The 69,538-nt window shown below is 56.5% G+C and overlaps 1 protein-coding gene and 4 long non-coding RNA genes across 5 annotated transcripts; 2 read left to right on the forward strand and 3 right to left on the reverse strand.

Moving 5' to 3' along the window:
• Positions 1-5,685: 5,685 nt before the first annotated feature.
• Positions 5,686-26,801, reverse strand: LOC121479117. Its single transcript, XR_005984652.1, has 3 exons — positions 26,470-26,801; positions 17,305-17,477; positions 5,686-6,893 (listed from the first exon to the last, which is right to left on the reverse strand). It is a non-coding gene; the product is annotated as an uncharacterized LOC121479117 (long non-coding RNA).
• On the forward strand, positions 9,642-11,161 carry LOC121479114 (alcohol dehydrogenase class-3-like). Its single transcript, XM_041734636.1, has one exon. It carries the CDS (start codon positions 9,726-9,728, stop codon positions 10,848-10,850), a length of 1,125 nt encoding a protein of 374 aa, XP_041590570.1. The 5' UTR covers positions 9,642-9,725; the 3' UTR covers positions 10,851-11,161.
• Positions 17,279-30,670, forward strand: LOC121479118. Its single transcript, XR_005984653.1, has 3 exons — positions 17,279-17,358; positions 29,834-29,943; positions 30,346-30,670. It is a non-coding gene; the product is annotated as an uncharacterized LOC121479118 (long non-coding RNA).
• Positions 30,671-38,229: 7,559 nt separating this feature from the next.
• Positions 38,230-42,068, reverse strand: LOC121479116. The gene is made up of 3 exons (XR_005984651.1): positions 41,879-42,068; positions 39,614-41,015; positions 38,230-39,503 (listed from the first exon to the last, which is right to left on the reverse strand). It is a non-coding gene; the product is annotated as an uncharacterized LOC121479116 (long non-coding RNA).
• A 3,162-nt stretch (positions 42,069-45,230) lies between these two features.
• Positions 45,231-45,978, reverse strand: LOC121479115. The gene is made up of 3 exons (XR_005984650.1): positions 45,828-45,978; positions 45,557-45,727; positions 45,231-45,454 (listed from the first exon to the last, which is right to left on the reverse strand). It is a non-coding gene; the product is annotated as an uncharacterized LOC121479115 (long non-coding RNA).
• Positions 45,979-69,538: the final 23,560 nt, after the last annotated feature.

A 69,538-nucleotide genomic window follows, 5' to 3' on the forward strand; every position in this document is an offset into this window, starting at 1 on the left:
TAAAAGATATTTGCCATCTCTGGTGACCAGAGAAATGCAAATTAGAGCCAAAACGAAATTATCACTCCACACCTACTAGAACAGCTAATGCCAAAAAGACGGACTACACCAAATGTTGTAAGAAGGTGGAACTATTGAAACCCTCTTGCATTGCTTTTGGAAGCTCAACACGGTATAACCACTTCAGAAAACTGTTCGGCGTTTTCTTATAAGGTGAAAAATGTGCTGTCCTATGGCTCAGCAATTCTAGGTCATCGCCCAGGGGAAGTAAAACTACACGGCCCCCCAAAGTCTTAGACATGAGTGTTCACGGGAGCTTTATTCATAATAGTCTCAGGCTGGAAACAACCCAGGTGTGCATTGACACGAGAATGGGTACGTGGTGGTAATAGTCGCACAAGTGAAAATACCTACAATAATAATTGTATAATAATAATAATAATAATAATAATATAATAATAATAATAAAAGAGTGAATGATACGCCCAACATCACAGATGCTCCTCAAAAATACCATCTTGGGTAAAAGACGTCAAACGAAAAGAATTCGCGGCCTACGACATCAGTTGTATGGAACGCCGGAACAGGCAAAATGAATCCGCAGTAATAAAAATCAGAACGGTGATTGCTGGGCGGGTGGTTGTGGGTGGGGTGGGGGCAGAAGGCTTCTGGGGTGATGGGGATACCGGACGTCTTGACTGTCGAGTGGATAAACAGGGTGTGCTACACCCACGGGACACTTGAGATCCGTGTACCTTGATCTCAGTAAAGCGCGAAGGGGACGTGAAGGGATGAGGTGGTGGAGAAAAGCGGAAGGAACCCAACTAAATCACCCTTCACTTGCAAGCCTGCACCACAACACGCACATCATACAGGTGCAGGCGCCCGCGTGGTGCGGCGGGCCGGCGGGCAGGGCGCCGTATACCTTAGATCCAGTCCAGAGATATCGTCTTTCCCCTATTCATTTCTCTCTCTCTTGGGTCTTCTCACCCAAATACCCACACACACGTTTGACAAGAGAGGGGACAGACACACTGAGTCTCACACCTACCACGATTCCGGACAAATTGTTCGTTGCTGACGCTTTGAGATTTCATGTCCTGCCATGAGTCTCTTCAGGAGAGGAAACGAGAGGCCGAGTGAGCCCGCTCCTCCCGGATCTCCCCAGTCTGGCCGTCTCATTTGAGTCTAGTGTTTGACTGACAGCAGAAAAAAGCACTTTTCAAGAATACAGACTAGTTACTATTTTTGTGCTACGATAGCACTTGAGTTGTCTTGATCCCACCTTCCCGTTATAGGCCCCTACCCACCACCAATCCAGGCCCCCACTCACCACCCAATCCAGGTCCCCCACCCACCACCCATCCAGGCCCCTACCCACCACCAATCCAGGCCCCCACTCACCACCCAATCCAGGTCCCCCCACCCATCCAGGCCCCTACCCACCACCAATCCAGGCCCCCACTCACCACCCAATCCAGGTCCCCCACCCACCACCCATCCAGGCCCCTACCCACCACCAATCCAGGCCCCCACTCACCACCCAATCCAGGCCCCCACTCACCACCCAATCCAGGCCCCCACTCACCACCCAATCCAGGCCCCCACTCACCACCCAATCCAGGCCCCCACTCACCACCCAATCCAGGCCCCCACTCACCACCCAATCCAGGTCCCCCCACCCATCCAGGCCCCTACCCACCACCAATCCAGGCCCCCACTCACCACCCAATCCAGGCCCCCACTCACCACCCAATCCAGGCCCCCACTCACCACCCAATCCAGGCCCCCACTCACCACCCAATCCAGGCCCCCACTCACCACCCAATCCAGGTCCCCCCACCCATCCAGGCCCCTACCCACCACCAATCCAGGCCCCCACTCACCACCCAATCCAGGCCCCCACTCACCACCCAATCCAGGTCCCCCACCCACCACCCATCCAGGCCCCCACTCACCACCCAATCCAGGCCCCCACTCACCACCCAATCCAGGCCCCCACTCACCACCCAATCCAGGCCCCCACTCACCACCCAATCCAGGTCCCCCCACCCATCCAGGCCCCTACCCACCACCAATCCAGGCCCCCACTCACCACCCAATCCAGGCCCCCACTCACCACCCAATCCAGGCCCCCACTCACCACCCAATCCAGGCCCCCACTCACCACCCAATCCAGGCCCCCACTCACCACCCAATCCAGGTCCCCCCACCCATCCAGGCCCCTACCCACCACCCAATCCAGGTCCCCCCACCCATCCAGGCCCCTACCCACCACCAATCCAGGCCCCCACTCACCACCCAATCCAGGTCCCCCCACCCATCCAGGCCCCTACCCACCACCCAATCCAGGCCCCCACTCACCACCCAATCCAGGTCCCCCACCCACCACCCATCCAGGCCCCTACCCACCACCAATCCAGGCCCCCACTCACCACCCAATCCAGGTCCCCCACCCACCACCCATCCAGGCCCCTACCCACCACCCAATCCAGGTCCCCCCACCCATCCAGGCCCCTACCCACCACCAATCCAGGCCCCCACTCACCACCCAATCCAGGCCCCCACTCACCACCCAATCCAGGTCCCCCCACCCATCCAGGCCCCTACCCACCACCAATCCAGGCCCCCACTCACCACCCAATCCAGGCCCCCACTCACCACCCAATCCAGGCCCCCACTCACCACCCAATCCAGGCCCCCACTCACCACCCAATCCAGGCCCCCACTCACCACCCAATCCAGGTCCCCCACCCACCACCCATCCAGGCCCCTACCCACCACCCGATCCTGCCCCCCCCCACCCATCCAGGCCCCTACCCACCACCCAATCCAGGTCCCCAACCCACCACCCATCCAGGCCCCCTACCCACCACCCAATCCAGGCCCCCACCAACCACCCATCCAGGTCCCCACCACCACCCCCCCACCCATCCAGGCCCCTACCCCACCACCCAATCCAGGGTCCCCAACCCACCACCCATCCAGGGCCCCCTACCCACCACCCAATCCAGGCCCCCACCAACCACCCATCCAGGTCCCCCACCCCACCACCACCCAATCCAGGCCCCCACTCACCACCCAATCCAGGTCCCCCCCACCCATCCAGGCCCACACACTCACCACCTGATCTAGGCTTCACCCACTACCCGATCCAGGCCCACACCCATCACCCGCTCCAGCCTCCATCCCCTACCCAATCCAGGTCCCCCACCCACCACCCATCCAGGCCCCCACCCACCACCCGATCCAGGCCCCCCAACCATCCAGCCCCCACCAGCCACCCGCTCCAGCCCCCACCCAGGGGCTCATTCCTGAACATCCCCTGCTGGATCACAAGAGTCAGATGCAGATCCCACAAGGGGCTGGGCTCTTGAGGAGGGGACCCCCCTGGGCCTACCTCATTGCACTAAGCACAGGCTGAGAATCACGTCGAGTCCGTGACTAGACACTAGCACCGGGGCACCTGGGTGGTGGTCGGTTAAGCAGCCGACTCCAGAATTCAGGTCAGGTCTCGACGTCAGGGTCCTGGGACCGAGCCTCATGTCAGGCTCCCCACTGCCTAAGTTCTCTCTCTCTCTCTTTGAAATAAATACATTTTAAAAAAAGAAAGAATGAAAGGAAGAAACCAGAGTCCTATTTGTCTTTGTGAGACTCACGGGCTCGTCTTCCTCAAGCTACAGGTCGGGGGCGATCGTTCCTCTTTGCTCACAGCCCCGCACAAGCAGGGAGGCAGCGCGATGCCGCGGTCGCCAAGGAACGTCCACGTCCGACCTCGAGTCCCAGCTGTGCTCCCGGGGCTGTGAGATCTTGGGCGACCCGTGTAACTGAGGCACGGTCGCCTGCCCCGGGTGTCGCCGGGATTCCTTCTCTCGACGTGAGCACGGAGGCTCAGGGCTAGGGCTCTGTGCATCCCGGGGCGCCGGTTCTTCCTTCCAGATCCGGGCTTTGCAAGCCTCGTTTCTTCAAGTACCTGGAGGGGCTACCAGGTGGGAAAGGCGCCTGGCGAGTGGTCACGTGTTCGTCGGAAGCAGCAATGCGCCTTCATGACACTGGCCAGGGGCTAACTCCCCAGAGGGGTGGTGGGGCCAGCTGCGGGGCTGGGCGCCTGTCACCGCCGTGCACCTGCACCTGCGGGATTCGGGAGTCGGAGCCGCCCGGAGGCACAGCCGACGGCCCTCGGAGGAGGTGGCGCCTTCCAGACCCAGGGCCGGCGGGCGCTCGCCCGGGAGGTCAGAGCATGATGCTTTATGGGTGCTCCGGGGCACATCCTGGGCGCAGCACCCTGTGCCGAGGATTCAGGACACCTGCTGGCCCCCAACGCCCCGGGACCATGTGCAGGTGACCTTCCTGAGCCAAGGCTGCAGGTGCCACCGTGCCACGGCTTCCCAGGAGGAAGGGCTCCGCCAGGCCGTGCCTCGGGGCGCCTGGTGGAGACTGTGCCCCCGCCTCGCTGGCCGGGACATGGGGCGGGCCAGTGGCCGTCCTAGAGGGCTCACAGCGCAAGAGGAGTCTGGACCACGGGGAGCGACAAGAGAAGTCGCGGTGGGTGGAGCCTAGACCCCAGGGTGCTGTCCAGTGTGACGGCTCCACGCTAGAGCCCGGGGAAGGCATCCCCTCCTGGGGGCCTGGGCTCGGCCCCACCGTCCCAGAGCCCCTGCCCCCCTGTGCACGGGGACCGCCCCGTGTCCATGCACCGACCGCAGGGGGGCACCTGCTGTGGAACCGAGGAACCGGGGGAATCGGGCAGGTCACCCTGCAAGGGCCGTGCCACCCGGCAGCCAGCACCAGGGGCTGCGAGGTCCTGCCTGGGCGGCCCAGTGACGAGCATCCTAGAAGCCGACAGCCCCCTGAGTCCCGTGTTGCGCGGAGCAGACTGGGTGACGTGGCCGTGGGCGCCGCGCTCAGACTTCTGGTAACATTTGGCTTTGAAAATTGGCCCCTGGGGCCACGTCCCCTCCGGGCAGCTCAACAGGGACAGGGCAGGGACAGACCCTTGCCACCGCCCCTCATCCAGGTCTACCCCCCATAAAGGGGGCCAGAAGATGCAGCGGGACGTGCGCCCGGGGAGCCGCCTGATGGCTCTGCCGCAGTCTAGTCCCCTCCCAGGCCCTGCTCCCTTGGACCCGTCAGAAAGACAAGCAGCCCGAGGCCCGAGGCCCGGAGCAGAGGAGCAGACACGAGAGGGAGGGAGGGAGGCCGCCTCGGGCGCCTGGGGGCAGCTCTGCGGCGAGCAGGCCGGGACGCAAGCCCACTTCAGTTTGTGAGCCAGTTCCCTCCGGTGCGGTGTAGACGGCTGCACGTCGGTCACGGGAAGGACACGGCCTGGGCCTCCCAGGGTGAGGCCTGGAACCCCCGCTGGCCCTGGCATCGCCCGCAGCCCTTGCTCCCCCTCCTGCCCCGGTTCCAGCCTCTTTTCCTGGGCAGACTCCAGAGGCCGGGCTGTCGCACGGCCGGACGCGTGGGCCTGGTGCTGCGCCGGGGCCCTGGGGGCTCAGGTTACGGTGCGAACCGCGGCCCCCGGGGGGCCTGATGGGGTTTCGGCCCCGCCCGCGCCTTGGCTGGGTGCCTGGCCTGGCGCCCGGCGTGGCCCCCGCTATCTGCTTTCACCAACCGGAGGCCCTGCCCTCTGAATAGAGGACGGTCTGGGGGTGAAGAAGTGAGGTTCAGGGCCCCCCGTCGGTCGGGCCTGAGCACCCATCCCGGGCCAAAGCCGGCTGCCTCTTTCCCGAGGAAGAGAGACAAGACAGAGGGCAGACAGACGGGATTAGCACGGAACCCCTCGTGAAGGGTTTTATTGCAGGTTAAATAAAATGTCTCAAATAAAACTACGGGAGATGGTCTTTAACCTTCCTGGGCTGTAAATATGTATTAACTCAATTACTATCAGCAATGAAGGCCCCAGTTTGGGAACAGTGTCCTGAGACCAAAAAAAAAAAAAAAAAAAAGACATTATCATCCTGGGAAATGAATCCGGAATAAAAGGAATTTCTTCCACCTTAGCTAATGAGCAGCTGTATAGGGATGGAAATGAAGGCCTCTGCCTGGGAATTGCTTTTGACAGTTCGTAGGGGTGGAGGAGAAAAGGTTCGCCTCCCTGTAAAGCCCTTGGAAGCACATTAGGGACATTGTTACAATGCAAATGAGGAAGACCGTTGTGTTTGGGTGGTTTATGGGTTTAGTAAAAGGAGTAACATTTCAATTAGTGGGGAAGGAATGAGAACTGGGCTCAAAGAGGCTTAATTGGCAACTTGGCTTTCCCAGGGGACTTTGAAGTAGCATCCGCGGGCGCGGGGGAAGGTTTTCGGAGGTGGGTGGAGAGCGGAGAGCAGGGCAGGGATAAGCCCCTGGGCTGAGCTGGGCTGGGCTGGGGGGCGGGAGCGGGCGGGCGGGGTGCCCGGGAGGTAGGCCCAGCCCCACCTGCAGGCGCTCGAGTGGCTCCAACCTTCAACCCCGACCCTCTCCTCTCCCCAAGCAGGCAGGTCTCCCGGAAGCCACCTCAGGGGCGGCGAGGACTGAAGCCCGAGGACTGAAGCCCGAACCTCACCCGTGCGGGGTTTCTTTTTCCTTCTCGAGGGTCCCTTTTGCTAGGTCTCTAGGATCAGCCCGGAACACGCGGGAGCTCAGCTCCTAATTGCTGTGAGCTCCGGGGCCCACCAAGGTGCAGCACGTGTGCCTGTGCACGTTCCCGAGGCGCTACGGGTCTGAGCGCTCCCACAGGGCCCCAGGGGTGCAACAGGTGGGTGTCGGGGTCGGCCGGCCCTCCCAGACTTCGCAGGCTGCCAAGGCCCTGCCAAGTGCATCCTCGAGGAGCTGTCTCTGCTTGCTGGCGCGGGCACATGGGCTTCGTCGGCGCACCTGGCGTCCAGGGCCTCGAGGTGTCATCTCTCCATCTGGCCATTCACAGGACCCGGCGGATTTAAAAAAAAAAAAAAAAAAAAAAACATGGAAAAACCCTCCAAAGGAAATAGGAAGACAAGGCGCCAAGATGACTGTTCGTGATGAAGTCTGGTAGAAAATTCAACCAACCCTGTGTTTTGGACGAGAGAGCGATCCGACCAGGGCGCTGGAGGGCCATCCAAGCCCAGGCTCCTACGAGGCAGACTGGACTCTGAGCTTGGGGGGAAAAACCAGAACCAAGAACCTCCAGGGGACCCCGTGACCCCGTTGGTTCCCTCCATGTTGACTTTGGAAAGAGCAAGCCAGTCTCCCTGCCACGCGTGCATTTGCAGATGTGGACTGGGTTTTGCAGGAGTCCGACCAACGTGCCCTAAACCCCGCTGGAAGCCGTCACCCCACACGCAGGCCCGGGCCCGGCTTCCTCCCTCTGCCCTCCCCTCTCCCGGGTGGCTTCTCCTGGAACACTGGCTCGTGTCTCTGGAGCCTGCGGTTTGGGAATTGCTATTCGCCAACTACAGCAGGGCCCGGAGAGTTTACTTCGGATCTAAAACGGGAGCCGGACCCACCCTCTGAGTGAGGCTCCCCCCCTCGTAGGTGGTAGGTGTGGGCTGGCGGCTGCGGCTTTGCAAGTGAACCTCCTCCCAGCGCACGGGCCTCGGTCCTGCAGGGCGCCCAGTCCCCTCCCACGTCTCCTCCCTCGCCGCTAAGGACGAAGGCCCAAGGCAAAGGGCCTGCGTGTGCACCTGCCCCATTCCTGCACGGCGGGCAGGCCAGGCCCCCGAGCCGCCGCTGTGGCACGTCCAGTCCCCGTGCCGCTGCGGGGAGCAGAGCCCGAGACAGCGCCAGTCCTGGCGGCCGCCGTTGGGTGGACAGATCCTGCCCCGGGAGGCCAGCCGTGCACAAGGTGAGGCTCCTGGGGACCCAGGCGGGCAGCACCGGCCACGGGGCGGGACGGCCCAGAACCCGTTGTAAGTGCCACACTGAACCCTACTACAGAGTCATCCCGACATCCCCGGCAACGCACACATGACACACGCGAAGCTGAGGCCCTGACTGCTGAACAGACCCAGGCAGCCGCCTCCCGGGGGCGGAGGGCGCAGCCCAGACCCCAGCCCCGGCGCGTGGCCAGTGCCTGTGCCCTTCGAGTAGCGGGAGTCCCTGCGTCCGCGTCCCCGTGGGCTCTGCGCCCGCCGGGGCGGGAGTCAGGTTACAACCTGCAAAGGCAGCCAGCAGACACGCGCCACACGGCTTCCGCTGGTGGAAAAGCAAGACGTCGTCATCGTTAGGGACACCCACGTGGCGGGTGGAGCCCTCGCTCGCCCTCGCTCGCTCTCCCCGGACCTCTTGGGACGTCCTCCTGGTAACCCGAGCTGCCTCTGCGGGGCTTTGGTCAAGGTCCCCGAGGAAATCCTAAAACTAGACCATTAATCTCAAAAGGCGCTTTTCAGGGTCCACAGTATTTCTATCCCTGACCTTGCGTGACCTGTCGTTGCAAAAAATGGTGGCGTCTATGACCCTGGCTTTATGATGAGAAACTTGGTTTAATTGAGGTGAAAGCAGTGGCTCCGAGCCACACTCCTCAAAAGAGGCTCAGGGGACCCAGGACCGGGAGCGGCTACGACCCAGGCCAGCGCCCCAGGGTCCGACTCGCTGCGGACTCCTCCCCTTCGGGGGACGCCCTCCCTCTGGGACATCCGTGTTCCTTGGCGACACGAGGGCTTGGGGGGCCGTGGCGGGCACGGCCGCCGTCCTGCGGGGGTGAGCGGGACCTCCAGCCTCCCGCGGCACAGGAGCAGAAGCGGAAACACGTCAGCCTGTCGGGTTAGGGACGGGGACGAGGGCTTTTCATCCATCCTCCCGCTTGGGAGCATCCTCCAGGACATTGGGACGAGCTGGACTGCTAAAGGGGGGGACGAGGGGCTAAGGCGGGGCCTCCCCGGGCTGCGGTGTCACCAGTAAGGGAGGCGACCAGCTTCCAGAGACCAGACCCGCGGCCTATGAAACCGCAGAAGGATAAGGAAGGATTACCGCCTCGCAATGTCTCCAAAAAAAATATAATAAAAAAAAACCTACAAGAAACACGGAATGTGTGACGCTTCTCTCTGACGCAGGGGGCGCAGGAACCCTCCCTCGGCATCGCCTGATATTAAAAAAAAATTTTTTTTTAGGAGAAAAACGGGTTCTTCTTGCACAGTCCTCTCTCTGTGTCTACGAAGCTCCAATACCTTCCTGTGGAAAAGTCCAGGAGACCCTTGGATCCGGTCGGAAACGTGCGAGCGTGAGGACACACTCGCTGGGCGAAACCTGCCCCGGGTGAGACCTGCACCCCCGTGTCCCGGGCCGCTCCTCGGTGCTGCGGCCTCCCCCCCACCTCTGTCTCGCTCCCTCTCGGGAATGAATATATTATAAGATTTTATTTACTTATTCATGAGACACAGAGAGAGAGGCAGAGACCCAGGCAGAGAGAGCAGCAGGCTCCATGCAGGGACCTGACGCGGGACTCGATCCCAGGACCCGGGGTCATGCCCTGAGCCGAAGGCCGATGCCCGACCGCTGAGTCCCCCGGGCATCCCCGCTATTCTTTTTTATTTTTAAACTTTCTTTTACTTTTTTTTTAATTTTTAAACTTTCTTTTTCTTATTTTTATTTTTAAACTTTCTATTGAGGAAAAACCTACATCAAAAACTGCCCAAATCTGAGGAGCACGCCCCGCCTACGCCGCGCCCACGCCGCGCCCCCTGCGCCGAGCGCACGCCCCGCGCCCGCTTCCAGCTCGGTGCGGCCCACCCCGGATGTCCGCCCCTCACTGACCCGGAGCAGAGGACATGGCGAACCAGGTTATCAAGTGCAAGGCTGCAGTTGCCTGGGAGGCAGGAAAGCCTCTCTCTATAGAAGAGGTAGAGGTGGCACCCCCAAAGGCTCATGAAGTTCGAATTAAGATTATTGCCACTGCAGTTTGCCACACCGATGCCTACACCCTGAGTGGGGCTGATCCTGAAGGAAGTTTTCCAGTGATCCTGGGACATGAAGGTGCTGGAATTGTGGAAAGTGTTGGCGAAGGAGTTACTAAGCTGAAAGCAGGTGACACTGTCATCCCACTTTACATCCCACAGTGTGGAGAATGCAAATTTTGTCTAAATCCTAAAACAAACCTTTGCCAGAAAATAAGAGTTACACAGGGGAAAGGATTAATGCCAGATGGTACTAGCAGATTTACTTGCAAAGGAAAGACAATTTTACATTATATGGGAACCAGCACATTTTCTGAATATACAGTTGTGGCTGATATCTCTGTTGCTACAATTGATCCTTTAGCACCTTTGGATAAAGTCTGCCTTCTCGGTTGTGGCATTTCAACTGGTTATGGTGCTGCTCTGAACACTGCCAAGGTGGAGCCTGGCTCTACTTGTGCCATCTTTGGCCTAGGAGGAGTTGGATTGGCGACTATCATGGGCTGTAAGGTGGCTGGTGCATCCCGGATCATTGGTGTGGACATCAATAAAGATAAATTCTCAAGGGCCAAGGAGTTTGGAGCCTCTGAATGTATTAACCCCCAGGACTTCAGTAAACCCATCCAGGAAGTGCTCATTGAAATGACTGACGGGGGAGTGGACTATTCCTTTGAGTGTATTGGTAACGTGAAAGTCATGAGAGCTGCGCTAGAGGCCTGCCACAAAGGCTGGGGTGTCAGCGTCATAGTTGGAGTAGCTGCTTCAGGTGAAGAAATCGCCACTCGTCCATTTCAGCTGGTAACAGGGCGCGTATGGAAAGGCACTGCCTTTGGAGGATGGAAGAGTGTGGAAAGTGTCCCAAAGTTGGTGTCTGAATATATGTCCAGAAAGATAAAAGTTGATGAATTTGTGACTCACAGTCTGTCTTTTGACCAAATTAATGAAGCCTTTGACCTGTTGCATGCAGGAAAGAGCATTCGAACTGTTGTAAAGCTTTAAATTCAACAGAGAAAACATGTCCATCCTTGTACTGAAGTCTTGTGGTCCACCTGGAACAGCCAGACAAGTAGGGAGATGCTCTTCTAAGTTCACAGTCTCTTAGACCTTTTCTACTACTACTTTTTAGAGTAACCTTCTCTAGGGAATAATATTTTTTGTATAATTCATAAATCTCTAATCAAGGACAAGGCTAATACAGTCATAAATCTGTTTTCTGAACTCTCCTTCACATGAATAATTGCCAACCCATTAAGGAGTATTCTAACATAATAAAAGTAATTTCTGTATAAAAAAAAAAAAAAAAAAAAAAAAAAAACTGCCCAAATCTGAGCTGTGTTGAACGCCCGCCACCTTTGAACAGCACCCGGCAAGCAAGCGGCCCTTCTCTTTTTGAGGCCAGAGGCGGAGTTGTGCTCATCTTTGCAAACTTGGCGCCCGGCGCAGCGGGGCCTCACCAGAGCTCCCGGGTGCTTGCAGGATGAGTCAGCGGCTGCTTATCTCCCCGTCTGGGTCTCGCTCTCCCCGACTCACTCGCCCTCTCCGGCAGTTCCCACGTCACCTGAGCGGCCCAAGCGTGACTCGGCATCCCCTGCCCGGCCTGGGGAGCCCGAGTGAGGACCCCTGGCAGGACGGGGCGGGGCCTGCCCCCCAGCATCCCGCCCGGCTTTGCCACTTGCTGAGAGATCCGAGGTGTCCGAGCGCTCACGTCGGCCAAGAACCAAAGGAGCCGCTGGAGAATCACGCGTCTCAGCCTTTGACGTTCCACGTGAGACAAGGCAGGAGCGACACCCTGGCTCGTCGATCTGGCACTTGCCCCGTGCCAGGCAAGCGGAGCCCCGTGACCCGGGGCCGTTTCCACACTTACTTCCCAGGGCTGCTCTCCTCGGCCACGACACTGTCCTCATTGGACAAATGAGGAAACTGAGCCAATGCAGCCGGAGTCGAACGCCTGTGGCCGGTTCCCGAGCCAGTGACGGTGAACGGTGACCACCCTTCCTACGGGCCCCGGGGCCTTGCTACCAGCCGCATCAACAGCGCTCGGTGACACCCCAACCTCGAGGACTCTCCGCCTGAGACTGCGAACCCGGGAGCTTGGATGCTCGGGTTCATCTGCAGTCGGGCAAGACGAGAGCGGGGCCCGATGAGGCCTGCTCCAGGGTCCCGGCCTCCCCCCCATGGGAGCCGGTTCAAGGTTACCCAGGGCTGGGGCCTGAGTTCTTACGGCAGATACGGAGTCAGAGCCCCTCATTTATGTCCCCCCCGCCCCACCCGCGGGCCTTACTCGAAAGCAGCGTTTTGGGGAGATTCACGATCCTGGAAGACAGAAGCACGGACGGTGGCCCCAAAGCATCCTCCTACCTGTGCTGAACGGTGCAGCCTGCCCGGCGGGCGACACCCTGGACGTCCGGGGAGGGACATCCCCCCGGGGAGCCCGCGGCCGGGGCCAGACACGGAGCCACCCCGTCCGCAGCCGGGCCTCCAGCCAGCCGCTCCTGCTCCTCCTGCTCCTGCGGCTCCGCCGGGCCCTGTTTACACTCCGCTCACCAGCCAGACCTAACCCCTGGGGTCGGGATCCGCACTTAATCCTGTTTCCGTATATCCTCTGGATCAATACGAGTTCATACGAGTCATCGCTGTGGGTAGGAACCATGTTTGGGGAATTCTGGGTCCTTCGGGTTTGGTGCCAACAGGGGGAAATACGGAAAAGGAAACCCAAACATTTACAAACATCCCGGGATGTTTGGTTCAGGCTGCCCTGCGTAAATAAGACACAGTCCAGGAGATACGAATTTTCCTAAGACTCACTTATTTTGTCCCAAATAAAGTTTGGCTTAAAAAATAATAATAATAATAATAAAAAATAAAACAACCCTCCCCATCCCCGAAACCCTCCCCAACTCCCCCCCCAAAAAAACCCACCCAGGTCACCAGTCTCCGTTTCTGTCTTGCTTCTTGGGCCCATAAGATCTTTTTCATGCACTTTGCTTCAACACTATTGTATTTCTTCTGTGCTTTGAAACGGAGCCCCTCTCTTTGATGGATTTTAGCAAAACGTGCTTTCGTGTCTCCCTAATGAACTTTCGCTTGGAAAATGCCCCAAACCGGGAAGATGCTAGAAGTGGGACGATATTTTGTTTAAAGCAGAGAGAGAGAGACCCTGTCTTCTGGTCCCCTGCTCTCCAGCCCGCCCCCGAGGAACAATCAGCCAAGAATCACAGATGGGATCATTTACGGTCTTCCCTGCAAGCTCCCCGGCCCTTCCAGGCTCTGTTTATTCGGTCAAAGTCTTCAGACCCACGGGGTGGGCCCCTCCCGACGGCCCCATCTTTCCGGCGCTCGGACACCCTGATTGGGATTTAATCTGTGCCGATCTGTCAGAAGGTGACTGACGGAGAGGCCTCTGTGCCGCTGGGTGGTGAACCTGAGAGGACGCAGAAGTGCCCCGTGGGGTGGGGATTCTTCAGGAGCCCCGGCGGCCTGGGCTGGGCCTGCAGTAATTACGGCTCCACGGAGGGGAAACCACCCAAAATGGAAGACAGCTTGGCGCCACCGTGAAAACCCCCTTTGGTGGGAGTGTTGCTAATTAATTTATTTATTTTAACCGTTGAAAAGGTCCCGTGGGGGACAGTTTCCTAAAATCGAACTGCATTAGCCTTCGGAGTCAGAAGGAGAGGGGAAGCCGGCAAGCAAGGAACCCCAACGGCGCTCGAGGTGCCGGGGCGGGTGGGTCCTCGGGGAGACCCGAGCCGCGGTAATCGGGGTGTTTGTGAGCAAAACCGGGTCAGGCCAGGCGGCCTGCAGCGATCCTGGTGAGGGTCAGGACCGCAGCCCTTGGGCCTCGAGGAGCCCGTGTTCTCCTGGCCCAGCTCCTGGTCCCCGGGGGCCCAGCCAAGCCTGTCCTGGTGGCTCCTCCTCTTCTGCGTGTCCGTCTGTCCGGTGGGACGTGCAGGTCTGTCCTGCCAGGGTTTGCTGTGGGCGTGGAGGGAGACCGCGGAGGGGACGCTGCTGCGGGATCCCCGACACGTGGTGTAGGGACCCCGGGGGCAGAGACCCCGTCCTCCGTGGGGGCCAGCCGGTCGTCACCCCAGCCGAGCCGGTGGCTCCTCACCCTTGCGCTTTGCTCCCAGCTTTGGGGCCGCATGGAGCACCTGTGCGCCCCTCCCCGTCTGCTTCCGTGTCTGCAAAGCTGCACCTGCAGGACGCTCCATCCGGACGTGGACCCCTCCGTCTACCGCCTCTGATTTTTCTGCCCCCCCCATTCCTGCCCCCGTCCCCGAGCCTGTGCCCTGGGGACACTCACTGTGTCTAAGAAAGGGGACGCTTCCCCCCGGGTGCTGGTGAAGAGCAGCAACACACAGGCCTCGCCCTGCACGGGGCTGTGCTCTTGCAGTCCCCGCGGCTCCGGGCGGGACCCATGGGGGTCCCCACAAGATGCTCTGCTCTCCCGTCCCCAGCACGGTGCAAAGCCAGGGCCACCCGCCCCCGAAACCCTCAGCACCCGGCGGGGTGTAACCTGCGCAGTCACTCACGACGTTGCCTCCGAAGCCGTGAAAGCACCACGAGGCCACGTGGCTCACCTGTTCCAAAAACTAAACATGCGGCACACGCAGGGCGCACAGGATGGCCGGGAAGATGCCAGACGCCGACGGACCCAAGTCGAAGCAACGTGAAGGGAGCCAGGCCGTCCGCGGCACCGCAGCGGGAGCAGGGGACAGGTGCCGACCCGCCCGCCCACCGAGGACGTACACTCCGGGAGGCCTGGCCCATCGGGGTCCCCGGACCCACCAGATCGATGCGGCCCAGGATCCAGCTCACAGCTGGGGCTTCGATGGGTTAGTGAACCTCTTTGAGGCCATTCGTGGGAACAAGCCAGGACGTACGCAGGACTCCGAGGTGGCCCCACAGCCACTTCCACGGGGCCGGCAGCTGAGAGCAGGCGTCACCCCTCTCCTGGTTTCCACTGCTTCTCCCGTAAAATGGGGAGAGGAGTCTCTGCTGTTTGCACGGTGGCTGTGCAGCCCAGATGTGCGTGGACACACGTGCACAAACCCAGAGATTCGGCTCCGCGGCCGAGAACAGGAGGCCACGGGGTGAGGAAGGGGCAAGGAGGGCGCCCCCCAGGCCGAGGGAGGAGCCTGCCGGCCCCCGGTTCCAACCTCCAGCCTCAGCTGTGAGAGGTAGTTTCCACTGTAAGCCCAGCAGTGGGACCCCAGGACCAGGGCAGGCCCCGGCTCCTCTTCCCGGCCCAACCGGTTAGACGGTTCCCAGCTCCAGGACCGAGTCCTCCTACGCTGAGCCTCAGATGCCTGTTTCATTTCCAAAGAGCTTCGCCGTGGTTCTGGCAGCTTCTCTGGCGATCTCATTAGGGACCTGCTGACGGCCCGTCTTACAGTCGGGGCTGCTGGGACCACCGCAAGCGACCATCTGTCTGGTCCTGCAGGGAAGCAAATATTCGTGGACCAGCTCGAGGGAAGCAGCGCTCTGCGGGGTGGGGGGGGATCTCGATGGATTAGGAACAGCACAGTAGGGGCGTCCCAGAGGGCTCAGGCTGTGACCCTGGGTCCCGGGATCGAGTCCCCCATCGGGCTCCCTGCAGGGAGCCTGCTTTTCCCTCTGCCTGGGTCGCTGCCTCTCTCTCCGGGTCTCTCATGAATAAATAAATAAAATAATTTTTTTAAAAAAAGAGCACCGTAATATACTTTTTGAGGAGCCCACGGTGGCCTTGTCACTGCTTCCGTCTTTCCGCCCAACGGAAAGCGGGTCCGTAGAGCTTCCCTCCAGTTCTGCTCATAACGGGGCCTAAGCCGACCTCGCCTGGTGCCCGACCAGGACCTACACACCCCGGGTCCAAGGAATGAGCCCAGGGGTCAAGGACCTTGTGACCCATTGCTGGTTTTGCCGCCCCGGCTCTCCTGCCCTCACCCGGGAAGTGGGGGCGCCCCCTCCTCCGGGCGGGGTGGTCCCGGCCCCCGTGACACGAGCAAGGAGCACGGGCATGCACGCGCGGGCGGGAGGGGCCGTGCGAGTGCTAAGTGGTGAAGTCATTACCGCCCTCGTCCTCCCAGGCTGTCAGCGCCTGGGGGTGGGGACCCTCCCAGAGCCCCAGGAGAACGGGATCAAAGTGTCCGGCTGGTAGGAGCCGAGTCAGCTGCGGTGGCCGCGCCTGGAACGGGTGGCCCGGGGAGAGCAGCCGGGAGGAGCTCTCCCGGTGGGTAAGGAATGAGTCCCCGTGGGGAGGAAGCAGGATGCATAAAGCCCAGGAGCCTGATGTGTTTCTGAGATCAAACAGAGCAGCATTGTACCGGGGTGTGGAGCTGATGTCAGCGTCTAGGATGCTGGTCGGAATCGCCCTGGTTACGCAGCTGGACCGGAATAAGGCAAGTCTGTATCTGAACTCATTAATTTTTACAACCAACTGAACTGTTCTGCCTTTTTTGGGGGGAGGGCGTTGCTGGGGGAGGCGGTGCGGGGGGAGAACAAGGGAAGGAAGGGGAGAGGGAGGGGCGCTACGTATGGAACAGGGGGCTTCCCAGCAGCAGACACTGTCCCATTATTCCCAGCAGACCTCCGGCCGCTGGACACTCAGGCCCGGCGGCCGCGGGAGGGGAGCGCCAGGCCGGGGCCAGGGAACGTAAGGGTAATTAGGGCGGCACAAGCCGCTCCTAGGAGTTCGAGTTATGTCAGTGTTTCCATTATACGCCTCACTTTTTGGGGTTTATAACGGAGCTATAAAAACTCACGCCAGCTGAGAATTTGGCAGGCCGGGTCGTGGCAAAGGAGGGACTGTTTTTTAATTCAACTCAGCTGCTCGTAACTCGGGCGGGGAGCACGTCGCGCGTCGTCGGGACGGTCGCCGGGGCTGAAGAGCTCTCGCTGTGCGGTCCCCGCCCCTGGGCCCCCTTGGGTCCCCCTGTGCTGTCACCCAAGAGGTAGCACCGTGGAAACGTGTCTCTCCAGCTCCCTGAGTGGGGGGTGTGCAGGCACCCGGCCACGGACACACCTGACAACTCGGCGGTGCTCTGTCTGTCCCCCGGGAGGACACGGCTCACCTCGTCCCTGCAAAGGTGCAGAGCGCTTCACCTGAGCCGTTGATCCCGACAAATCCGGTGCTGGGGTTCACCCACGCCGTCGGGACAGGGTTTGACCTGCCTGAGTAGCCCCCCTGCCCCCCGAGGTGGGTTCATTGGCCCCTCAAGCACAGAGTGAAGAGTTTCCTCCGTATCTTATCCTGCAGCCACTGACTCAGTGCAGCCCAGATCCCCTGGACCTCTAGTGAGCCAGGGTACAGGCCACCCCCGCGCAGCCTTCTGCGTCCTGTCTCCCCTTTGCTTTCCTATCCACTCTTCTCCCGTCACACTTGCTTGCTGTGTTATATATAGTTCACCTCTCTGTGCACATTTTACTTCCGCGCCCTGAACCCCACTGACAGAGTCCTGTGCTTAATAATCTCTACCTTCTCCGAAGCGCCAAGCCGTGAGTCGGTGCCAACCCGGATGAACTCCGCTCGGTAAGTGTGGGCTGAATGAGTCGGCCGAATAATTCGTGATGACAATCAGAAGCCAGGCGGCCGACAGCAGAGGTCCAGGGAGGGCTCAGGGCACACAGGAGCTTCTCAGTTCCTTCCTCCTTAATAGAAGGGAGAACAGAAGATCACATGTATTAGTCGGAAGGTGTAGTCAGGACGGTTGGCGCTATAGGCCGCTGGGGAAGCCACCGGCGTGTAACCAGGAAGCATGAGTGGGAATCTAAGCTCTCCCGCTAGAGGTGACCTGCATTTTTCTGAGCCTCGGCGTCTTCTCGATCATATGGGGTCGACATCACCTTGGCCCCCAATGTCACAGGACGGTAGTAGGTTGTATCAGTTAAGAGTGTGTCTGGTTGCAAGTAACAACAAATCGTTGCGGTGCGTTCAACGAGCAAGAGTGTCTTTCTCCCACAGAAGAACGAGTCCAGTGGGCAGTGCGAGGCGTGAACCGCGGTGACACCTTAGGACACCCAGGTCCTTTCTGTATTTCTGTCTTGACAACTTGCCATGCCAGTTCTCTGCCTCATGAGGCTCGTCTTCTCTTGGTCACAAGGTGACTCCTGGAGCTTCCCCACGTGTGCACATTCGGGAAGAACAGGCAACGGGCGGACGCCCTTCTCCTTGTGAGTCTTTCTCAGCCCATTCATCCTCGCATCTCTGGACGCTGTGGGGCACCGGCCCACCTTCAGGTTAGTCAGTGGCCAAGGGAGCTGGCGTTGCCATGACTGATGGAGCCCCGTCATCCTACATCTCCTGGCACTGAGGTAGAGACACAGCCAAGAGTCTTTCTGTGATAACAGATCAACTCAGCAGGGAGGAAGGGGGCAGGTGGATGAGCACCCAATAGAGTCTGCCTCATGGTAAAGCAGATAAAGCCAAGCTCCTCAAGGTGTAACAGCATCAGCAGCACCTGGAAACTTGGTAGGAATGCACCTGGGTGGCTCAGCTGGTTCAGCATCCAACTCTTGGTTTTGGCTCGGGTGTTGGGATTGAGCCCTGTATTCTGCTCTATGCTCAGTGCAGTCTTCTTGGGGTTCTCTCTCCCTCTCCCTCTGCCCCTCACCCCCTGCTCATGCACATAAGCACGCACACCACTCTCTCTCTAAAAAAAAAAAAAAGAAAGGAAGGAAGGAAGGAAGGAAAGAAAAGAAAAAAAGAAAAGAAAGAAAAGAAAAGAAAGAAAAAAGAAAGAAAAGGAAAGAAAAAAGAAAAGAAAAGAAAAGAAAAGAAAGAAAAAATAAAGAAAAGAAAGAAAAGAAAAGAAGAGAAAAGAAAAGAAAAGAAAAGAAAAGAAAAGAAAAGAAAAGAAAAAAAAGAAAAAAGAAAAGTGGCTCCACCCTGGACCTGCTCAATCAGAAATTCTGGGGCAGGGCCCAACAACCTGTGTTTTAACAAGTCCTCCAGAGGATGCTGAAGCTCACTCAGGTTTGAGAACCACTGGGATAAAGTTGAGAAAAAAACTTAGCAACCAAGCTGGAGACTCAGTGACGTTAATGGAACGTATTCTTCATCGAAGCCCTCCTGTGGGAAGAGGGGAGGAGAAGAGGCAGAGGGAGAGGGAGGCAGGGAGGAGACGCAGGTAGCCTTTACTGAGGTGGGCAACGTCCCTGCTGCCTGCCCCGGCTCTTCTCTCTTAATCTGAACAAGCCCCGTCTTCACAGATGAAAGGTTACGCGACTGATGAAGGACAATAGCTCAGATTCAAATATTGGTCTGATTCCAAGCCAGTGGACTTCCGACTGCCACACCTCAGAGGGAACAGTCCTGGCCAACTGCGAATAACTCCATTTATGAAAATGGGATTTAAGAGTAAAATCCACTGCTCCTCTACTGGGCATTCAGAGCCCTCCAAAATTTTGCTCTGATCTACCTTTCTGCCCCCCCTTCACTCCAGCCCCCACCCCCACCCAACCCCCATACCCTTCCCCCGGCTCAGAGCCACGCCTGATGCCTCCCCGTTCCTTGGGCTTTGCCAAGGCCTCAAGGGCTTCAAGGCCTCAACTCAACTCCTGCCCTCTGTGATGCCCTCCCTTCCCCTTTCTGCCTGTTGAACTTTATTCTTTGTAAATGATTAAACGACTAAAACTGACCCTCTATGTGTTCATGGTACAGTACATAAAACCAGCTTGGCATTCAATAATTGCGCAATAAACGGATGCAAGGATGCCTGCTTTGAATTCCCCTCCTACCAGGAGGCACCTCCAAGCTTTTCTTTCTAATTCCACAGCATTTTGCTTGCATTTCTGATTTCTCAAATCTGTCCTGTGATAAGATGATACATTTGCCTCTGTCTCCCAACCAGCGTGTGAACCCCCAAAGCCAAGGTGTGGTCTCACTCATGTCTTTATCCTCTCTAGCACCCAGCGCAGGGTCGTACACGTAGTGAGCACTCAGAAACCACACGTAGAGGATGGAACTCTCTAACATGAAGTGTCCATCTGTACATTTCAAAGAACTTCAAACAACTGTATTTTTCAACTAGCTGATGAATCCTACCATTTTTAATGCACAAAAGCCTGTTTCATGCGAATGCTGTTGATGGAGGAGCAAACCTTTCCTTTGGATCATTCTAGTAGATTTTACCTTGCCCAGTGCTTAGCTAATCCAATTCTGAGAATACAGCGTCACCGCTGGATGTTGAAACAGAGCCATTTTGGGAAGCTGAGCGGAAAACCTCCCAGTAGGAGTTATTTACGCACCTGCTGGATTGCCTATAATAAATGAGACTAGCCAGCTCATGGTGCGATCCCCCAGCACACTGTACCCTGGCCATTCCCTCCCTGCCCGCATTTACTGGATGACTTCCAAGAATGTTTGGAAATTAAATATATTTTGCAGCCTCCAGAAAGTATCACGGGACAACATTAAAAGTGATACTGAGCTGTAGATAATTGCATTTATTTTACAAAGTCTTTAAAAGAACACCTTTTTACAATACATTTTGACTGTCGGGGGAACGGTGAGTGAAGGTTAGAAGGAGGGACCAGAAAGAAGGTATGAAGGTGGTTGCTAAAATCCAGCACTTTCTAGGCAGAAAACAGGAGAGGCTCAAAGAAAGCGTACATACATACATACATAAATATCAAAACAGGCAGAAGACTGTGTTCAATTATCCTCTCACTCTTGTTTGCCTCCTTAGGCCCTTGTCACCATTTTCTGGACATTCATTCCAAATAACTGACCAACAAGGACTGTTGAATACCTTCGCCACCATGGGCCCAGCCTATGAGGTGCAAAAAGAGAAAGAACGCCAGAAGAAAGACTGCCATTTCTGACATTTTTCTAGCTTTTAAGAACTTAAAAATGCTTTCAAATACTTGATCTCATTCAACCCAATCTCATTGTACAGATGAGCAAACCGAAGAACGTATGACCGGGACCATATGGCGTATAGGTAACTGAGTCTGGGCCCATGCATACATGTGCTGACTCTAAGTCCTGTGCTCTTCACTCTCTGCCTCTCTGCCACAAAGACAAGGGCTGAGCTTTTTTTTTTTGTTTGGTTTTTTTTTTTTTTAAGATTTTATGTATTTATCTGAGAGACAATGAGAGACAGAGAGAGAGAGAGAGAGCACAAGCAGAGGCAGCAGAGAAAGAGAGAGAAGCAGACTCTCTGCTAAGCAGGGAGCCCAACATGGGGCTCGATCCCAAGACCCCAGGATCATGACCTGCACCAAAGGCAGACCCTTAAGCGACTGAGCCACCCAGGTGCCCCAAGGGCTGTTTTTAACAAATGTCTAGGCTACAATATACACTCCCACAATATGATAAACTTTAAAAGATCTCTTTTACAAATTCCTGGGTCAAGAAGCATTAGAGTTAACTGTTTAACTTCTTCCACTAGGTCCTCACTGAAACAACCCGGAGAGGAATATAGAAGAAAAAACTTTAGGGAAAGGGAGTATAAGTACAGGACAATATGCCTTCCATGTGGTGAAAAGTGTGGTGCTGTCCTGTCCAACATGGTCCAGGTGGGTCCAGGTGAAGGGGCATCTCACAATGTCACCTCCCGAGAAACAGCAGTGCTTATAAGAAGTAAATGGCAAGGACACTACGAGATCCCCACCCTGCATGGGTGCATGACTGGTCCCCTTGCAATTGTGAATTTTTAAGGGTCAGAGGCAATAATGACAAAGGTGCTGGCCCAGAGGAGGCAAAATTTACAACAGCATAAAAGACACTTAAAAAAAAACATAGCTAATTAAAATTTTCATTAAAAGCAATAAAGAAGAGGCACTTGGGTGGTTCAGTCCGTTAAACATCTGCCTTCAGCTCAGGTCATGATCCCAGGGTCCTGGGATGGAGACTGGGGTCAGCCTCCCTGCTCAGCGGGGAGCCTGCTTCTCCCTCTCCTTCCTGCTCATGCTCTCTGTCACTATCTCTGTTGTTTGCTCTCTCTCTCTCTCTCTCAAATAAATAAATAAAATCTTTAAAAAATAGAAATATCTAAACATTTTTATTTATTTAAGAGAGAGAGAGAGCCAGAGAGTACAAGCAGGAGGGCAAGCAGCAGGAGAAGGAGAAGTAGACTCCCCACTGAGCAGGGAGCCTGGCACGGGGCTGGATCCCAGGACCCTGGGCTCATGACCTGGGCAGAAAGCAGATGTTTAACTGACTGAGTCACTCAGGCATCCCTCAAAAACTCTTTTTAAAGCAATAAAGAAGAGAATGGGCACTGCAAAAAGTCAAAGTCGGTGGTAAAGAAATTTAAAGAACTGCCATGGAATGAGGAAAAAAAAAAGACAAGGGGATTGAAATAATGAGAGAAAAATTGTCATACCTAAAGAACATCTAATACAGAAAGCACAGATCAGAGATGTTCCTGGGGAAAGAGAGAGACACAGAACAGAATCAGAATAAATAAAACAAACAAAATAACCAAAAATATAAAAGAAGAAAACTTTCCTGAGCTCATCTATCCATAAGGATCCATCAGCCTCCTGTGACAGAAATGCAACACCAAAATTAAGAGTCTGGGAAATATAGATTTTATTCCAAGCAGCCATGTGCCCATATGAAAATCAAGAAGTATATAAGTAAGGAGATTATGGATTGAGGGAACCACAACCAACCTCTGCCATAACTGAGTAAAACATGCATATTTGCAGATAAAAAGACCTCACTGAGTACCCACAAAGTTACCTCAAAGACTTCAACTATGAAATATATTCAAGTTCAGGAACAACAGAAGAATTTCACAATTACCCAGGCAAGAAAAAAAATTAAAAGCAGGGGCTAGCCTGCTCAGTCCTATAACTAACATGGGATGACAATAGTGACATACAAATGGTTTTGAGTATAAAAGTTACCAGTCAGTAATTCTGAACTCATACAAGTTGTCATTCATGTTTACAGGAAATGTAGGAAGGCCCCCGGGTGGCTCAGCGGTTGAGCGCTGCCTTCGGCTCAGGGTGTGAACCTGGGGTCCTGGGATCGAGTCCCACGTCAGGCTCCCTGCATGGAGCCTGCTTCTCCCTCTGCCTGTGTCTCTGCCTCTCTCTCTCTGTGGCTTTCATGAATAAATACATTTAAAAAAAAATCAACAAATACACACTTAAGTTTTATGCCTTTTATTATTCATAAATTTCACCTCAAAGGGGGAAAAACTGCAAGCAATTAAACTCTGCTTAATGACATTTGCACTGAAGATTTAGGGGGATGTACAGTGACATCTTCAATTTACTTCCAAATGCTTTTTTTTTTTTTTTAAGATGGGCTGAATGGATAGATACACGATAAAGCAAGCAAAGTAGAACAGCAATAGTGGAAATGAGATGCTGCATATGAGTGTTCACTAGAATTCTTCCAACTTTTCTGTAGTTTGAAAATTTTTATAAAACAATATTCTGAGAAAAAAAAAAAGCAATACCTAGATCTAGAATCCCAGATTAAATAAATAAAATAAGAAACTGAGTGAAATAGGGTAGAAGAGGAAAGTAACAGTGTGTTTGTTTCTTAACCTGACGTAGGAGACCTATTAACTGATAGGTAGCATTTTTTTTTAAATCAGTAATTAGAAAAGTATAGTTTCCCTCACATATGTTTTAAATTATCAAAGCAATTCAAATAGAATTTTAAAATAGGACCCATACAGTCTCTATTACAGAAAAAAGGAAAAACAAACATAGCAAAAAAAAAAAAAATTTAAGAAAAGAGCACAAAGTAGTTTAAAAAACCTAAATCATAAGCAACCTGACTAAAGTAAAAATTCACATAGTAACCATGACAATAAATATAAATGGCTTAAACTCCTATATTTGAAAAACTAAACCTACCAATATGCTATTCACTAGAGCAAACAAAGGAAAGTATCAGACGAAGGAAAGATAAGCTGGCAAACACATCACTCGTAAACACACCATCGAAAAGAAATCAGGATCACAATTTTTCCAGCCACGTAGAACTTAAAGGCAAAAGCTTCAGTGAAATTTAGATAAATACTGACAAAGTGAGCAACTCAGAAAGAAAACGTAATTGTCACGAACCTTCTTGTGCCACGTTATACATAACAAAAATAAATAAAACAAGAATTCCTAGAGATCCAGAGGAAAATTGATAAAAATGCAATAGTAACAGGAAACCCAAAGATCATGCCTTTGCTCAGAAAGGTAATATGTGTCAATAATAATACGACCCTGAGTTAGGAAGCACCTCAGGTGTGTTGCACTCAGCGTAGAGCTGATCAGGACTTCAGGACTAGAACTTTGCTCATCCTAGAAGCTATATTTCCTTAATGAAAGCAGGCCACGCGCAAGCTTCTTTGGCATCACGCACCCACATTCACACTTGGCCTATGTTGTCTATAAACCCCACCTGCCTATGTGCTGCAGATGCAGAGACATATGAGAGAGGGAGGTCACTCTCTACGTGGGAGATTTAGCAAAACTCCGGAGCCATAAGGTCTAGAGAAGTTTCCATTGCTGGTTTAGAGGAAGAAGAAATGGTGTGGGCTATAAGACCTGGAAAAGAGGGATCCCTGGGTGGCGCAGCGGTTTGGCGCCTGCCTTTGGCCCAGGGCATGATCCTGGAGACCCGGGATTGAATCCCACGTCGGGCTCCCTGCATGGAGCCTGCTTCTCTCTCTGCCTGTGTCTCTGCCTCTCTCTCTCTCTCTCTCTCTCTCTCTCTCTCTCTCTCTCTCTGTGACTATCATAAATAAATTTAAAAAAAAAGACCTGGAAAAGATTTCTCGTAACTGTTAAAACTCTGAGATGCTTCAAAAAGCAACGAGTCCTCGTAAAAGATCGGATGATAGAACAAGGAGTTTTGGTTCCTAGGGCTGGATCCTGCTTCCACAAACAGAAACGAGGGAGACCGGAGAGGAGCAAGGTTAAGGGAAAGTTGAACAGGTGGACACGAGCACATTTCGAATGTGCAATAACCGTAAGATAGGCCGTTGGAAGTGCTTCGGAGGCTGTGGGAAACGTAGAACAGGATCTGGCTGGAAATGTGGATTGGAGAGGGACTCTCACCAAAGTCAATTAAAACCATGATTCGGGTTACTGGTGGGGAAGATGCAGGATTAGCAAAGCCCACAGAAGCCGGATGATGGAGACCTGGGAAACCCGGCAGAGAATTCTGTGCATGACGTCGTAGCAACGTAAGGCCCACGAAGGTTTTGGATCAGGGAAGTGGTTCCAGTTATTAGGAAATCTCCATTTTGAAGCCAAATTTTGCCTCCCTACACATCTATCGGCAGCTGTGCTTCCTCCGCCCTGTGGGGTAACCCAGATTGCATCTGTTCCCCCCCCCCCCCGCCCCACGTCGATTGACGACGGAAAAGCAGCAACAGCCTTTCACCTTCGTGCAGTTAACAGGACTAGAAGGGGAAGACATAACGCACTCCGAGAAAACCACATTAATCATCAACCCAGGAAACTGGAACGCTCCACAAAACCATTGCTATAAATTCAATATTTACATAAAAATCTGGACGTTCAAGTTCTTGTTACCACAGGGAAGGAAAACACGTAAAGCTACTAGAAAGAGCAGCCCGTTTGCTACTCAGACTCACCAAATCCTTGAGTGCAACATCCCCCCTTTACAGAGGACAACTCAGCTGCCAAAAGACGGTCGGCGTCTTGATCAATAACCTGCCCACGCGATTAACGATTCCCACTTGGCCATTCCCGTCTTTGAGTTGAAGAAACCGCGGCCCTGAGGGCACAGTGACCCGCCCGATGTCGCATGTCGCACGGCAAACAAGCATCCAGACTAATAGTCGCGCCCAGTTTGCCCTGCGCCACGACCACCCCGGCCAACCGAGGCGCCGGACAGGCAGGGAGGGAGCGGGAGAAATGTCTGTGTTCCTGGTCTTACGTGTCCTTTGGAAGGATGAAAGCCCCAGAGGATGCGGGAACCGCGTACACCCACCTGGGTTTTGGGTGAAGTCGCTGGGACCCGCTCTACAATTTCTACAAAAGAGATAGCATCTGCCAGCTTCCCGCCCAGGGACCTTATTACAAGTGGGTCAGGATCCCAGGGTGGGGCCCTAGAACCCAAGTTCCTCCAAAGCAGGGGAGCCGCTGAGGTTTACATTCGTGAGCAGTGAACATGTGATGAGTGAATCCAGATCTTGTCCTCCGGCCTGGGGTCAAACTGGGCAGGGGTCATCCTCCGGCCTTGGGTCCCCAGGCCCTCGTGTGCCCTTCCGGGCCCCGCTCATTCCTCAGATCAGCCCAGAACGGGTCCTCCTGAAGGACATCCCTTGGCTGTTTTAATTTCTAAAACCTGTCATAAAAGCAGCTCTTCTCTCCTAATGAGGTAATTGGTGCCATAATGCCATTAGGAAGGTGCCCCTGGCGTGCGGCTCAATTAAGAAAGGTGCATTAAATGATTTACGTTTCTTTATTTAGCCGAAACTCTAGCTCTAGACTTGCTAAGGAATATGATGCAATGAGCCAGAGGATGGGGCTCCTTTAATCCTATATGCAGCTTCCTAATGGATGCATTGTTCTTCCTCACCCCACTGTCCAATTTTTCTTCTCCTAATGCTGGAAACAGAGAGAGGGGGGGAAAAAAACCTACTCAAGTGTCAAGAGGCAAAAGGGAAAACCTGCATGAGACTGATTCTCAGCCAGCAGACACACTGACCTTCCCGAGGGACGGGGCTCTCCACGTCAGCTGTTGCCCTTGGGGTTTATTCTGGGCTTCGGCTGGACCCGGACCCCGCAGAGCCCCCTAAGGAGGGCCCGGCTGCGGTACCCCCGGCCTGTGCCACCCGGGGTTTTTTGCAGGAGCCCGGGGAGGGCCTGGAGGACGGGCCACGGGCCAGCAGTCGCGGCAGCTCCCGAGAGCTCGCTGGAAATGCAGAAACCCAGGCCCTGCCCCACCGGATGAAATCAGACCTGGATTTAACAAGCCCCTCAAGGGATCCTGAGGCTCTTTGAAATTTGAGAAGTGCCGGTCTGGATCCTTCCAGAATAAATCAGAACTTCCCAGGTTGCCTCAGAGAGCTTTACCCGCCGCCGCCGCCACCGGGAGCCAGCCCATGCCTACCCCTGGTGGCCGCGGTTTTCTTAAGGGTGACGCCGTTCTCATAGGAGAAAACCTCTCTTTTTTTTTTTTTTTTTTTTTTAAGAAAAAAATCCCCAAGTAACAGAAAAGACCAAGAGAGAGTTTCTGGACTTAAGAAGTTCAAAGCCCATATTCCATCTACTTGCATAACCAGCAGCCTCCCCTGCATCACACCCGGGGCCGCCGCTCGGTCCGTGCCAAGCCACAACTGCATGAAAAGCCAGAAGAAAAACAGTGTTTGTGACACAGGGAGGCAGGAGGCCAACTTCCAAGCCCGGGGAGCCGCCGCGGGGAAGGGGCAGGGGCAGGGGAAGGGCCGCGGAGGTGGCTTCCCACCCGACGCCGCCCCCGGAGGCCGGGCCCAGGGTCAGAGGCGCCCGTGGGGGGCACCAGGAGGAGGCCCGGGGAGCTGGTGCGGGACCCCTTGAAGCCCGCCCGTCCCGGCCCCACGCGCCCCGCCATCCCCGCAGTCCCCGCCGTCCCTGAGCCCCCAGCCCCAGACGAGCCAGCGCTTTCTGTTCACATCTTCCCTCCCTGGGTTTTTCCGCTCGTCCCCCCCCTCGCAGCCAGGAGTCTGCTCTTGGTCGCTGGGAGTTTGAAGCCTGAAAGTTCCAGAGATGAGTGAGATCATGTGGCATTATGTGGCCCCAGCTGGCTTGTCCCACTCGGCCCCTCCCTTGGAGGCTGCTCCGCCGGCCTTGCCCCCGTGACAAGCCTGCGGCCACCAGCTCCCAGCGGTGGCCACCAGCTCCCCGCGCGGCCAGCGCTCACCATCTTCCCCTTCAGGTACACACAGCCCGACTCGGGAGTGAAGACAGTGTCCCTTAAACCCAAGGTCTCCCTCGACACCCCAAGAATCTCGGGTCCCCAACGAGCTCATCTGCAGTGGGGGAGCTGGCTTGTGAGACAACAGTCGGCCCCCCAGCCCCTTCCCCTGCTGCCCGTGGACGTACCCGGCCCTCCCAGGGCCAGCGCGGCACCCCGAGGTGACTCCCAGGTGACCGTTGCGTCCCCTCGGGCCTAGGCCCCCGGCTCATTGGGCCCACATGGGCGAGCTTTGCACCCGGGCTCCTGGATCGGCCCCTCCGCCCCCCTCCCTCCCCCGCTGTCTTTCCTTAGGTCCCAGGCACCCTGTCATCTTCCTGGAGAGGGATGCCCCCCCCTCCCCAGGCGGGGCGAGTGACTGTGACGTTTCCATGGCACTGCGCTCCGGGACCGCGGGCTCCCCTCGTGCGGGAGCGTCCCGGAATGTCTCTTTATTAGGTGTCTGCAGAGGCAGAGCTGTCCTGATGCCAGCGCCCCCACACTGAGGACTTTATTAGATTTTTAATTTTCTGTCTGGGTGCCCCCGCGGCATCACACTTTCCACAGCTGCCAGGGGCCCTAAGCAGCTTCCTCGGCCCCCCCATAACAGGAGAGGTTTCGGGGCCTCTAAGATAAAGACGCTTTGTGTCTGGGCGAGGTGCTGCGGGGAGAGGGAGAGGGACAGGCCGCAAGCCGGAGCCACCGTCCCATCTGTGCGGGGGCCCAGGGGCTCTGCTGGGGCTTCGGCTCGACGCCTGGCCTGCCCCCCCCCCCCCGGGGACATCCTGGCACCCGCGGCGGCGACCCACGCGCCAGGACTGGCGTGCGTTCCCTGGGGGCTCTGCCCACAGGCCGCCCCGGGCAGGTCCCCCGTGGCCCAGGCCCACCCTGGGCGGCAGCTCCTGCCCAGGCACACTCGGGTTGACCAGCAGCACCCCTCCAGCCCCGGGCCCCGAGGGTCTAGGCAACGACCACCGACCACCGGCTGGCAGAGGAGGACCCACAGGCCCCAGGGAGCCCCGAGCTCGGCCTGCCGGCGATTTGCTCCCGGCGGCGGCCTCTAAGCCTCCCTTTGAGGAGACCTTATTTGCAGGGTGAATGCGAAAGCCCCAGAGAAGAAAACCCTTTGGTGATGCCCGCCTCGGGAACAATTTTGCCTCTGAGAGCAAGTTGGTATTTGGGGTTAATCCCTCTGTGGAAACACTGGGTTGAAAGCCCAGGGGAGGTCAGGGGTCTGATTACGGCTTCTGTTGACATATAAACTTCCTGGGCCCAGGAGACAATCGCAGGGGTGGGGGCAGGGCCCGCGGAGAAAAGAGAGAAAAGAAGAATTTTTTTTAATTAAATGGCCTTCTCTCTTAAAATTACAATCAAGGAAACAAGGTGGGGCTTGTGGACTCAAGCTTCGATTTCCTGCGCAGGTGCGAGGATTTCTTTCATTTTTCAGTTAAGATGGACGTGATGGGGTTGAGGCGTCTTTGAGACAGAGTTGGAAATGAAATGCGGACGCATATACACGCACCTATTAGGTGTATATATGATACAAATGTGTGTAGGTGTATTTCAAGAAAATAGGTATATTTAAAGAAAAAAACCAAAAAACAAAAAACAGGAGGAAATGCCTTCAGGTATCTCCTGAGAACCACAGGGATGGTTTTGTTGTGTATTTTAGGTTTGGTTTGGTTTGACCAGAGAAAATCATCACAAAGACTCTACGACAGGCAGATAAGCTAGAAACAATGGTGTTTAGGCCAATTAAAAAAAAAAAACAAAAACAAACTGCGATAAACACATACATTCAACAGAAGCCCAGTTGACAGTATTAAAGACAGAATTTACACTTTCAAAAGAATTACAAGAAAAAACACTTGCGTACGCTCACTAAAAGGCAAAGCAAGGCTATGCGGGGGGGGGGGGGGGGGGGGGGTTGACGCCAACGTGGTTATCCAAAAAAGAGCAGTTAATTTTTGAGATCTATAATTGGAATCCTTTTTTAAATTAAATTAGATCTTGTTTCAATTCAAGTATAATTAACACACAGTGTTATTTCAGTTTCTGGTAACTTGAGCGATTTTTAAAAACATTAAAGACAAAATACTTTTACTTTTACTTTTTTTTTTTTTTTTTGGACAAAAAGACAGGGTGTCAAGAGTCCGTCCCAGACTTCTTTAAGAACATTAAACAAAATATCCATGAAGAAACCGGAAACCCTATTGTTTGGGACATCTGCAAACAGATAAAGCTCAGGTATGTAGGATTTAAATCTGAAAACGTCCCATAATCGAGGAGAAGTTCCCCAGGCCTGACGACACGTTTCCTTTTGTGTCTCTAGCTGGTGAAATTTTTTTGAGGCTTTTGCAAATATTTTTTTTTAAATTTATTTATGATAGTCACAGAGAGAGAGAGAGAGAGAGAGAGGCAGAGACACAGGGAGAGGGAGAAGCAGGCTCCATGCACCGGGAGCCCGATGTGGGACTCGATCCCCGGTCTCCAGGATCACGCCCCGGGCCAAAGGCAGGCGCCAAACCGCTGCACCACCCAGGGATCCCCTTTTGCAAATATTAAAGATGCTTCTTCTCCCCGTTTACTTTGTTAAATAAAAAGGAAACCATTTATTTTTTTCTTTTTTTTCTTTTTTCTTTTTTTTAGCATTTCTTTTAAGAAGTGGTCGCTTCTCCACTTTGAGTCTCTGGCTGAAGAACCTTGGAAAGCCAAGCATCGGACGTTTCGAAGATGAATCTGTCCACAAAGTAGCCAAGAGAAAGAAAAAAGCGAACAAAAGTTGAAATCAAATCCTATAGGCCATTAATTGCCCCTTGGAAAGCCTCAAGAAAATTTCTTATTCTTTCATTTTTCTCCATAAATCCTATAATCTCCCCAATTCATCAGCGACTTGGTTCCCGGCCTTGCCCACTTGGCCTTTTTCCTTTTATGTCTTTCATCCCCTAAATGAGAATGGTTTCTCCATGTTCTCTAACACAAATTCCTTCAGAGCATCCGACGGCAGGCAGGTGGCTGCTTCAGTCGCGGGGGTTCGACCAGCGGCCCGCCCCGCAGACCACGCGAGCCCGCGTCCGGGAGGGGCGCCTGTCCTCAGGGGCGCAGGGATTTGTCACCCCCTCGCAGGCTGAGTCCTGGCCTGGACACAAGGGAGGGGGTTTGGGGCCCCCTGGCAGGTATCAGAGGTTGTCAGAGGGCTGGGGTGGGTCGGGGGATGCGAGACCACGTTGCGGGGGCAGGAGCCTGACCGTGACCCCCCTTGGGCTCCGATATGCCCAGGGGCTGGGCCCTGCAGTCTGCCATGGGCTACGGTCAGGGCGACTCCACGATGTCGTCCCCACACTGGGACACCTCCGGGGGTAAAAGTGGGGGAGTCTGTTAGGATCAGGGCGGGACAAGCCTACGTCCGAGCCGGGGCCTCTCCAGGCAAACTGGGGTGAGGCTGACCTGAACTATGGGGCCCCCAAAGTCTAGGGGACATAGCTCAGCGGCATCAGAATGGACTCGGGTGGATTCGTCCCTTGGCCCCGGAGCAGGGAGCAGCCAGGGGTGGCCGTGGGCCTTCCCGCCCCTGCCCTCACCGAGCACTAGCAGACACGGGGTCTCAGAGGGCCGAGGGGCTTATGCTCCTTGGCCCCGTTCCTTCTGCCTCCTCCCACGGCTGTGGCCACTGGGAGGTCTTGGGTCTGTAGAACCACCTAGAACAGTCAGACGAACATGGCTCTAAGCCTTGAGGCCCAACGTGGAGGGAAGCTGGACCACAGGCCACTCTGCCCCAGGAGATGGAAGCTGGGGGGTCTGTAGGAGCTTCCTGTGCCCCTGAGGATGACACGGGTTGCACAAGGACCTGCCCACGGGAGCCGGCAGGTGGCAGGAGCATGGCGGCGGCCCACGGGTGGCAGCCAGGGCCACGTTTGGTGGTGAGGGGACGGTGAGCCCCCCCCACCCCTCCTGCCCTGCGTGCGGCACGTGTGTCCTGCGGGGATGCCCCGGAGAGCGTGGGTTCTGCTGGGGCAGGTGGGGGGTGACCGCAGAGTCCAGTCAGCCATGGCCTGGACGCCAGCTGGGCACCTGTCACGGGGGCGGGGGGCAGGTGGCAGCGCTGACCTGCGTCCTGCTGGCGTCACGGACACTCAAGCCACTCCCATCCACATCATCGTGAAATCCCCCACCAGCATCTTTTGCGGCCCGTCCCTCGCTCGTACTGTTGGGCCTTCATTTTGGGGCCAGAAACGTAGAGACTCACGCAAAACTTTCAGAGCATCTCACAGGGAGTCGGTGGGCGGGGCCCCTGTAGAAGGACGGGGGGACGAGGTCAGACTGTCATCACCCCCAACCTGCACGTGGTGCCTGGTGAGAAGCCCGGAGAGGAGAGGAGCCGACCTCCCGTCTGCCCGTCACTGCCGGCCCCTGGCCCTCCACCTCTACCCAGCTGCTCCCGGGCCCACACCTAGCACTCCTCTCACGGCCCCGTGCAGCTCCTCTTGCTGTTCCTGTCTTCCTAGACGAGGGTGACCCTTGTACTTCCCTGTGCCCGAGACCCCATGTCTCAGCCCCACGGCCGTCCCTGCTGGCCCTCCTGGTGTCCCCACAGCCCTTCCCCATTCAGTTCCTACTGCCCCAGCGGCAGTCTCCATGCCCGGCCCTGGGCGCCTGGCGGCAGGAAGCCGTCACCCCAGTTCTCCTGTCCTCGGTGCCTCTCCCGACACTGGCTCGGTTACCGCGGGGTCAGAGCGCCACAAACACAACTCCCCGGAATCACATTTGAGATTCAAACCATTTACTTCGGGCTTTAGCATTTTAAGTCTCATAATGAAACGCACCGGAAACATGTCATTGCTTTGGAGCCTGAAAGGAATGATCAGAGTGATTAAAATGTGGAAACGGACCCAGACTCTATGAGCGCGGCTGAGCAGAAGGGTGCTCCCTGGGGGTCACCACCCCGGGAGCTCATCTCTCAAGAGGAATAGCAGCCCGAACGGCTGACACTGTCGCAGAACGAACGAAGCCCACCCCTCAACCCCACCCGGTATCCATGACCTCCAGGCGTCCTTACAGGAAGCATGTGTGAACTCCGTGATGAGCAGGTAACTTCAGCTGCAGGAGCGAGGATTTCTGATGGAAGGAATACGGGGTGTGGGGCGAGGCAAGGACTGAAGCGAGGGGGGTCAAGGAGAATGACAAGATCTAGGAGGTGAGAAGAGGGCCTGAGACTGGGCAAGAAGAGCGCGGAGCTGCAGGGAACCCCAGCGTCCCGTCAGAGAAGAAGGATCGGGTCCAAGGAGCGCCCCTGGCCCAGAGACGGGAACACGGGAGTAGGAGGCGCGAAGGACTCATCCTCAGGCCCTGAAGCCGAGGAAGCGGGCCTGTATTTTTTTGCAGTTCTCTGGTTAATTTCCAGCCATAAAAAATATGGCCCAAGACTTCATAAAAATATCCCTAAAACATTCCACATGCTTCTCAAGGCAGAGGGTGACTGCTATGAACACATCCACACAAAGTCTTGTGCCAAGAGCAACAAACTAAGAATAAAGAAGGAATAAGGATCATGAAAAAAAGGGGGCTAGTCAGAAACCAGGATGACAGACGTGGGCCATCTTGCCCTCCCAGCAAAACCAGAGGGAAGTGGAACTTTACAGCCTCAAAGGCTTATTGCTGTTGAGAAAGATCCAGCACAACAGCCCTAAAGGGTATTTTCACGATAGAGGAGCTCCGGGCACTGCGGAGTGGGCGTCAGGTAGCTCGGGGTCGTGACTCTGCGCAGCCCATCCTTGGGCTCCGTCAGGGCCTCCGGGACCTGGGCAGAGAGCATTCAAGGCAACCCCCGTCTGCGTCTGCGTCCCCGCCACGGGCTCCTTCCTGCAACTGGCCAGTGTCTGCTTCTTCGCCACGTCCAGGTGTCTCGACTTACACAAAGATCTTTCCTATACTGAGCTGAAGCCTTCCCCTGGAGAGTAGGGGAAGGGAGGGAAAGCTGGGACGTTCCGGACTTGGCTCCCTTCCCCTACGTCAGGTCGTCAAGACCAGCCTCATGCTCCAGAGACACATCCCTTTACGTTCACTCTCCCCGCCAATGTCCTGGGGCCCTGCCCTGCTTGGACCTGAGTGCAGAGCTCCTGGGCACCGGGCCTCGTGGCCGGCTTCCCCTGTGCAGCCATCCGGAGCCTGAGCTGGTGCAACAGCGGCGACACGCCGACGCACAGGAACGGGAATGCAGGCCACCCCCGTAAATCGGCCGTAAGTTTGCATTGTTCCTGCCAAAAATCCTTGGGAAGGAGACTGGGTCCAGCACAGGCGCCATTGGGCCGGTGTCATCCCCTCTCCTTCTCCCTCCGCGCTGTACTCTGGTCCTCACCGTCGGGGGCTTTGACCTCCCGGGCCCTCCGGCTCCTCTTCCGGTCCCATAGGTGCAACTCTTCCCCGTCCCAAGGAGCCCTGCACCGGGCGGTGCCCCTCGCGAACGGGAGCCCCAGCGAGGAAGAGCTCGCTAACTGCCTGCGCCACGGAAGACTGGGAGGCTCTGGGTAGGGAAGCCCTCCCCACCCCCCGTCCCCCGCCCCTGATGGAATGAGAGCCTAATCCACCAAGGGTGGAGATGGGGGAGGCCCCAGACGGGGCAGGGGTGGCAGGATGCCACGGCCCGCAGCGTGGGCTCCCCGGGGCGCGCCTCCCTTTTGTCGGAGATCAGAAATCCAGCCATTTCTCTCAGCAAAATCACACCCGCCCCTGAGGCTGGGCCGGTCAGACACCCCCGAGCAGAACAACCAGGAGGAGCCGGGCTGCTAAGGCCCAGCTGCAGGCCAACCGGTCCCTGCTGTTTAGTGGCCATTTTGAGGTCGCCGTGTCATGTGGGTCCCAGCACAACCCGGTGGTACAGGTAGGGCGGAGTGATTTGGATTTTCCAGTTGAGGCAACCGAGGCCTGGAAGGGAGAAAGTGACCGTCCCAATCTATGCAGCAAATCGGAGTGGATCCTGGAACCGGCATGTCCGGCCTCTGTCTGATGGTCACGCGTAGACTGACTAACGGTCTGGAACGTCCGTACCCGAAACGCTTTATACCAACAGCCGCAGCCCAACGGAAAGTCCTAAAAGTTGACACTTTGCAGGGACCCAATGTGGCTCAGAACAAGCCGCCCCTGGCCTGCGGCTCCAGCCCTCAGCCCCTCCGTGATCAAAGGCGCCTGCGAGGGGCCCCCCAGGAGACCTGGGCCGCGCCCGGGGCCATGCAGGCCCCGCTGACTCAGGAGGCACATTCCCACGGGTGACCAGTCTGCTCCAGCCTGTTGCCCCGGAGACGAGAGAGTCAGCAAGCAAAGAGCCGCCCGCCCTGCCCAGCCTCTCGGGGGCAAGGGCTTCGCCCTGAAGCTGGCAAGCGCCCACCGCCTGGGTGTGACTCGGCCGGGCGCCCAGCCCTGCAAGCCCATCCAGGTCTCGGTTCCTGGTAACACCCTCGTGCTTCGCCCTCTTGCATCTGGGGGAAGAGTCATCGGGCTGGCAGCCGCCCAACCCCGCAGCTGATGGGAACAGGGAACAGCGGAAATCGGCCCCAGATCAGCCCTTCTTCCGAGAGGTTATTCAAACGTGGGTGTTAAAGCTTCTGTCCCTAAAGAATGGCACGTCAGGCCCAGATGGTAGGTCTGCCCTGCAAACAAGGGCGTCTCCTCCGCCCCAACAGGACCGTCTTCGGTGCCCTCCAGCCAGCCGCCCTGGGAGACCCTCGCGTGGCGTCACTCGGCGAGCGTCCACCCGGGAGTCAGCACACGGCGGCCGTCGAGATGCTGCGGGAAGGCCGGTGCACCGATGCCCGAGAGCCCTGGGCTTCCTTGCTCCAAATCCCCACTCACTCGTCTAACCATTGTGGCCTTGGCCCCGCTATTCCACTTCTCCGGGCCTGGATCCTCATCTGCAAAATGGGGACGGGACCCGGCGCACAAATGCGGGCTCCAAGCGGGACGTCAGACCGGACGCACCTGACACGCCTGCAAACGCCAGCCTCTGGCCCACGTCAGCCCTTCTTACAGGGGCAGGTTCGCAGGATCCTCCGACTCCCCAGGAAGACCGGAACCATTAGGTTCCCATTTAGGACCATTAGGAAGACGGGAACAGGCGAGCAAACAAGGCCGGAGGCTCCTCCAGCAAGTTCCCTGAGCTCAGGGGCTGACCAGGGCCGGCTCCCGTGCTCTCATGCGCTCAATGCACAGACGGCCCGAGAGCTTCTCGTCCATCAGGACGCGACGGAATTAGTATTTGTTTTGGGCCGATGAAGTGCGAGGCACTTGCTGGGGCTTTGCATCATTAGCATAAGTAAACAAATAACCGTGCAAATCCAAACGTGGCCACGGCCTCATAAATGCCCCCGAAAGTCCCAAGAAGAGGGCGAGTGTCACACTGCGGGTCTCTCCGCCCGCCCGCTCGGTGTGCCCTTCCGGGCCCCGACTCCTCGACCTCTAACAGGTTGGGGTTACCTGTGCCCCGGTTCCATCCTCAATAAGCAGAACGGACTTAAAATTATTTTTTCTTACCCATCTCAGGGAGGCAACTCGATGGAACAAAATAAATTCGACTCTAGGCACTTCACATAAATCCTATTACTAAGGGCACCAAGTTATTCAGGAGAGGAAGGGAAAGAGGTCTTCGCTAAAAATCTAAAATGTGTATTTGAACGGCCATATTTAATACAAAGACCGGAAAAATCCTTTCTTTATGAAAAATTCTCTATAAAAATCGGGGAAACATTAAAACGTAAAGGAATTTAACATGTTTTTTTTTTTTTTTTTGCATAACGTAAACCCGCACGTTCAGTCTTATTCAATTCTGTTTCACACATAAGCACATAGGTGCACACGTACAAAAAGCCTCAAATGCACCGAAATATTAATAGTGGTTACCTCTGGAGCGTGAGTTAATGGAAACCTTATTTCCTTCTTTACATATTCCTGTATTTTATAAGTAGTATGTAGTGAGCCCATGTTATTTTTATAATCTACAAAGACACAAGATTTGTTTCGGTTTCAAATTAGGGCAAGAGAAAACAGATTCGTCCGCGTCGGCAACCCGCGTTTCAAACTTCCGAAAACGTCTAAGAATTCAACAATGCTAGGAAAAGGACTAATTAAGAGAAATCGAGGGGGAGTGTCAAAGGGGGGGGGGACAAGGTGAAGGATTTAAGAGGCACAAACTTCCAGTTATAAAATAAATAAGTCACAGGGATGAAAGCACAGCACAGGGAACGCAGCGCACGATTCTGCGATGGCACCGCACGGCGACGGGGTGGCCACACGGCCGTGGCGAGCTGCGCATAACGTGCGCGGTCTCGGAGTCACTATGTGTGCACCCGAGGCTGATACCACCTCGCGTGCAAACTGGACTTTAGTAAAGCAAAGACAGCTCAAGAAATGAGGTGACGGATAGAAAGGGATCATCATATAGAATTCATATTTATGATTTGACTCCAACTTTATTTTTATTTATTTATTTTTAAAGATTTTATTTATGTATTCATGAGAGACCCAGAGAGACAGGCAGAGGGAGAGGCAGGCTCCCTGCGGGGAGCCCGACGTGGGACTCGATCCCGGGACCCCGGGGTCACGCCCTGGGCTGCAGGCAGGCGCTGGACGGCTGAGCCACCCGGGCTGCCCTATTTCTAGTTTTAAGTAATAGTGTCTAACTTTGGGGAAGAGCAGTCATAGAGCATTTGAGAGGCAGTAAAGAGCCACAAACAGGGAACCTTTCCCCACAGTGAAACACACACACAGCACAGAAGCTCACACCTAGATTTAGAAGCTTCCTAACCCTTGGTACCCACCCACCTTTCTCCTGGAATCCATGAAACATCAGTCAAGAAACTTTACATCAAGAATTTTCTTCTCTCAGGACACCTGTGGGGCTCCACGGTGGGGCGTCCTCCTCCCGCCCAGGCTGTGACCCCGGGGTCCTGGGATCGAGTCCCGCATCGGGCTCCCTGCGGGGAGCCTGCTCCTCCCTCTGCCTGGGTCTCCGCCTCTCTCTCTCTGTGTCTCATGAATAAATACATAAAACCTTAAAAAAAAACAAAACAACTTTCTCCTCTCGATCTTTCCCAAGCTCTGAATCACAACTACTTTCAAGCACAGAGAAAAACGGAACAAACAGAACAGTGAACACCCATATGCCTTCCTCTTAGGTTGAGCACTTCTTACGATTTTTGTGATATTAGGTGAATTTATCTACACTTTCGCTGAAGCGCCTGACATAAGACGTCAGCCCAAAACACTTCAGCCTCTGCTCCTTAAGAATAAAGGGCGCCCAGGTGGCTCGGGGTTGGTGTCTCCCTCTGGGTTGGGCTCAGGTCCTGCAGGATCCAGCCCCACGTTGGGCTCTGAGCTCAGCAGGGACTCTGCCTGAGGTTCTCTCCCTCCCTCTGCCCCCCACCCCCCCTTTCTCTAAAATAAATAAAATAAATCTTTTTTTTAAAAAAAAAGAAGACTTTTTTCTCCATAACAGCAAACACTTTACATCCAAATTGCTATTTTTATAGTGTCTATCACCACAAACCTGTTTGACGTGAGAAATGATCCTGAAGAAGGTCAAGTCCTAGGAGGGTGGAAAGACCTGCCGGTGACCTTCACAAAGGTCATAGAAACGGGGTCCGGGAAATGGGGTCCGGGAAACGGAAGTGAGCACCCCCTGTGCTGCGTCACTGGCAGATCCGCGGTGAGGACGCTCAGGAGCCGCCCCCCAGCACACAGGTGCAGAGACGCACCTGGCCCACGTCCTTACAGCAAAGGGGGGCTCGGCTGGGCAGCCTCCGGGGCCCGGGGCGCCTCGCACACACGGGGCACCCTCGCCCTCCGACCTGGGAGCAGGCCGAGCGCACCTCTTTTCCATTCTCCATCACAGACAAAGCCAAGGGCCCCCTCCCTCCATCCAGCTGCTCATGTCCCAGCCGCGGAGCCCCAAGAACCTCAGCCAGGCCTTGGGCTTCAGCTCTGCCTCGGGACCTGCCCCCTCCACCCCGAGTCGGCTGACAGGCTGGGGGTCCCAGAACCCAAACCCAAGAACTCCGACCAGGCCAGCGTTGACCCTTTCTACTCAACCTGGACTTGTCTGGTCCACCTGATGGCTTCTGCGGTGATTTCCAAATGTCAGGAAACAGTAGAGTCCGAGATTAAAAAACAAACAAACGCACAGCCGTCCTCGCCCAAGCAGCACGCGACCCCGAGGCCCCACGCAGACCCTGCTCAGACGCCCCGGCCCTTGCAGCATAGCTTGTCTGCACCTGCTCTTTTCCCCTTGTCCTTCCGTTATTTGCCTCCCACACTACTCTGAGCTCCTGGAGGACAGCAGCCCTATCCTTTCCGACTTTGTACCCCCCAAGTGGGTCGGATGGTGGTGGGCCCCGAACGAGATGGCCAGTCCCAACCCCCTGGATACATGTGCATCGTCTTCGTTGGCCAACGGGTCCTCCCAAAGGTAAGTGAATGCAGGATCTCCAGGTGAGGTCAGGCTGAGTTCGGCAGGAGGACCCCAAACACAGGGTCGGTTATCCTCCCGGGAGACACACTCGGGAAGGGGGGCGGCCACACAAAGCTGAAGGCACAGACCCAGCGATGCACCCACAAGCCAAGGATGCCCGGGGCCGCCGGAGGCTGGGGGACGGGGCCTCCAGAGGGAGCGTGGCCCTGCCGGCACCCTGCTCCCAGCCCACGGCTTCCAGAGCTGCAAGGGACGACGTCGCTGTGGCTTTACGCCACCCAGTTTGTGGCGACGTGGGAACCAACGTGCCTGAGGAGCACCGTCCCCGATGGACAGGTCAGGAAAAGCATATCTAAAAATAAATAAATAAATAAACAAACAAACAAATAACTAAATAAAGGAAACGCATATCTGCCAAAGAACGGAAAAGAGCGGAGGGCGTGGCCTCTGCCCCCGTCTTACCCCACGGGCGGGGAAGCATCTTGGAGGCCCCTGGACTCCGGTAACAAATACGTCAGGATCTCTATTCTCAGGTCAGCGGGACAGTTTGTCCCTTTAATGAGGTGTTTGAATCTCACTCCATATTCATTGTTCTGCCCTCCTCGATTTTCCTGTAAGTGACTGGATTGACTTTTGATGTATCGCCAGCACACCATGAATTACGAGCCTCTTTCTTTAAGGTTGGAGACGGGAGGGACTCTAACTTCCCCTGTTCGGTTATTTCAGGCGAAGGGTGGGAGCAGGTTTTCTGTGCCAGCAGCATCCTGATTATGATTCAGGATGTGCAGCCCAAGGCAAACAGTTCCTCTTCAAATTCAATCAAATAGGAAGGAGCAAAGGCCCAAACAAGAAAAGCCGGGTCCTCTTTGTGTGCGCAGCCAAGGGGTCCTGGGAAGCTGCTGAAGGATGACGCCCTGTCCCAGGCTTAGCTCGGCCCAGCTCAGATGGTCCAGGAGACATTGGTTACGGGATTCCAGGCCTGGCCTTACGGGGCCACATTCTGGACGCTCCCAAATCCACTACGGGGGGTGGGTGTGGGGGGCAGTGACGTGCAGGCGCTAAGGACAGAGGTCAACCAGGATTAAAACACCTATTTTTAATCTCATCCTGGGAAAAAAAAATCCTACGTACCACTTTACGCTGTGGCCGGCGGCTACGGGGACCCTCACGACGGCCTCCGCGGACGTGCTGTTCTGGGCAGCTCCCCCCGGGGACTTTTCACTCGATAAGTCACGACCCTCTAATGGATTGAGGGATCAATTTGGCGAGAAGCGTCAGCACTTTTGCTTCAATGAAATAAAAGAAGAGACGGCAGATATCAGAGCGTATCTTGCGCAGTAAGTATTGCATCGTGAAATGTCGCTTCAGTTCCCAACACGCATGTGTCACCGGCCTATGAAACAAAAGGTCCCCTCGCCGAGTGTCCTGATCCAAAAAAAAAGTCTGAAAGCCACGGTCGTAGAGGATCTACTGCACCAAACCAGAGAGCTCTCCTCCGTCTTGTCCGTGGCCCGGCCTTCAGGCAGACGTTTGCAGTCACGATGGGGAGAGCAGTTATGGGAATAACCCCGCTCCGCACCGCGTGAGGCGTATGGTCTGACCTCCTGCAACGGGCCACAGGGGCCCCGTCCTTCCTCGCGGACGCCAGGCCCTGCGCATCTTACGGCCAGCAGCCCGGTCGGCTCTGGGGGGTCTGCAAGTCTGTTTCAGCACAAAAGCTCCGCTTAATGGGAAGCAAGTGTGCTGAGGAAAACCTAGGCTCACAGTTTCTTGTGCATTCTTTACACAAAATAAAAACGACTCAATAACCCAAAATAACCGAGGTCGTGTTTGAGGGAACTGCCCCTTTACATCTGGGACCGGTCTTTCTCCGAAGGCGGCCGTAGAGGGTGTGACATAAAAAAAAGAAAATGCAGTTGATTTTATTTTTTTGATTTTTTTTTAAAGATTTTACTTATTTATTCATGAGAGATAACAGAGAGAGAGGGTGAGACACAGGCAGAGGGAGAAGCAGGCTCCATGCAGGTGCCCGATGGGGGACTCAATCCCGGGACTCCAGGATCACGCCCTGGGCCGAAGGCAGGTGCGAAACTGCTGAGCCACCCGGACATCCCAATGCAGTTGATTTTTAAAGAGTTTTTAAAACCCTCAATAATGTATCTATGGCACAGCAACAGGAAAAACACGAAGGCTTCAGGTTTCTCTAAAGGTCAAAATCGTAAACAGATAATCCAGAGAAGAAGTTAAGTTGCTAATAAATACATAAAACTAAGTTCAGGGGCACCTAGTGGGTTAAGTGTCTGCCTTCGGCTCAGGTCATGAACTTGGGGTCCTGGGATCAAGTCCCACGTGGGGCTCCACGCTCAGCAGGGGTCTCCCTCTCCCTCTGCTCCTCCCCCTACATGTGCTCACTCCCTTAAATAAGTAAGTAAATAAATAAATAAATAAATAAAATAAAAATTTAAAAAATTAAAAAATAAATAAAAATAAATAAATAAAAATAAAAATAAATAAATAAAATAAAAATAAATAAATATAAAAATATATAAATAAATAAAAATGAATAAAAATAAATAAATTAATTAAATTAAAAATAAATAAATAAATAAATAAATAAATGCTAAAAAAAAACCCTAAGTCCACCAATGCTCAAAGACATATGTAAAAGTAAAACTGAAACTCACGTCCTCTAAATTGAATTTGTAAAATATTGAAAACAATACTTACGGTCAGTGTAGGGTGAGAAATCAGGCATTCCTCTCTGCTGATTGGAAGAGAGACGATCAACCTTCCGAAAAAAATTTGGTAGTACGGGGCAGCCCAGTGGCTCAGTGGTTTAGCACCACCTTCGGCCTGGGGTGTGATCCTGGAGACCCGGGAATCGAGTCCCACGTCGGGCTCCCTGCGTGGAGCCTGCTTCTCCCTCGGCCTGTGTCTCTGCCTTTCTCTGTCTTCTGTCGCTCGTGAATAAATAAATAAAATATTTTTTAAAAATTTGGTAGTACCATCAACAGCTTCCCAAGTCTTTAAATCCCCCAAGTACATTAAAGGGCCATATCCCCAGACAGGCAGGTGTGTAGACATGTGCCTAAAAGTTCTCTTTATAATAACGTTCGTGGTAGTGAAGAATCGTAGCCTACATCTCTTTTTTTTTTTTTTTTTTTTTTAATTTTTTTTTTTATTTATTTATGATAGTCACAGAGAGAGAAAGAGAGGCAGAGATACAGGCAGAGGGAGAAGCAGGCTCCATGCACCGGGAGCCTGACGTGGGATTCGATCCCAGGTCTCCAGGATCGCGCCCTGGGCCAAAGGCAGGCGCCAAACCGCTGCGCCACCCAGGGATCCCCGTAGCCTACATCTCTAATAAGGAAACCGATGAATAAGCGACGCTTTATCAATAGGGGGTGGAACATTGTGCAGTTAAATCATATTCTCGAAACATTTCATGGCATCGGAGACTGTGGAGTATAGAGCTTTGCACACGGAATGTCCCAAATTAGGTTGGTGCAAACACAGATAAAAGAAGGTGAAAACGAAACGAGCCGCGATGTGAACAGCAGGTGCCTCCGGGTGGTACAACCACACGCAGATTCGTACTTCAAGTTATTTGCAAACTCTGCAGACTGGGCACGTCTGACTCCACGCTGGTGCGCCCGGCGCCCGCCGGGGTCGCAGCAGAGCTCCCGCGGGAGCACGCCCACTGCAGTGCCCGGTGGGTGGGAAGGATGCCTGCGTTGTCGCCCCCCGTCCCTGCAGGGGCACAGCACACGGGTGGGAACCAGCTGGGGAAAATGAACCAAGGACAACCCATCGCCAACACAGGGCTGTGACCCGCACGAAGCCCTCCGGTCGCGCACGCCTCGGAGACGCTCGGCGATAAACACCCAGTGAAGCCACTCAAGTGAGGTTTGGTTTCCTGTTTTCGGCCTCCCAATGCGCATAAAAGTCGTGTTTGCACTACCCTGCAATCCGTGAAGTGTGCAACAGCATCATTCATAAACAACATAATATGTGGGATGCCTGGGGGGTCAGCGGTTGGGCATCTGCCTTCGGCCCAGCGCGTGATCCTGGAGCCCTGGGATCAAGTCCCACGTCGGGTTCCCTGCATGGAGCCTGCTTCTCTGCCTCTCTCTGTGTGTCTCTCATGAATAAATAAATAAAATAAAATCTTTTTTAAAAAAACATTAAAATAAAAACTAAAAATAAAAAATAAAAATAAAAATAACACATAATATGCATGCCTTGACTTAAAGATACCGTATTGCTAAAAAATGCAATTTTCGGAGCTTTCAAGTACGTTTTCATGATCCCGATCATGGAGAACCAGCGCCAACTCTAACAGTAACGAGAAAGTCTAAGACCTGGTAACAATGACCCAGCTGTGGCACAGAGACATGACGTGAGCAAATCCTGTTGGAAAAAGGACCAGCCCCACGCAGGTTGCCACGGACCTTCAACTGGCAAAAAAATGAAACCTCTGGAAAGTGTAATAAGGGAGCCGCGGGGAAACAAGGTAGGCGCGCAGTAGGTACTGGCTCACCTGTTTCCTTCCCCTTATTAGGGGCTGACGCTCCCCCCCCCACCCTGGCCCAGCCTTCCGCCGCCACCCGCGTCCCCCCGCGGCTCCAGGCCACCCCGAGCATCAGCGCCGCGGGCACCAGGAGGTCACGCGAGGAGGACACCCGATCTACGCCAACATCTCGTGTCCAACTGCCCACCCCCCCCCGGAGGCCCCACATTATCCATTTTCGGAAACAGAAAACTTGCCCATTTCGTAGTAACGTGCAAGCAATCCAGTTGCCGGACAGCTGAAGGAGACTTTGGTTCTTAGCCGAATCCGGGCCCTGCCTCCCTAATCTGGTTTACTCTGTTAATCTATTTACTGGACCTTTCTTCAAAGATAATGAAGTGGTGAGTGCCCGCCTCCCTTCCAGGTCTATTTTTCCAAATCCGGAATTAACAGGAGCCCAATAAATAAAAGGGTTTGTTAGTAGAATTGGATTTTTGGGTCTTGAGGGGTTTTTGTGGATTTAAAAAAAAAAGAAAGAAAGAAAAATCCCGAGGTTCTCTTTTCCTGAGTCTATTGAACCCTGGAGAAAGAGAAGTTAAAAAAGCATCCCCGGGAAGGCTGTTTTCACAAAGGCGGCGGGGCCACGGGACCTCCCCGAGGCCGACTGGGTCCTCCCCCACCCGCCGAGGTGGCCGTGACCCCTGGGTCGGCCGCGTCCACACAGCGGGGCTCCCGCTGCACCCTGGCCGCGTCCCTGGTCGCAGTGGACCCCGGGTGTCCTGCAGAGGTCACGCGACCCGACCGCGGAAGGTTCTCCAGCCCCTCCAGGCCTCTCACCTGCACCCTCAGCACGGCCACGGGCTTCAGGGAGGGTGAGGGCCCGAGAGTCCCCCGGATGCTGCTTGCGAAGGATACCAGTTTCCCGGGTGAAAGAGGGGGGGGCGGCCAGAGAGGTGACCCCAAAAGGAGAAAATGAGTCCAAAGGAGGGAAAACTGCCCATGTCCAGGCACCAGGGCCAAGGAGGATGCCCGAAGCTGCACCCGGCCTGCCCTGGCCCTGCCCCACGCACCCCGATGTCCTCAGTGCACACGGGGGGCTGGGGACCGGCTGCCTGCATCCCCTGCCCGCCTCGTGCGCAGCTTCAGTCACGGTGGGTCCACACCGGCTGTGACTACGCCAGGAACCACGGAGCGGAGCTCCCAGGCCCTCGCCGAGGGCTGGTGGCCAAGCGCTTCAGGCGCCCCCGGCTGAGGGGTGCGGCAGCAGCAGGTGCCTGCAGGTGACTGTGCTGCAGGTGCGGCCCCTTCCGGGATCCAGGGGCTGTGCTCCCTGCTGTGGGGACAGCCTCAGGGATACAGGCTCCCCCCCGCTCCCCCGTCCTCACCCACTCGGTCTTGGCTACTCGGCATTTTCATCGCGCGCTCGGGCCTGCTCCCTTCCCGGGCCCGTTATCACAAGTGGGATGTGCGACCCCAGCCCTCCTTCACCCCACGACTCCCTCTTCCCTCCCTGCACCGAAGAGGGGACGGGGCGCTCTCACACCTGCCCTTCCAGAACTTTACCTGGACGGGCTGCGGCACGCGGCCTTCCGTCCTGGGACCTGCTTGGAGGACCTTTAGACTCTGCGTTCTCCACTGGTTCCTTTGGGGGAAGTCCTTCAACCTTCTGGGCAATAATAATCACATATTTTTTGAATAATCGGATTTTCTTTAACATTGTGACCACTGGGAAGATCACCGGGTGAAAAAGGTAGCGCACGACATCCGCGTGTGCATCTTTCGCATCCGTAGATCTACAAGACACGCCCAGGAAAAGAAAAAAAAGTTTGCACGTGAATTGTTATCTGTAGACGATGAATTTGGGAATAATTTTGACTGCCCTCGGCGGTTCTTACCCAATTGTCTGAGATGCGCAAAAAGGTCTGAGCCCAACAAAGGGGGCCAGACTCACTCGTGGGAAGGTTTCGGCGCCTGTTGGTCCGTGTGGGAGGCTCACGGTCTCCGTGGGGTTGGCGCTGCCTCCGCGTCTCCTTCTCATTCACACTCTATGGCACATGCGGTTCCCGCTGGGGAAACATTGTGAACATTTGTCTTTTTCTTCCCAAAATACTCTTCGACCCTGAAAGTCATTCCTGTGCTTAAAACCCTCCTTTAAGGCGGTCAAACCTGATGCAAGGGGGCAGCTGGGTGTGTCTCAAGGAAGCCTCCCTTGGGGGCTCCTGCGAGCTCCGTCGGTCGAGCATCTGCCTCCAGCCCAGGTTGTGACCCGGGGGCCTGGGTTCGAGTCCCACGTCGGGCCTCCCTGCATGGAGCCTGCTTCTCCCTCTGTGTCTCTGCCTCTCTCTCTCATGAATAAATAAAATCTTAAAAAAAAAAAAAAAAAAAAAAAGAGGGATGCCTGGGTGGCTCAGCAGTTGAGCATCTGCCTTCAGCCCAGGATGTGATCCTGGAGACCCGGGATCAAGTCCCACGTCGGGCTCCCTGCATAGAACCTGCTTCTCCCTCTGCCTGTGTCTCTGCCTCTCTCTCTCTTTCTCATGAATAAATAAATAATCTTTAAAAAAAAAAAAAAAAAAAAAAAGGCCCTGGTACAGAAGGGCCTGAAGAGCTGAGAACCAGGAGGGCCGGGCCGCCGCGCACCCCCGTAAACCGCCCGAGCAGCGCGCCGTCTGGCAGGGGCGCGGCCCACCACTCCAAGCCCACTTTATGGAGTTCCTTTATTAATCTCGCGTGTAACCCGCGGCCGCATCATAAAATCAAGCAGCCCATTCTGCACGGCACGTCCGCGGACTCCCTGAGCCCGGCCAGCGCGGGGCTTTTCGCTGTGGGGCCGTGCGATGGCACGCGTGATGGGAGCACCCGGGCGGTGCTGTACGCCTTTGACCCCCTCTCCAGGCCCTGCAGGGACGTGGAACCCCAAGTCACCCTGGAGAATAAATTCAGCCTGTGCCGATGCCCCGGGCAGGGTTATCTGCAGCCCGTCCGGGCAGCGGGACCAGGACACGGCCACTCGCCGCGCCAAGGCCGGGCTGCTCCGGGAGCGGGGTGAGGGGGTGGGAGGGGGCTCCTGAGACCCGAGGCCGTCCCGGAACACCCTGGAATAATGGCCTGCTTCATTGCATCCGTGACGGGGGAGCCAGTTTAATAGCAGAAAATACGGCTCCACTGAGGGCAGGCGGTGTAGACCACGAGCACACGTGCTCCTCAAAACGAAGGCAACAAACTCAGCAAGGCCGGTGGTTTCCAAGCTCCCCCCCATTCACATGTTTACAGCTTCATTAGTTCTGTTGCCTGCAGGTGCTAAAGGTTTAAGAGTCGAGAAAAAATGCAGGGAAAAAAAATTTTTTTACGCGGAAAAAATCACATCACCTGAATCAGGGACGAGGCTGCCGCCGCCGCTCAATTTTATAGGTGGGAGGACGCGTCCGTCGGGCTCCGGAATACCAAGGAGTCGGCTAGGAAGGAAGCAGGATGCCTTTTCCTGGACTGTTCCAGAAAGACAGCGGGCTCTTCCCTGGGGAGATTCAAAGAACTTTGCTCATTTTCGTCCCAATACGAGAAATCCTTGTTTTTCACTGAAATCTTTCCTCGGAGCTGCAACCTCCTACTGGCCTTCCTTACAGGATGGGTCACCGGAGCCCGAGCTCCTGCAAGGGGACACCGAGGCACCGAGGTCCTGTGTGCACCCGAGCCGCGGCCTGGAGGAGTCTGGGCTTTCCCAGCTTGCTCCATGGGAGGCGTGACCCGAGGCCTGGGCAGACCCAGGAGGGAAGAGGCCCTCAGTCTGGGTGCCCGCTGGCCGCGCGTGCGGGACCCATGGGCGCCTCCCCGAGGGCAGCGGACGGAGGACGCGGGAGGCCGGCCCAGGCGCCCCTCCCCATTCCCCAGAGCTGGGGCTGCACCTGCCACCGGGGCGGCTCCTGGGACAGCCAGAGGCCTGGGCTGCGGGCGGCCGCGGGGCTCGGGGCCTCAAGGACCCGTCTGTCCTCTCCAGGCGACCCGGGGGCACCCAGCATACTTAAATAATCAAGTCTCCTTTTGTCCTTTTCTTTCTTAGAGGACACCCTGTGCCTCAGTCACCTTACATCACCATGTGAGCGTGTCCGTGTCCGGTCCTCCTTCCTCCGCTCCAGGCTACTTTACGCCTCTCTGCAGCCCCTCCTGCCAGCGCAAAGGGCCCAGGTGACAGCACGTCCCCGGATGCTTCCCGAGGGCCCACCAGCCAGCACCCGCAGCTCTCCGCCAGTGCCCCTGGCCGTGCAGTGGGCCCTGCTAAGACGCCCGAGCACGCCCCATCGGTCTCAAATCCGCGCCCAACTGTGTCCCCTTGGGCCCTTTCCCACTACCCTTGAGCCACACCTGTCTTCTTCAAGGTAGTACTTGGGACATCCCGACTTCACTACTCCACCGTTATCGCCAGGCGCCATCCTAACGCGCACGACTCGTTCCCCAGTTCTCAGGGTCAGTGAACCCTAATTCTCCTTTTCAGGTCACCCCGCAGCCATCACCACATCACCAGGACCCGCAGAGGCACCGAGGATGCTCACAACCACCTCATTAGTTCATCGTAAAAAATATATAAAAATAGGGCAGCCCGGGTGGCTCAGCGGTTTGGCGCCGCCTTCAGCCCGGGGCGTGACCCCGGGGACCCAGGATCAAGTCTCGAGTCGGGCTCCCTGCGTGGAGCCTGCTCCTCCCTCTGCCTGGGTCTCTGCCTCTCCCTCTCTCTCTGTGTCTCATGAATAGATAAATAAAATCTTTTAAAACTACATAAAGATGCGTATGATACGCGGCGTCTCTGGGCGAAGAGACTGGATCGCGGCTGCCACTGGGCGGGATGGCCGGGACCCGGCCTCCCCGTAACCCGTAACCCGGCGGCCGGACTCGCGGCTCCACCCGGGCGGGTTAGTCCTGCCCCCACCCCAGACGGATTTTAGGGGACTTGGGGTTAGGCCATGACTCCGCCTTGGCAGAGGGTGGCCCAGCCCTTCTGTGGTGGGGACACGGGCGTCCCCAGGCTTAGTGCGCTTCCCGGGGAGCTCCATCAAGGGGTCAGTGAGGCATCCACGAGGCCGGCGCTTCCCACGTCCTCCCGCTTGGGGACCACGTGCGGGACCCTAGCAGGCCTGGGGCGGAAGCGGGTGAAGGGGGGAGGGGACGACGGGGCCCCGGGCGCCCACAGTGTAGTCGTGGAGGCTGACGAGCCAGAGCTGGGCACTTTGCTGCCAACAGGCAAGTGCGAGGGCCGGAGGCAGGACTGCTGTGGGCCGGAGACAAAGGGCGGGTCGCCAAATGGTGGGGACGAGGGCATCGCTCTCGGCAGCTGCAGGCACAGCCCCGGGTCTCGGCTGTGGCCCGGGCAGGCGACTGCGGCTCACGGCGCCAGGGCCCTGCCGGCCGGGGGACAACAGGCCTCGGAAGGGGCAGGGGGCTGGGCCCCGGGAGCCCTCCGCGTGGGGCCGCCCTCTGGGCACCGGCCGCTGCTGGGTCAGCACCAGGCTTCCCGCTCCCTCGCTGGGAGCATCCCGCCCGGAGCCAGCGGGTCGGTCCTGGCCCCGCAGCCTCGCCCTCTGTCCCAGAAGGTCAGGGACCTGCAGACTCCGCCGGGGCCGGCTCGGGGTTCAGGTCCTGGCCCTGCCACTGGGTGCCCGGGGCCTGCTGACCGCTGGTCGGCCACCATCCGGGGCCACAGCCAGGGCACCTCCCTCTTCCTCGACCCTGCACAGGACGCTCCCTTCCCGGGGCTCGAACGCAGGAAGAAACAAAATGAGTCCAGGCCGAGCGCAAGGCAAAGCTGCACCCGTGACACGACAGGGCCAAGGTGCAGCAGCCCAGGTGGGGCGACAGCCCTGCCCGCCCTCCACTCCTCTGACCTGCTCGCCCTTGCTCTCCGCGCCCTGCCCCTCCCCGCCTCAGGCAGCCCCTCCCCCACAGGCCCTCCCCACCCCCAGGTACCTCCCCTGCCCTTCCCCCACCCCTCCCACCCCAGTACCCCTCCCTGTCCCATGCACCCTCCCCCAGCTCCCACCCCCCCTACCCTGCCACCCTGCCCCCAGTCACCCCTGCCCCCCCTTCCCTCCCTGCCTGCCCTGCCGCAGCCCTGACCTCAGCTCCCAGGCGGACCAGCAGCCCAGCAGCCGGCGGGCGGGCGGGGCAGGCCGGGGGAGACTCAGGCCGAGATCCTTAACTGCAGCTTCCAAAGCCTGGGCTGATCCTAATCAGTGTGGGAAAGGAGCACGGGCCAGCCCCCCCCCCCCCCCCCCCCCCCCCGCCTGCCCTGGACACCGCCTCTTCCGTGAACGTGCAGTGGGTGAAGCCCGTGGGCCCCGCAGCCAAGCTTGGGGCTGCGGCTGGGCCTGGGGCTGGGCCTGGGGCTGGGGCTGGGGCTGGGGCTGGGACTGGGGTGCATTGGGGCTGGGCCTGGGCCTGGAGCTGGTGCTGGAGCTGGGGTTGGGGTGCTTTGGGGCTGGGGCTGGGGCTGGGGTTGGGGCTGGGGTTGGGGCTGGGGCTGGGCCTGGGGCTGGGGCTGGGGTGCATTGGGGCTGGGCCTGGGCCTGGGGCTGGGGTTGGCCCTTGGGCTGGGGCTGGCGTGCATTGGGGCTGGGCCTGGGCCTGGGCCTGGAGCTGGTGCTGGGGCTGGGGTTGGGGTGCATTGGGGCTGGACCTAGGGCTGGGGTTGGGGCTGGGGCTGGGGTGCATTGGGACTGGACCTGGGGCTGGGGTTGGGGCTGGGGCTGGGGTGCATTGGGGCTGGACCTAGGGCTGGGGTTGGGGCTGGGGCTGGGATTGGGCCTGGGGCTGGGGTGCATTGGGGCTGGGGCTGGGCCTGCGCCTGGGGCTGGGGTGCATTGGGGCTGGGGCTGGGCCTGGGCCTGGGGCTGGGCCTGGGGTTGGGGCAGGGGTTGGGCCTGGGGTGCATTGGGGCTGGGCCTGGGGTTGGGGCTGGGCCTGGGTCTGGGATGCATTGGGCCTGGGCCTGGGCCTGGGGTGCATTGGGGCTGGGCCTGGGCCTGGAGCTGGGGCTGGGGCTGGGGGCAGACCCCGTGCACTGTGGCGGGAGCACACCCGCACCATGAGTAGCTGAGCCTCCTCCTGGGCCCAGGAAGCCCTCACCTTCCATAAGCCCAGGGCTGCTCCTGGCCGCCACCCCTGCCCGGGGTACTTGTGCGGCCTGGTTACCCTCTGGGCTCTGCTGAGGCCTGGGCGGGCCTGTGCCTGCGGCTCCCGGGTCACCACCCCCTCTGGCTCCGGGCCAGCTGCAGGGGCGGGTGATGAGGTCTGCGCCCACAAGGCGTGCCCCGAGCACGCGGCCCTGCACAGCTTGCTGGGCCCAGTGGTGGCAGGAGCCCCGGGTTGGCCTGGCCTGCATTCAGAGGATGTAAGGCCGGCGGGGGGCAGTGCCCGGGCTTCGGGGCCCCACCGGACCCCATCCCCCCACACCCAGTGTGCTCCAAAGGGGAAGCACCTCAGACGGTACTTGGCTGACCCCTTGAGCCACAGTCTTTGGTTCTTGAAACCTTGACTCGGGGCGCCTGGGGGCTCCGCGGTGGAGTATCACCTTGGGCCCGGAGGTGACCCCGGGTCCTGGGATCGAGTCCTGCATTGGGTCCCTGCGTGGAGCCTGCATCTCCCTCTGCCTGTGTCTCTGCCTCTCTCTGTGTGTATCATGAATAAATAAATAAAATCTGAAAAAAAAAGAAATTTTGACCTTAGGGGCCCCGAATGAAGCCAGGGCATGACCGCGGGAGCGGAGCTCGGGGACGACGCGTGGGGATGAAGGACCCCAGGCAGGCGGGGAGGCGGGAGCCGCCCGACCCGACCGCGCGCCCTAGACCTGGGGCTCCTGCCCGGGCAGCCGCTGGCCGGCGGGGCCGCGCTTCCTCCGTCGTCTGCTGGTGAGTGAATAATACCTAAAGGAATCCTCAGGCTCTGCTCCCTAGGAAGTCACATCCTGTTTATGAGCCGCCCCGTGCAGCCATGCAGCCGCTCTGAGCAACGCTGTTCTGTTCCCTTGGAGGAACCCGGGCCCCGCAGCTTGTGCCACTGACCCTCCTCGGTGAGGGCAACGCCGGGCTCTGCCCCTCGGGGAAGCCACGGGGCCCAGCGTCCCGCAGGCCTGAAGAAGTCCACCTGCCAGGCAAAAAGGTGATTTGAAATAAGATCCCGCTCACCCCAAGCACGTTCCCCGGGGGCTTCCTGGGCACCACGAGGCCCGGTGCCCGCGGCTCTGCCGCATGTGACAGCGGCTGCTTGGCTCACAACACGGCCTGGGAGCAAAGGGGCCTCCGAGGGCAGCTCCAGAGAAAGCAGAACCTGGTGGGCGTCCTAACGAGGCTGCCTTGGGTGTGAGGCTCCCTGGGAGCGTGGGTGGGGGCCACCCCTCCAGCCTCGGCCAAGAGGAGGAGCTCGCTCACGGAGCAGGAGCGGACAAAGGCCCGCTTCTTCCAGAACCCATTTCTGACACGACCACGTGTCCCAAGGGAACGTGTGGCCCCAGACAGACTTCATTTCCTGATCTCCGGACAGAAAGCCACTCAGTCTTTTACCCTCATTTGCATGATGTCAAAAAAAAAAAATGAGTCATGCTGAATTGTCATTTGTTAAGAAATTTTGGCAAGAGGTTCCCGGCTGAGATTGGAGCTGATTTCTCGACAAGAAACGCGGACTAACCCAGACACTGATTTATTATGTGGCTGCGATCAACGTCCTCGGCTTCAGCGTCCCCGTTGGCGAGCCCTGGTGTGTTTTAGGGTTTCTTTCCACTCCGACCTACTGGGCCTCTAACAGGGTCAGGACTATCATAAGTAGAAGTAAGATTTGGAGCTTTCCAGAGCGGAGATGAATTAGGGAAACTCATCCAAATGTGGCTCTTCCGCAATCGTCTTGCTTTCCCTTTTGTCTGCTCGTGCGGGGGTCAGCAAACTGAGGCAAAAAGAGGAGCGATCCCGTTAAAGAGGTAGGGCTCTGTGTCACGACTGGGGTTAATCGGCCAGTTATTCTACAAGAGAAGTGGTTCTGAACCTTTTTACAGTCACAGAACTTTGCAGAATTCGATGAAAGTTGTGTGCTCCTCTTTCTCGCCTCCCTCCCAACACACACACGACGACGTAGTTGTCTTTGCAGATCATTTCGGGGGCTCGCAGACCCCTGAGACCCCATCCGAGGACCCTGTTAGAAAATATTCAATAATAAATATTTTATAAATTATTTTTTAAGGTTTTATTTATTTATTCATGAGAGGCACAGAGAGAGGCAGAGACCCAGGCAGAGGGAGGAGCAGGCTCCATGCAGGGAGCCTGACGCGGGACTCGATCCCAGGACTCCAGGATCGTGCCCTGAGCTGAAGGCAGGTGCTCAACCACTGAGCCCCCAGGCGTCTCTAATATTTAATAGATTATTGATCCTTGCTTCCTTTATCTGCAAAAAGGAAATACCGTTCATCTGCAACCAGTTTCATGAAAGAGGAGGATGCACGGGCCTGGGCGTTGAAACCTGGGGCCCCCGCCTGTCGGTGCGCCCGCCTAGTCGTCCCCTCCGGTTCCAGGGCCGGCTCCAGGGCTGCCGGTCAGTCGGTCGCCGCGCGAGGCAGCAGCAGCCGGCGTGCGAGATCCGGAGCAGACCCTCCGCTGAGCGCGCCCCTCGTCTGCAGGCCTGCTTGTTAGAGACGTAATGAGTCCCGGCGGAGAGCAGAGGGGAGGCTGGAGGCAGCGCCACAGGCGCTCGGAGGGTAATAACCACCAAGGCAGGAATGTCCCAAATGATACCCTTGTGCCTCCAAAAGTCCGCGGAACTTTCCAAGAGCCTCCCTTTCTCCCAGACTGCGCTGTGATATCAGAGAAATGAACTCACTGAAGCAAAACCAAGGTTTAGGGCGAAAGCTTTTGATGGGGTTGTCAGCCAATATGGTTAAATTGGGTCGGTCCGTTTGGCACAAGGACCCAGACCCCCATTTCTGTGTCCCCCATATGACGAAGGGGTTGGATTGGACCCTGTGGCCCTTAATCTTCCTGGGTTCACAGATTCCCTGAGCCTGGGAAGGCGGCTGTGGCTCCCGGCAGAAAACAGACACGCACCGGACACGTAGCACGATTTTCCCTAGAATCGGGGCCTTGTGGTCCGGCCGGGGAACCAGGTTCATGGAGGTTGCACCCCCCACCCAGGCTCCTTCTACCTCGGGGGCTAAAGGCTCTTGGAATCCACAGATTAGTCCATCCGTGGGTGGGGGGCCGAGCCCTTGGCCATTTCTCGGAGCCTCTGCGAGCAGAGCAAGGAGGGAGGTGTTCTTCCCGTGGCCGCTGTGGACCCGCCCGGGACGCCCCCCGGGAACCGCCCTGGGAACCCGCTCGGCCCCAACATGGATTGTCTCGCACACAGCGCCGTGCACCTGCAGCTCCAGGCCTGTGGCATTGGGGTCTGGGAGGCGGGGGGCTGGGGGGGGCCGCTGCCACCTGGGGTCGCCTGGGGTCACCTGGGGCCACCCGGGGTCGCCTGGGTCGGGAGCAGGGTGCAGCCAACAGGTGCAGAGGGCGTGGTGCCTGTGCCACTGAATACGGCTGCTTGTGGGTGATCCTCCTTCCCCGCAGGGAGCTGGGCGGCTCCCCCCAGACAGGGGGCCCCTCCTGCAGAGCCTGGGGCCGCCCTCCTTGTGGTTCTGAAAGGTTCACTGGCCCTCCCTGGGGAAACGTGCCCTCTCCCCTCCTCCTGGCGTCAAACCCGGCCACACACCAGCCCCGGAGCAGAAGTGACCTCTGCCACTTGCAGGTGGAAGATTCGAGAGCCACCCTGAGGTTTGCCCTGCGCTTTGCTCCCTCTGCCCCTGGACAGGCCCTATTCCCAGTCCAGTGCTCCTCAGCCGGCCCACGGGGCAGGTGACCTGGGGAGTCCAGCCTGTCAGGAACCTCGGAAGGGAAGGGACGTGGGGACCCAGAATGGCCCACGGACCGCAGGGCCAGGCCTGCCCTCGCCTCCCCCTGTCCCCCATGCACCAGCACCCGGAGCCCTGTCCCAAGGGGAATGAACCGGGATGAAAGAAGCCCAGAGGAGCGAAGCCCAGGTTCTGAGACCCCGAGAAGAGCCCCTTGCCTGTTGGGCAAAGCAGAGTTTCTGTTCAAAGACTCACAGCCTCTCCAAGAACGAGGGCTGCGTCACAACGGCACAGAGGTCGGCTCCAAACACTGCCACTGGTCAAACCTGGGGCAATTTATTTATCAAAATAAATACTGATAGTATAATAATCATAATTATTGAGTAAAATAGGAATCTCTAAGCCCACACTAATACAGAAAGAGAGGAAAGAAAGCCTTTCCTTACAGTAAAATACCGATAGATGGAGAAATGATGGAATTTTAAAGATCACCACTTAGCAACCATTATAGCAATAATCAGTGCATCTAAGAGACACCAGCAGATGTGAAAACTGGAGGTAAAGTGAGAGTGAGTGAGAATTGGGGAATTTGGGGCGCCCGGGGGGCTCAGCAGTGGAGCGTCTGCTTTCGGCTCAGGGCGTGACCCCGGGTTCCGGGATCGAGTCCCGCGTCGGGCTCCCTGCATGGAGCCTGCTTCTCCCTCTGCCTGTGTCTCCGCCTCTCTCTGGGTCTCTCATGAATAAATAAATAAAATCGTTAAAAAAAAAAAAAAAAAGAAATGGGGGATTTGCCTAAATTCAGAGTCCCTCCACGCAAAACTCTTATCGTGACAAAGAACAATTTTATCATGAAAAATCAGGAAGCATCAGACAAACACAATCGGAGAGACATCCTAGAAAATAATCAGAAAGTAGTGAAAGTTGTGCAAGTCCAGGGCCGACCGAGGAAGCACCGAGGAGGAAGCAGGAGACCCAAGGACCCGCGACAGCTGATCCTGCTCTGGGCCTGTTGCTCTGACGAATGTGGTTTGGTTCCCTGTGAACACCCGGGCGGCCGTGAGCAGGACAACCCGAAGGCTCCGTCCCTGTGAGCTCCCTTGTTTTGCTGATCGCGTTACAGCCACGTGGGAGACGTTCCCGCACAGTGTTTGTAGGAATTGCACTCGGCGGGGCTTTCGGGCTCAGAAACGGGGCTGTTTTATTTTTGCCATCATGTGAGCATGAAATTATTTCAAAGTAAAAGAGTTTAGAGAACAAATTTCAACACAAGCAAGTCCAAGTCGTGGAGGGTAAGTGTATTCGGGTCCGGGTTTCTGAGGAGGGGGCCAGACAGCGCCCCGCGGGGCCGCAGCCTCCCTCCCAGCCTGACGGGCTGCTGGGGGGCCTGAGCTATGACGCCCCGTCACCGCTGGATCTCCCTCCCTCCTTCCTCCCTTCTCCCCTCCTTCCTTCCTCCCTCCTTCCTTCCTTCCTCCCTCCTTCCTTCCCTCCCTCCCCCTTCCTTCCTTCCTTCCTTCCCTCTTTCCCCTCTTCCTTCCTTCCTTCCTTCCTTCCTTCCTTCCTTCCTTCCTTCCCTCCCTCCCTCTTCCTTCCTTCTTTCCTTCCTTCCTTCCTTCCCTCCCTCCCTCTTCCTTCCTTCCTTCCTTCCTTCCTTCCTTCCTTCCTTCCTTCCTTCCCTCCTTCCCCCTTCCTTCCTTCCTTCCTTCCTTCCTTCCTTCCTTCCTTCCTTCCCCCTTCCCCCTTCCTTCCTTCCTTCCTCCCTCCTTCCCTCCTTCTTTCCTCCCTCCTTCTCCCCCTTCCTTCCTTCCTTCCTTCCTTCCTTCCTTCCTTCCTTCCTTCCAGCACCGTCTGGGTCGACCAGAAACCCTCTTTGTCTTGCAGACCCTGGGAAGTCTACAACCCAGTGAGCCTGTGATTAAGCTTAATATAACCCGGGGAAGGCAGACGACAGAGAAGGTGAAGGCTGGGAGTGAGGCGCTGTGCCGGCCGCACATCCCGTTTCCTTTGTGGGAAGGTGACTAAAGTCTGCAAACATCTAGGGCTGCCTATGTGTGCTGGGTCGGGCCCAGATCCCAGCTATTTGGACTCTCCCTTGTTGAAGAAACGATGCTCCTGGGGAATGCTGGGACCGCGGCCGGGGAGTTCCAGGGCAGCCGCGCTGAGCCTCGCTCCCCCTGAGGGGAAGAGGCTGTCCCCACTCACAGTCCTGCCATCATCCAAACGTTCTTTTTTAAGCTGTTATTTATTTATTTTTATTTTTTTATTTTTTAAAGATTTTGTTTATTTATTCATGAAAGACACACAGAGAGAGAGAGAGAGAGGCAGAGACACAGGCAGAGGGAGAAGCAGGCTCCCTGTGGAGAGCCCGACGTGGGACTCGATCCTGGGACTCCAGGATCACACCCTGGGCTGAAGGTGGTGCTAAACCACTGAGCCACCCAGGGATCCCCTAAATTGTTATTTAGAGCTTGGAAATGTTATGAATCCTCGTTGGATTTCCAGATGAGCTGCTGAAGCCCCCCATGACTGGCGCGCAGGGTGAGCAGCACACACGCACACGCGCACACACGCTCCACCACTCAAGCTGCGAGTCAGGCGTCCAGTTCAGACACAACCTTGACGAAGGTGATACGTGTTGACAATCGGTTCCTCCACCTGGAGTCCTGACGTGAGTGAGAGCACGGTGAGGGTCCCTGTAGGCCATCCCCTTGCCTCCAACACAGACACCCCCAAAGCCTTAATGTGGAGTTTTATTCTGTTCTGATCGTGGCCTTTTTTTTTTTTTTTTTTGATTGTGGCCTTTTTACTCCACTGCTCACACCTCTCATTTATTCTCTCTCTCTTTGGCATAATCTATTTCATGGAGCCCAGAAAATACGACATTTGGGCAGAAAACAAGGTTAAAAGAAAACTGAAGACAGCAGCTATTATCGATCATGTCAAGGCTAACCGTGTATGTCATCCAGGATGGGCTCCTATTGGTGCTCGGTGGGATAAGACATCCATAAAATATTGTATTCATCATGATAAGGAGGGAAAGGAAGAGGAGGAGGAAGCCCTAACTAGCTGTCGGGACCAACTCCCTGCCGGAACCACACTTGGCCATAAACGTACTAGATGTGACATGATTTAAATTTCAAAAAATAAGGCCGTCACCAGGATGATCTCACTGAAAGTACAAACGTCCTTGAAATTCTTATTCTGTGACCAAAAAAAAAAAAAGTTTGAGGGGGAGGGCAAATCCGTCTGGTATTCTCCTGATGTGTTCTTCTCCACGACAAAGTTTCTAAAATAATCGCAGACGCGGTGTAACATTTGCCAGACAGCTGTTCTAGAGAATCCAGGACGATAATCCTTGGGTCTACCATAGTCTTTTGTACTTTTCCTCCTTTCAGGGAATTCTGTGCCCAAGCCAGTTTATAGACTCATGTTCTGAAAGTTCAAAACTTCTCTCTAAGGAGACTCGATGTGACTTGAGGCCTTTTATGCCTATTCTACTGACCTAGTTGACGAGGCGGTTGGCGGACGTGTTGGCAGAGGGATTGGCCTTCCTTCTGTTTCTAGAAGGCAGCTGTCTCTGAGGACGAAGCTCCCACGGACGCTCAGCAGCCCCAGAATGTACCTGGTTTGAACGCTCCTCCCTCCATCCCTGAGATCACCCCCATCCAGAGGGGATGGAACCCAGAAAGTCATGGACGCATTGATCTTCTCAGAAGAACACTCTAGAAGTGATCCGGCCCAGCGTCATCCCTTCCAACCTTCTGGTTTCCTCTACCGTCCAACAAATAAGTTTTCTAGAAACGTAAATTCTTTCTACCAATAAATGAGTTCAGAATCCTGTGAACATTTTCATATATACGGCTTTGTCTTTCCTTCGAATTCATTTATTGGAACAATTTTAGACAGAAGAAAAGGATTCGTATGTTTACATAGATCTAGATATAAAACCTTTACATCAGGGCCCGCGGGGGGCTCAGTGGTGGAACGTCCCCCTTTGGCCCAGGGCGTGACCCCGGGGTCCTGGGATCGAGTCCCACGTCAGGCTCCCTGCATGGAGCCTGCTTCTCCCTCTGCCTGGGTCTCTGCCTCTCTCTGTGACTTCCATGAATAAATAAATAAAATCTTAAAAAACAAAACAAAACAAAACAACCTTAAGGTCAGTCCTGTCCTCACATCTTCAAAATGCGAGCTGCCTGGCGCTAGAAAGCTTCATCGTCATCAGCAAACAGAGGACGGTGGCAGAAGAGGAGCCGGAGGAGCCCAGGGCGGGGCTCGGGGGCCGGAGAGCAGACGCCGACCTCAGGCAGCAGCAACGAGGGAGAAGCGTGTCCAGGCCTCCTCGGAGCCACCAGACAGTGCAGGAAGCAGATTTCTGGCCTCGGGGCACTTGGTCTCTCTTGTCCCTGAGCTTTCTCCAGCTCTACCAAGGAGAAGGTTAGTGCGGTCGTCTTCCGGGGCAGCGACGGGGGTGCTGAACCAACAGGAATTAGTCTCCTCATAGTTCTGGAGACTAGAATCTCGCGGAATCCGCGACCGGGGCATTGGCAGGTCTGCTCCCCCCCCCCCCCCCCCCCGCCACCCAAGGCCTGCAGACGTCTGCCCCCTTGCTGTGTCCTCACACGGTCTTTCTTTCGTGCGTGGGTGGCCCTGGTGTCTCCTGTGTCCAGCTTTTCCTCTTCTTATAGGGACACCAGCCAGACTGGAATAAGGCCCAACTTAACCATCTCACTTCCCCTTCATCATCTCTTTAAAGGCCCGGTCTTCATAGACAGTCCCACCGGGCGGGGAGCGGTTAGGGCTTCTGTGTACAGATTTTGAGGGGACGAGATCCAGCCTGTAGCAGTTAGGAAGAGTACTTTCCATGTTAGCATGTTAAAAATCCAAGGAATCAGTAGATTTTGGTGTATTTAAAGTAAGTCAAGTAAGAGGCGTGATTGAGGTCACCAGGTTGTCCCAGCAGAGAGAGGCCTAAGCTAATAGCAAGTGGAAGATGTCCCGGTAGAAGGAGCCCCGTGCCTTGTGTCTCTGCCAGAGCTCTTGGTCTGGGTTCCAGGGTAGTTCAGGTAAGAGCCTGGGAACCGACACAGCGCTCACCAATAGAGATAAAATGGGAGCCACACAGGCAGCTTTTAATTTCCCAGTGGCTACACTAAAAAAAAAGCAACAAGTGGAATTAATTTTAAAATATGACTTTACCTAAATATATTCCAAATAGTTCTTTGGTTTCAGCCACAGAAACGACATGACCCACGGGACGTCATCCTTTGGAAGGCACCGCGGAGAGAGGCACACAGTGTGTCACTGGAGCACCTTCAGGGGTCGATTAGAATTTTCTTTCTTTCTTTCTTTCTTTTTTTTTTTTTTTAAAGATTTTATTCATTTATTTGGCAGAGAGAGAGAACACAAGCAGAGGGAGCAACAGGCAGAGGGAGAGGGAGAAGCAGGAAGCCTGATACGGGGCTTGCTCCCAGGACCCCGGGATCATGACCTGAGCTGAAGGCAGGTGCTCCGTCGACTGAGCCACCCGGGGGCCCCCGTCATTAGGATTTTCAATGATTAGTCACAATAATAAATGTTCTGTTTTTTTTTTTTTTATTTACTTATGATAGTCACAGAGAGAGAGAGAGAGAGAGGCAGAGACACAGGCAGAGGGAGAAGCAGGCTCCATGCACCGGGAGCCCGACGTGAGATTCGATCCCGGGTCTCCAGGATCGCGCCCTGGGCCAAAGGCAGGCGCCAAACCGCTGCGCCACCCAGGGATCCCGATGTTCTGGGTTTTAATCAATCAATTAATTAATTCAAAATATTATTTCAACATGTGATCAATATTAAAACGTGCTAATGAGATAGCTTATGTTCCCACTAGTGGGAGGTCTCCAGGCTCTGGTGACTGTTTTGCACGTAGAGCCGACGTCCGTGCTGATGAGCCACATTTCCAGCACTCGATGCCGACACGCGGCTGCCATACGGGGCAGTAGGTCTCTAGAGCAAGGTCACCAGCAGCCCCGGAAACAGCCCTGCCTTACGTTCCAAACGGAAGTCCGAGGAGATCAAGAATGAGCAGGATGGGCCTGAAATCGAGACATTTCCTTAAGTCCTCAAGAGCATCAGCGTGTCCTGGAACTCTGGGAGCGGCCTACGGACGTGTGCACGCAGCCCCTCTGGGGCCTCTCCAAATTCAGGAGCCTTCGGGCTCACCAAGGGGCCTGACTCGGGAGCAGAGCAGCCCAGGAGGGACTTTCCTCACGTCCCCCAGCTCTGACGTGGTCAATGAGACCCTCAGCCTTCTCTCCGCTAAGCGGCTGGAAGTTTGGTCACATCACCCAAGCCCCTGCCCAGTAGGAATCAACTGGGCCTCATAAGAAGTATTTTGCTACCTGGCCTTGCCTCATTCCGTGCAGCCTGGCTTTCCCAGGAGTTCACCCCATGGAAGTGAGGAGGAGGAGGGTTTCCTGCCTGCTCGTGGTGCAGCAGCAAGATGTGTTGGGCAGAAACACGGGGAAGCAGTGGACGGTTGGGGAAAAGCCCTGCAAGTCGATTGCCCGTGGAGGGCTGCTGACTCGGGAGGAGTGCGTGGGAAGCGAGGAGTCCCCTACTCCCTAACGGGCTTTAAAGGCTTCATTTGCGCCCAAAGACCAGCTTAGTGGCCGAAAGCCTGATTTTCCCACTAGAACAACAGGCTCTCTCCCGTTGCCTGTCCTGTTGTGATCTACGCAGCGAATGCCCAGCCCTGGCGACACAGTCCCGAAACCCCGACAGTGGCACCTCCCCCCGACATTCGGCATCCACGGTGTGCATGAAGCCTTTCGACCCAGAGAATAGAAAACTGAAGCTCGGGCAGCCTCAGCGGTTTAGCACCACCTCCAGCCCAGGGCGCGATCCTGGAGACCCAGGATCGAGTCCCACATCGGGCTCCCTGCACGGAGCCTGCTTCTCCCTCTGCCTGTCTCTCTCTCTCTCTCTCTGTTTCTCATGAATAAATAAATAAAAATCTTAAAAAAAAAAAAAAAAAAGAAAGAAAGAAAGAAAAGAAAACTGAAGCTCACAGAGTTGGCCAAGCCAGTGGGTTGTGGAGGATTTAAACCCGGGCCTCCTAACCTCCAATCTACATAAATAGTACACAGGCCGCGGCTACGTGACGTGTGCCTGGACTGTGGTCAATAAACACCCAATAAAAGTTGGTCGAATGAACGAATGAATGAAAAGAGACTGAATTTCTAGCATCTCTACACTTGGGCCCGAGCCTTCCCCGGGAAACGGCCTGAGGCTCCACCTGGGTGATGTTGCACAGGAACAGCACAGAGCATTTCCTCTAGTCTAGGCTTCCCCACCAGCTGCACGTCCAGAAGTAGCGAGAGCAGCCACCCCCGGTCCTCCAGGCTCCTCGCAGCCTCGCACACGGCCCGGCAGCTGGGCCCAGCAGCAGGCGAAGCAGCCTTCGCTGGAAAATGTTTGGTCCGCAAATGACTTTGATGGGCCGTAGAGACAGAGGCGGCTGGGGGGGAGGACGCTGGTCCAGCCTCTGCCAAGGTCGTGCCGTCTGCACTTACCTGCGGGTGGAGATCTCCGGGGAAGATGCTTCCAGAAAGGGGACCTAATGAATTCGAGGGAGGTAACTGCGTGGAAGGAACAAACACGTCGGGTTCAAATCCACTTTCCTTATTTCCTGCCGGAGAAAGAGCGTTTTCAGACACCCCGTGTTGCAGCTGGAAGAAATTGAGCCGTAAGAAAGATAATAATGATAATGGCATTGACTCGTGTTACTTGCAGGCGTGATGTGAACACGCCGCCCGCACTAACCCAGCCCGGCAGTGTCCCCCCCCCCCCCCCCGTCTTGCACGATCCCGGCCCCGCGGTGGCCGCTACCTGTCAGAGTGAGCGCCAGGTGACGGCGCCCGGAGCTGTGCCACCCCAAGCCTTGCTCACGTCGCGGCAGGAGATGTCACACGCACGCAGGGCCTTCTTCTCTGGCAGAGGCATCGACGGCCACTGACCCCGCACAGCAGGCCATGACCCAGGGCGTCCGAAGACCCCGACCGGCTCGCTTCGGGTCTGCTGCCCCGCAGGCCACAGGGGCCACCTCTTGGAAGCCGGGAGTGATTTGGGGGTTCCCGCCGTTAGCGAGCTGGCTGCTGCGGGGAAGGAGTGCGCAACCTGGAGACCAGCAGGTCTTCACACTCGGGGTCCCACTGATGGTTCCTTGGTCCTCTTGGTTGTCCTCGGGGTCCCCCTCCTCAAGGACCTCCGCCGACGGTCACCGCACCCTGACATCCAGCAGAGCCCCGTACGTGAGGACATGCGCTCTGAGGGCACGGTGCTGTAGGGCCCTGGGAAGAGGCTGTGCCTCAGTTTCCTTCCCATGTGGAGCTAACAGAACTCATGGGACGCTGGGGTGGCTCCGTGGTGGGTGCCTGCCTCCGGCCCAGGGTGTGACCCCGGGTCCCGGGATCGAGTCCCGCATCAGGCTCCTGTCATGGAGCCTGCTTCTCCCTCTGCCTGTGTCTCTGCCTTTCTCTCTCTCTCTCTGTGTCTCTCGTGAATAAATAAATAAAATCTTTTAAAAAATTTTTTTAAATAACAATTCATTGCTGAGGTCGTAACGAGAATGAAATGAGTCGCTGTTTCTAAAGCATCTGGAGCAGCGCGTGGCACGAGGGCACCGAGGATCCCTTGGACCGTTGAGCAGCCCCTGGCTGCGTTCGCCTCCCACCAGACGGGGCGTCTTGCTCCACCCCGCGTGCTCGTGGGTTCTCCCCGCCCGCCAGGCTCGGGGTGACCTACCCCAGGAGTTCCCAAACTTCAGTTTGCACAAGAATCCCCCGGGGTGTTCGCAAAAAATGCAAGCTTCTGAGCCACTCCCTGGATTCTGGTCCAGCGTCTGGGTGGAGCTCAGGAATCCACATTTCTCAGGCGCCCACAAGGGATTCGGCCGTAGGTGGTCCTGGACTCGCCCACCGCTGGCCCGGCTGTCTGTGACCCTGGTCACCTGGCCCTCGGCCACCGCGCAGCCGCGAAGAGCCCACCCCTGGTCCCGCAGGCCCGGCCGCTTCTTCCGGGCCCAGCGAGCCGCCACCGAACAGCTCTGCTGCCTCCCCCGCAACTGCTGTGTGCCGTGCGCCTCGCCCGGTTGACACCGGTGGCCAGGCTGTGGGCCCCGTGGGAACCGCGTCTCCGAGACTCTGTCCACGGGGTGCAGAAAGGTGGGAAGATGAAATTCTCGACCTTTCTGAGTTCCCGCTCGCTTTCTGGGTCTCCCTGAGAGGCCAGGCCCCTCGTTTTCCTCCCTGGAAGTGACTCGAGGGATTGTCATTTCTAAATTCGGGGAAAGAAAGGAGAAAGGGTCAGGACAGAGACCCGAGGAGGCAGGGGCCGGGAGCCAAGGGGACAACCGCTGACACACGCGGAAACAGCAAGGTCGAGGTCGGCCCCGCCGCGCCGTGGACTCACCCACAGCAGCCACTTAACCCGCTCAGTGCTGGACTCCCTGAAAACGAAGTCTCGTCCCAGAAATGTATAGCGCCTCTTTCCCCTGGTGGCAAAATCCAAGCACTTTTAAAGGTCTTCAGTCAGAAAACAAAAGTCCCTATTAAATTCCACTACAAGGAGGACCCGGGGTGGGGAGGGGCTCAGCCATGGGGCATAGGGAGGGGCGTCTGCCTCTGGCTCAGGGCATGACCTCGGGGTCCCAGGATCGAGTCCCACGTCGGGGTCCCCGCATGGAGCCTGTTTCTCCCTCTCCCTGGGTTTCTGCCTCTCTGTGTCTCTCATGAATAAATAAATTAAAAAAATCTTTAAGGACACAGACGTCAGAACCCCCATTCCGGGATGAGAGGGGGCCCGGGTGGGGTTGTGATGTCTACAAAGCCGAGGAGGTGCAGAGACAAGAGCACAGGGAGACAGATGGGCGCAGAGGCAGAGGACGGGGTGCGGGGCGGCCAGGGCTGGGGGAGCCGGGAGCCTGGAGGAGGGAGCCCTCCTCTGGAGCCCTCGGAGGGACGGGCCCCCATGCCTTGCTGACGGACTCCGGCCTCCAAAACTGGAAAAAAATAAAGACCGAATTCCCGTTAGAGGCCGCCCGGATGGCGGCGACGTGGTGGCGCTGCCCTCGGAACCTTCTCTGGCTCTCAGGCTGGTGGTCACCGGGCCGTCCTTGGGCCAGCAGGCACGAGAACATCGCACGGATACGCTCAGATGGCAGAAAACGGGAAAAAGCAGATTTCTTCTCAAATCAGGAAATCTCCTTTCTCAAGGCCAGGGTGGGACGGAGCCAAGCCCCTGCTGGAGGCAAGTCCTTCCTCGTGCCTGAGGCCTGTGTCTGTGGTGGCCCCGTCCCCTTCCCACGTCGCACGCTGGGCAAGGCTGGTAAGAGGCCCGGCCGTTCCCTACCAAGGGGCGGCCACACGCGTGCCCGGAGCTCCGAAGAGTGTTTCTGTCCCGAGTGAGTGTGCACGGTGATGCCGGCCGGGGGACCGCAGTCATTCCCCCGGAGGGCCTGTGCCCCTCCTGCGCCTGGACGCCGGGGGCACCCGAGGCGGGCTCCGCTGCTCCCTTCTCTGAAGGCACCCTCTTCCGCGGCGTTGCCCAGAGGCCGGCTTGGCCGTGGAGACCCCTGCCCGCCCCCAGCAGCCCACGGTGCTCCCGGGGACGGGGGGACGGAAGGGAACGCCCGTGAGCATCCGAGGAAGGGTCACAACTCCTCCCCGTAGACACACAGCTGGATCCGCGGCCAAGGTGCAGCTAAAAATATAGTTGTGTTTTTCAAAATGCCTTATGTACAGATTTTTGACATAGATTCATTCCAGAAATAAATACAGCCCTAGACAAAGGTCTTCGCGTCAGAACGACTGTGGCTTTCCCCTGCCACAAGGAGCAGGTCACAGCACCTGCGGTGTCTCCTACGTTCCTGTGCCTCTGGGCTCCCGCGTGCAGCGACGACCCGAGCTCGATCCCTACACCAGCTATGACTCGCTGTGCGTCCCTCCTCTCCCCACCGTCATTGATCTTTGATCATCATTTCCAATATTGCTCATAATGTCCCCAAACTCTCTTGTGCAAACAGGTGAGACGAACATTATAAGTAAATAAATAAACACCCACAGAGAGGGACCAAGTGTTCTCCATAGATCGAGTGAGATCCCAAAGTGATCTAAACGCAGCCTCTTTAACTCATCCTCCAGACGTGGCTTCCTTGCGATTGGGAAGGAGGCGCATCGGATCGCCCCGCGCCGTCCCCCCCGGATACCGCGGGCGTCCTCACGTTACCCCGACAGCATCACCTCCTGCGCGGCCCGCACCAGGCGGAGCGCACGGACCCCGCAGAACGGCCAGAGACCCCAGAGCCAAAGGCCACGTGCTCCCCCGCCTTTCAGGGGACGGGAACAGAACGGGCCCCACGGTCCTCTTTTGTCCCATTTCCATGGTTTTTAACTGCGTCCCTGCGCTCACCTAAAAGCACTCGCCCACCCGCCAGGAAGGGATTTCACAGGGTGACATGTGGCCACAGAAAAGCCATCTCTGTCTTGCAACCCCTGCTCCTCCCGTCCCCGGGGCCGGAAAATGACACCAACACCGACGTCTCTCAAATCTGAGGGGCTCTTGTACGAACAAGTCTGTTGCTCCTTCTTTGCCTTGGGGAGGAGGAAAAGCACAAAACAGCCACACAGCGTCTCACCCCCCAGCCCCGCCGCGCCTCCGCGTGGCCCCGTGAACAGATTTCAGGCTCCTCACCACGCGCGGCAGTCGCAGCCCACGAGGATGTGCAAGTCCATCCATGCGTCCTCACCCCCAGGATGAGGTGGGGCATGGACTTAGAGGATCACGGGTCCTAGAGAAGCAAAGTGGGCACCGTCGTTCTGCGGACATGCCTGGGCAGCTGCATCCGGGCACATCTCATCGTCGCTTGTCGAGAAAGTTCTCTGGCAGACGAGCAGCTGCAGTCCTCTCAGCGCGAAGGGGGGAGCTTCTCCATGGGCCCACCCTCCTCACCGTCCTCTCCGGGGAGGCCCCGGAAACACAGGCAAGCCCCAGGGCCCTTCCTCCTAAAAGTAGCACCTGCCCTGTTGCCGACCACCCACATCTGGCAGAAGCAAATGGCTCCCCGCTGGCCCCTGTGAGTCCGAGCCCCTTCTCCGAGCATCTGCCTGGGACCCCAGCATGTCCAGGACTTGCGGTCTCGGGGGCCCGGCCAGGGCCGCTGGCCTCCCCGACATGCAGCTCGCCTGCGGACACGATGGATGGGCTTCCTCCCGTCAGGGGGTTCACCGTCCCGTCAAGGAGAGAGGAACGCGCGTGGCGTGGTGAACACTGACCCTGTTCTAGGGCACGGAGCCAGGCCCCCTAACCCCGGCTTGCTCGAAATCCAAACTTGGAAGACGTGGCCATGGCCGGAGGGGTGAGGGCACACTCGGCGGCCACGGTGAGCAAGGGGAAGAAAGGGAAGGCAAAGAATGTGGGATTCCAGGCGGAGGGAACAACCTACAGAAGGACGTAAAGTGACTCAGAACATGGTGTTTCCATGAAAACCCAGGCTGGTCCCACGGTTTGGTCCCACCTCAAAATCCACCACTGAGAGAGGAGACCCCTTGGATCCGGCCGGAGATGCGCCGCCTGTTATGAAGGACAGGGCTCGATGGGCCGGTGCCGTCGTCAGCCCAACCCCATTCCTGCTCGAGTGGCCGCGGGTGGAGGCAGCAGGTAGGGACCCACCGGGTCTCGGGGAGCCGCACACACAGTCTCGACAGGCCCCGCCACATGCGCTGCCAGGGCGAGTGCGAAACCTCCCACAGGCCCCTCGTCCCCGTCCTCCTGACCGACCAGGACTTGCCCAACGAGGTGCCAGGGCAGAGGACCCGGGATTTCCAGGAATAGTCTAGCCGCATCATTTGAGGATTCTCCTATCTCTAACCCGAGTCAATACCGAGGCGCTTGGCGGTCGTCTGAAGACTCTACCAGAGGAACGAAAAATTTGAGTCCTTGACACACACACATTCCCAGCCGAGGCCCCTGTTGTGCTTCTTGATTCAGCCCCACACTAAAGACACCAAAGTGTCCTTGTCACAGTCCATCTAGTGCCAGGGCAGGGCTCTTGGGGTTTTATTTTATTTTATTTTTGCATTTTTATATTTTTAAAAAATTATTTCACTCTGTAAAACGATCCCCGGGGAGAATGCCAACACCAGGGTAGTGATCCTCAGGGCCAGGAGGCTGGCGAGCGCCTCGTGGGGCAAGTCATGTGCATTCTGGATAAGCTTCAGTCCAATCTGAGCGGTAACGCTGCCGCCCGGGAGTTCGTTGCTAACAACCCAATAATACGTCTAAATAAGCGGCCTCTAAACAGAAACGCACCTAAGGCGAGATGCGTCCAACACAGGATGTGCGTCGACCAAGGTGCTGTGGCTGGAGACTCACAGAAGCCACCCTGGGTCTCTCCGCAGAGCAGCGGCTCGGGCCTGCAATGTCGCGGCGTCCACGGCGACGTCACAGATCCCGATCACCACGGAAGACGAGGGTGGGCTGCACAGGTTGGTCACCGCGAGGACGAGGCGAGGGCTCTGCAGCTCGAACGTGGAGGCGCCGCTCCAGCAAACGGACCCCGAGTCCACAACAGTTCACATACAGCAGGTGCGTGTCCCTTGTTCACGTTGTCCGGCTGGGGCTGGGGGTAGGCCGCCCGGGAACACCCCCTGGCTCAGGTCTGGAGGAGTCCGGGTGGACGGACGCGGCACCCGCGGGCACCTGGGCAGCAGCCCCACCTGGGACGGGCTCACCGGGCTGCGCCCCCGACCTGCCCACATTCCACTGGCTCAGCTGCAAGGGAGTCTGGGAAATGTCGTCTGGCTGATGAGCAGGAACAAGAAAACGGGGTCACCTCGACCGCAGGCTCTGCCACAGTTTAAGGCCTGTGACCACCCTGGCAGATCAATAATTTGCTCCCCCCTTCAATTCTTCTTTAAATATTCGCTCAAAGTTTATTTTGAGGTGAAACTGTAACATGTGCGAAGGAGGGGAGGAAGAGGGCCGCCCCTTGACCTGAGCAATCTTGCCTAAACCCTTGCCGGCAGCTCTGCGGAAGGTTCCCGGCCCCTCCCGATGGCTGCGTGCAAGCACGGCATTTCCCCAGGCCCCCGGCCAGCCCGGCTGTGAGGGGCCTGAGTGCAAGGTCACCGCGTGAGACGGGCTCCTCCCCGGAGCGTCTGCAGCCAGAGCCGGCTCCCAAGGAGGACGCAGCCTCTCCTGTGCCTTGGAAGCGTTTGTAGGGGATCCCGGAGCCGCAGGGCACCCGTAAGGCCTCCTGGCCCCGCAGCCCAAGCCTCGAGCCCAAGGGAACGCTACACAGACAAGTGGCGCCCCACAAGAGAAGCCCTACAGTGTCTTCCCCCTTGTATAGCACCTGGGGGCCAAGGGAGACCCCTGTCCTACAAACAAGCAGCTTCATGGGGTCTGGAAGGGAACCCTGACAGGAGAGCACAATGGTGACAATTGAGGGGCGCCCGGGGAGGCTCCGCGGTGGGGCATCCGCCTCTGGCTCAGGCCGTGACCCGGGGTCCCGGGATCGAGTCCTGCATCATCAGGTCCCCACAGGGAGCCTGCTGCTCCTTCCGCCTGGGTCGCTCCCTCTCTGTGTCTCTCATGGATAAATACATAAAACCTTTAAAATAAGAATAAGAATAAGAATAAGAATAAGAATAAGAATAAGAATAAGAATAAGAATAAGAATAAGAATAAGAATAGCAGCATGTTGAACTGCCCCTGTGGTTACCATATGACGTGAGCTGCGCTGCTGAATTCTCGCCATGACCTGTGAGGCAGGTGTTCTAACCCACATCCCCCTGATGAGGAAACTGAGGCTCAGAAGAGCTAAGTCCATGCTTGTGCAGCTGGAGAGGTTGAGTCAGGACCTTCCATGCACCTGCTAGGCCTGGATCCCTAACCCCGAGCTCTATGGTTGGCGACACTGGTCCCTTGGTGGACGGGGACCCCTTCCTCCTACACCTGCACCCTCCTCCTCCTCGGC

Source organism: Vulpes lagopus, chromosome 19, assembly GCF_018345385.1.
Source record: "Vulpes lagopus strain Blue_001 chromosome 19, ASM1834538v1, whole genome shotgun sequence".
Taxonomy (NCBI): Eukaryota; Metazoa; Chordata; class Mammalia; order Carnivora; family Canidae; genus Vulpes; species Vulpes lagopus.

What these genes read in the sequence shown, in the direction of transcription:
- LOC121479114 (XM_041734636.1), top strand. Translation starts at nt 9,726, where the DNA reads ATGGCGAACCAGGTTATCAAGTGCAAGGCTGCAGTTGCCTGGGAGGCA.